The sequence below is a fragment of the Papaver somniferum genome, chromosome 2 (genome assembly GCF_003573695.1).
Source record: "Papaver somniferum cultivar HN1 chromosome 2, ASM357369v1, whole genome shotgun sequence".
Classification (NCBI taxonomy): Eukaryota; Viridiplantae; Streptophyta; class Magnoliopsida; order Ranunculales; family Papaveraceae; genus Papaver; species Papaver somniferum.
In genome coordinates this window covers 210,389,378-210,458,234 of record NC_039359.1, presented here as the reverse complement: position 1 = coordinate 210,458,234, position 68,857 = coordinate 210,389,378, and the positions used below count along the sequence as shown (strand labels likewise).

Here is a 68,857-nt window from a genome sequence, read left to right as displayed (position 1 = left end):
CCCCCCTGCAACACAAACACCTTAATTACAAACAAACTAAAATTGTTACCCCCTGCAAAATACCTTAAAACCATTAAACCTTAAAACTTTTAACACCTTAACACCTTAAAACTGTTAGCAGTTGCCATCTGCATAACAGTATCAAAAAAAGCCCACCTGTTCCAAAAAAAAATATATCCGAATAGCAACATAACCACAAGAAAACATCTATCAGCAGATTCAACAATATGAGGAAAATCAGCAATGAACAAAATGATCAGCAAACACCTACAAGATTTCTTTGAATTTTTACGAAGAAGCTCTTAGTCCGATTTCACAAAATCGAAGCTTTCCCATCGAAATATTGTTGATGTTCCAGGGATGATTATTTAGAATCATCACCGTTGTTCTCATTGCTCTGCTGACTGCTATCGTCGTCGTTGTCGATGCCCATCTCATGATCGTTGTAATCATTTCTATACCGACTGCCTGTTTCAGTTGCACTTCCATAACTTTCATCACTTGCATCTTCACTTCCTTCATCATGATTATTTAAAAGGTGCAGAAGGTTGATTATCTTCGTTAGCATTGTTTCCTCCTAGATCACCCATTATCTCTAATCTATATTTTCTTTTCTTAATTTCCTTGCCTAATTTAAGATGATTTTGTGTGTTTCGGAAATTCTCTGTTTAATTTCCTTTTGTAGAGCATATGACATTAATAGTCATTTAAGGCATTCGGTGGAACGTCTAGTCCCTTAGCAATTCACGCCTATTCAAAGGCATGCGCAACAAGTCCTAAACCCATCATAATAAATCCTGCACACCAACATTGCTAATGGGAGTGTACCAAATTAGCGGGTGGTGGATTCAAAAATCATAAGAGAAAACTGGTTTTTCCTTGGGGCTGGTACGCCCCCACTAATTTGGTACACCCCCATTAGCCTAATTGCAGACTCTTCTGATGGTCAATATATAATAAATATGCCATTAAGGGGTTGATAGACAGGTCAACCAAGCACTAATTATCATATTTGATTTTTTGGTTGATACTGCAGCGCCAGCACCTGTTGAGGGACATGATGTGTCGCTGGTGTACTGCAGCTATAATGGCAATGTTCACACCTGAAATGGGTTAACATTGATGAGATTTGTTAGGTGTACAAAAAATGGTCAAACATAGTTAGGTGTACCAAAAATGGTCAAACATAAGGTCAAATACCAAATAAAATCAACACAATGGTCAAACATAAGGTTAAATACCAAATAAAATCAGCACACTTGTGTATATTTGGCATAATTATTGATTTGATAATTAGTTAACTGATGGGCCATATCTTGAACTGCAGCATGGTTTGGTTCAGGCATCATGCCATATCTCAATACCCTGGTCCCTGAGTCCTGAACAAAAACAAAATAGGTCAAGCAAAATCAAATCAGCATTGTGCCACATAATGCCTAAATTTTAAAGAAAAATAAAAAAGGTCTAAAGAGTTTCGAACCTCCAACCTCAAACTTAAAATAACTAAAGTGAACCACTGTTCCTCACTAACGTTTTTGAAATTTGATTTCCCTTCAAGATATTTTCTATTTTTGTTGTTGTTGTTACCGCTTAACATCTAAACTGGAGTACTTATTATTGTACTAGCTAATTCCTTTGTTACTAGTGCCTTGGATATATAGTAGTATCTTTTCTTTCTACTTTAGTCAACTACATTGCACTATTTTACTCCCAATTCACATATTCTTAAAAGCAAACTAATAAATTATTACAGAGTAATATAGTACTAGCTAGTGCCTTGGAAGATCATAAATGCTTTTTTGTGTAATTTTTTTTGATTAAAATCCCAATTCATATTCTTAGAAGCAATTCTACCTAGCTCTTACAATTAAATTTGTATTAAAAGAATCAATCAGTATTTATTTTTTAAAATACTGGCCGATGATATAGGATTTTATCATGTTTAAGCCTTTATTCTGGACGAAACATGAAATATCAGTGATACATAAATATGAATATCCGATAATATCGCATTATTGGTCGTATCAGACCGATCAGCCGATAATATTGGCAAGGATGTTTGCGGATCTTAGGTTGTCAGGTGTAACTAGTTTATTTGATTGGTCGGCATTATGAATTCACGAACGACTATGATTGGCTTCGTCCACAAGACTCGATATCCAAGTTTTTTTACCAATGTCACTCTTGGACATGGCTTATTCAGCTAAACCATTTTTTATTACGATGTCACGATCATAAAGAGTATAGTTCATCCAAAATTAAGTTTTAAAGAGTATTTCCACCAAGATAAATTGATTGATGGTAATTTTCCATTTTTTCCGATGTCACTCTTGAACGAGCTTGTAAAATCTAAGTTTCCGGAGATCACCGAGATAAATTGAATTAATTTTCTATTTTTACTGATGTCATGGACGAGCTTATAAACCAATTTATATTTCGATGTCACAATCTTAGCAAGTATAATTTATCGCCCAAATCTAAGTTTACCGGGGAATATCTTCACCAAGATAAATTGATTGACGGTAATTTTCAATTTTTACCGATGTTACTCTTGGACAAACTTATAAACCCCGGATTTTTATTTCGATGTCAAGATATCTTAGCAATTATATTTCATCCAAATCTAAGTTTCCAGAGATCATCAAGATAAATTGATTTAATTTTCTACTTTTACCGATTTCACTCATGGACGAGCTTGTAAACCAATTTATATTTCAATGTCACGATCGATGGTAATTTTCAATTTTTACCGATGTCACTCTTGGACGAGCTTCTAAACCAATTTTTATTTATTTCGATGTCACGACCTTAGGAAGAATTTTTCGTCCAAATCTAAGTTTCCGGGGAGTATTTCCACCGAGCCAAATTGCTTAATGTTAATTTTCCATTTTTACCGATGTCACTCTTGGACGAGCTTGTAAACCAATTTATATTTCTTCCAAGTTAAATTCCTTGATGTTAATTTTCCACCCAATTTTTTTATTTTATATTATACTGTATTTATTTATTTTCCAAAACTATACTTGTTCACTAGCCAAGTTATCATGCTTATACGTGGCTAAGCTAGAGGTTGAATCGTAAAGTGAAAACGTGTGTCACGGTATAAAACACGAGCAAGGGAGACTAGGAGAGTACTACTACTCGCCTTTTTCTTTTCCAAGTCTCTCTCTAAACTGAACCTAGGGTTTCAGTATCAAAAACTTAAAGTTTTAGTATCAAACCAGAGAAAATGACTTTTATAGTAGTAACTTCCTTCCGATTTCTTCTTCTCGATGATGAAGACAACGGGATTGTTGGTTATTTTGGTTGTAAGGTTGTTCCTTGTTTTGGAGATGAATAGGATGATGATTATGATGTTGTTGACGATGAAGAAGAGGAGGACGATGAAGAGGATGATGAGTATGATTCTGAGGATGATGATGATGATGAGTATGATTCTGAGGATGATGAGTATGATTTTGAGGATGATGATGATGATGATGATGATGATTTAGACGATCCAGAACACTTCTTTTGGTTTGAGCCAGCGCTTGAGGATGAAGATGAAGACGATGATGTTGATGATGTTCGGCCATACAAAGATGTGGTTACGATTGTCGACAACAGCAGTGAAGAAGAAGGGGATTCTAAATGATCTAGTCCTTTGTTTTCATGGTTATGATATGCAAGAATGGTATTGAATCACATCTCGATCCATCATATTTTGTTTAGTTATGACTTTTTTTTTTGTGTGTGTGTGTTATTAGTGTATCTTATGTTTTTTTTTAGATGTTTAATTAGTCTGTTTGTAAAGCTGCTTGTAAGTTTACTTTTTGTGAATGTTTAATATTTAAGGATGCAATATTTTGTTTAGATTCCAAGTGGATATGTTGTTTAACTTCTGTCCATTGTTCATCTGTTGGAGTATCAATCTCTTGATGAAACAGAGTGAACTAGTAATGTGTTTAAGGGGGCTTGGCTTAGAGATTTGGATCTAAAGAGTTAGGGTTAACCATGATTTTGTTGTGGGATCATGAATATGATAGGGACTATATACTGAGTCTTGTATTAGAGTTGAAAACATAGCAAAATTTTTCATAAATTGCAATGCCAAATCTGACAAACTTAACCAAAAAAAAAATCAGAATTGAGAGCACAATTGAACAGTAGGCCTTTGACTGCTACATAATTTTGCTTACACAATTAACAAAATTAGCATACTAAAAATAATGTAAAAAACTTGAATTTAGTCTATGCCGAGTGCTCAGCCATAAATTTGATGGTCTTGGTGGCTTCCCATGTTCTTATTCGTTATAATCATTATCCAAATGTTCACCATAGCTTTTCTCAAATGCATCCCAAGAAGCAAAACCCTTAGGAGGAAGATCATCTTCAACATGGATCATTTTATTAATATGAACTAATTCCCATTCTTCATCGACATACTCTTCTAGTATATCACCAATGCTTTCCACAAAGTCATCCCATGAAGAAAAGCCCTTCACAGGAGGAGGATCATTATTAACAAGACCATTGGCAGGAACAACACATTTCTCATTAAAACTCATCCTCTCAATTCCTTCGTTCTTTTACTTATGAACGAGGTATCTAGGATCCAAATCTAGCTAAATATATTATTTTTTCCTATAAATATCTAGTATACAAATCTAAATATAGTGGGTGGGTTATGTTTACCATGAATATAACAAACGAAAATCAAGGTGATATATGGAAAGTGCGATTTTTGGGATTTTGCGAGACCCAACAGAAAAATATTGCATTAGGATTCTAGGATTAGACTACTGATCGTCAGTTCTAATTAGACGCCTATATTCTTGCTGAAACCCTAAAGAAATCTCTAAATATCCTGACACGTTAATCATTCATGTCAATGAGATAGTACACTTGTTAAAATTAAAAGTTTACCTTCCTTATTTAACAAAATAGTCCTTCCTTATTGAATTTCAGACGCAATTTTTCCTACTACATTATTACTACTATCATAATTGATTTTTTGTAAAATTCATAGACCAGCACTTATTGATCATGCACGGTTTACCAGGGTTTACAGGCATTATGTGACGCTGGTGTATTGACATATCTTGATTTGTCAAAATACATCATTATTATCCTCTCCTGACCCGTCCCATCTCTTAATTTCCCACAGCGTTATCTTTAAGAGTAAAACGAGGCGGTAGCCTAATTTGAAGGCCATAACTGTAGCATTATGGTTCACCAGGGTTCGCATGTTTGTCTCATGTATCAAGCCATATAAGTACCTGACCAAGTAACTAACAATAAGATCTAATTAATAATAATATTTTACATCAACGAAATTAGGGATGATCATGGGGCGGGTAGTGTCAATCCCAGTCACTGCCCCGTTCGTAAAAAAAATACCCATCCCCGCCCCGTTACCCATATGAATTGTGGCGGGGCAGGTATGGGGAATACCCATATAGGGCGGGTTTCCCATGGGTTACCCGTAACATTGAGTTAATACATAAATTTTATTATAATCAAAACTTAAATATGATTCAAACAAAAATAATAACGTAAGAACGACGCATTCTAGAATCTTAAATTCAGTAATTTATCTTAAAGTGAACAAAAGAATCTGTTAATGACTTATTAATTTTTCTGTTTTTTCCTGTCCCGTTCTATCTTCGTCCACGTTAACCATTTCATTATCTGCTTCATTTTCTGTATTTTAACTTTTAGAGAATGTGTTTGATCACAAAAAAAAGAACGAAAGTGATGAATGTACAAGAACGATCGAGAATATGATAAATGAAATAAATCTCGACTAAGTGGTGGAAGTATAAAAATTATACACATTGTTGCATAAAAGTATAAAACCCTAACTTGTGAAAGATACGGGCCGGGTATGGGGCGGGGACCTTGAATCCCATCCCCGTAGCTTAGTTTTCGGGTATTACCCATACCCGATCCCATCTCCATTTGTGCGGGTAAAACCCTACCCGAACGGGGCGGGTACCCACGGGGATGGGTTTGGATGGGGCAAATGGCCATCCCTAAACGAAATAGGCAAACACGCAACAAGCTGCGCCGCGATCCCTTTTTGAATTGCAACCTAACCTATGGAAAACAAACTCCCTCGAACCAGGAGTCATGACATTACTGTGCATGACTTTCTGGACTCTTCTGAGGAGCCCAACTGCCTCCGGAGCTAAAAAACCAAAAGCATCAAAAGCAAAAGGAATAAAGGTATGCCCATTATCAAGACACGCTTTCTCATGTTTCGGTATCTTACCTGAGGAAGCCCTCAACGCCGCTTGCCCGACTATAAACGTACCATGTCCAATTCCTACTAATGGAGAAACCCCAGTAAGATTAACACATGCATGTTTTCCGTTAGCCCACCCAAAAATTAAAGCATCTGCTGGTCTGAGCGTCGATTTCCCTTTGAGTGGATCAGTCAAAAAATTGATATCCGCTTCTTTCTTTGCAGAAATACCGGCTCTCCATAGTATATCATATAAAATGTCCCTCACATGATCATGTCTATGTTTAAAACCAATTACAATGAACTGCATGTTCCCCATAATTAAAATTGCAAGTAAGAAATCCTGAACATGCCCGGCTTGCAGACAACCCTTAAACCCTATCCATGTCTTTAACTGCTTTACCAACAATTAAAATCAAAAAATGGTCAAACATAAGGTCCCTGCACAAATTTTGTATATTTATTTATTTAATTTTAATTAGTTAACAAGGGCCATATCTTGAACTTTAGCTAGCATGGGCAACTACCAACACAATGTCAACAAACGCCTGAGACATAGTGTATGCTTTCTCCCAAACGATCAGCAGCAGAAATCTCTCTCGAATCCTTTTTTTTTCGTCGGAATCGAAATCCAGTTTCATCTTCATCAATTTCACACCCTAAAATCTCCATCAATCTTTACTCAATTTCGACTTAGATTACAGAGTTTGGATTTGGTTGATTGAATATTCAATCTTCTCTAACCTGTAACCCTAAATTCAAAGTTGGTGAATTGAGCGAACCACCACCACCATCACCAAGTTCGTCCTCTGCTTTCTAATCGAAGACTGGGTGAATTCACTGAATTAATTCCACGATGATTATCTTCATGTAATATTCATTTGGGGTTTCTTGGAGATTCATATGCAGAAAACTTCATCAACAACAATGAATCAATTGATTCTTCTGTGAAAGATCGATTCAGGCCTAGATTTAAGTTTAAGAGATCTCTCATAGAAGTATTGCTAGTGATTCATAATTTTGGAAATGAAAATCTTGGTCATCTTCATCTAAGGTATTTCTCATTCATTCATTTGGGGGTTTAATGATTTTTCAAATTGGAGGTTACACACTACTGATTTTGAATGGTACAATTTCTGATGGTGATTATGAACATCTCTATTTTTCAGATTTTAGGTGTATTATGTTTTCTGTGAATTGTATCCTGTTTTGAGAATGTTTTGGTGATTATGAACATCTCTATCTTTCAGATTTTATGTTTATTATGTTGCTGTGAATTGTATCCTTTTTTGAGAATGTATTGTGATTATGAACATCTCAATTGCATGATCTATGCCTCCACCAAGTAGTTTTATATGTCAGTTGACAGATGATCTTAAACTAAGACATAGTATTTGTATGATGCCATCATTGGTGAATTAAGCTTGTATTCTGTTTTGAGAAGCAGCATCTCAGAAGTCACTGTGATTTGTATTCACTGTCAGATTGTATAATTAAATTAGGTGTGCATAAGGCTCCACCAAGTAGTGCTCATGTCAATTATGTGCAAGTCGAATACGATGAAACCAACGCAAGCCAATTATTGTTAGTCACTATGATTTGATATTTATATCTAAAGATCGAACATATATGGATGTTCGTAATTTGTCCCTTTGCCAGATTGTAGATTAAGACTAGGTGTGTATATGCCACTCTATCAAGTGAATTATACTGGATAGAAAAACACTAAAGTGACTTGTTGTCAATATGCATTTTTTTTTTGATACATCTTACTATCTTAGTCTTGTACATGATCCAGTTCTTTGATTGTAGTTTTAGTTTCTAGAATACACCCTGCATCTCCAACATTATCGACGCACAATCATTGGACAATATAAATAAGCCGACTTCATCATATTGCATTTAAAAAAGTTACAACCGTTCTGTTCATTCAGTGTTGAGCAACATTTACATGTTCATAAACTTAAACATACCCATTTACAAGTATTTCACCATCTTACCCACAAAAAATCTAAATATCAAAAAGAAAAAGAAAAAAGCAAAATAAACATAACATTCCCCTGCATTTTCAGTCTCCATTGCCAGAACCAAAAAAGAAAACATGATTCAGTGACTTACCATTTGCATTAGACCCTTCTCCATTCGAATTCTTCTCTGTACTTTGATAATAGATATTTATTAACATTATGTCATCATTTCCATTCGAGCACTTACCCAAAAATCCACCATCTCTCTACAGAAGAATCCAAATGTCGATAAGGCTTACTCATTGTCATACCCGTCACTCGGAATCTGAATCATCAGATTCATCTTTCTCCTCATCAGACGCCTCTTCCTCCTCATCATCAGACCCCTCTTCTTCCTCGCCAGGCCCCTCTTGATCCTCATCAAACCACTCTTCCTCCTCGTCTTCATCTGCATCGCCCGCTTCAGAATCGGTCTTTTGGGCCAACACTGCATCATTAATCCCAAATCTCTCATCCTGGTGAAAATCCTCAATCATCACTCTTAGAGCAGATTCTGTATCACTTCGATACCCAAAAAAAGCAACAGGCTCTTCATCTTCGGAAGCATCACTGTCATTTTCTTTATTCATTACTGCCTTTTCAGCCAACCTCATCTTTTTAGCATGCATTTCCCAGAACTTCTCCTCCTCTTCTTCATCTTTGAAAAGATCAAAACGACGCTTGTTTTGCAAAATCTGTACCGGTTTTTCAACTGGTTTCTCTTTTTCAACTGGTTTCTCTTATGCTTTGATTAAATCCACTGCAGCATGCATCTCTTCCCAGAGTGTAGGGACTTCAATATCATATAACAAGTCATTGACTCTCTTGTTTACCTTCTCCAGATCATCCTTGTTCATCTTCCCAATCATCTACATAGTGGCTGATAGCATTTCACATCTTTCTTTCTCTTCTAACTCTTTCAATAGTTTCTCTTCAGTCATGGGGGCTTTACCCTTTGGTCTGTGTTGATCATCATCACCAGCCATTTTGATTGATTTGATTTGATTGAGAAAAATTCAGAAAACAGTAATATCCCTCTACAAATTCTCTCTCTGAATTTTTTTGCTCTCTGACCCTTTGGTTTCCTTGTTAATCCCTTTGGTTTCCCTGTTTATTCTCTCTCTGGAATAAATTATATTCTTGTAGGGTCACGGCTATTCCCAAGAGAAAGCTTTAATCAAACACGTACCCTAGTCTAATTGGCACATATTCTAACCCACAATGTCATAATGACGTGATAAACCTAGGTACAATGGCATTTTGGTTAATCAAAGTAGAATTTTATTTTATTTCCTTCTCTTACTTGTGCGGGAGAAAGACTGGAAGAGGCGAAATAGAGAAACCCTAGGTAAGGAATTCTTTCCTTCTCTTATCAAATTAAATTCAAACTTACTTGTTTAATTTTATGAATGGGGGATGTTTTTATTTTATTAATTTGAAATTACTATTGCTCGGGTTTCAGGTATATACCTTTCCCAACTCTAAAATCGTTTTCTACTGTATTATGTAAACCTAGGGTTCTCTCAATTTTAAGAGTTTTTTATGATCTTGGCTGTGATTCTATATCTTAGTAAGAATTTTAAGAGTTTTTTATTGTCAGGGTTTCTTTTGTTTTGTTCAGGTCTTTCATATTTTTATGATCATAAACCAATTTAGGTCTTTCATATCTTAGTATTAATTGGTTGAAACAATTGATGTTTTGTGTGATTCTTGTGACGGAAATTATGGAATTTGGTTTAGGTTGAGTTAATTTTTGTTACTAGTGGATGTTAATGGATTTAGGAATTTGCTTTTGTTGCTGTAAGGAGTAAAAGTTACATTGTATATTAGGCTGGCGTTGTTATATAGCTGGAAAGGAGAATCTGTTACTGTATTCAATCGATTTTGTTTTTCTTCACTTCGCAACGGTGTTCTATCATGCTAAGCAATTGGTTTAACAGGGAAGAAGGCGTATTTGAACCCGGCGTTCGACAAGCAACGCACGTGCACTCCACTTGTATCCTATTAGAGAACCTACTCATTCCCTACCTCCACATACAACAAATGGCATCGTTTGACTCCGCAGAAAATTTGGAAATCACCAAGCAGGGGAAGCCGAAAGTCGAGTTCTAGATCGCTCCTCGACCGAGACCCTTTGGGCGAAGATACATAACAAATTTAGCCAAGATTATGAGAACCCGAGAGGAAGAAGTGTTCAACAAATCAAGGATAAGCACAACATCATCCTAGATGCGGTAGCTGGGTTTTTTAAAATCAAACACCGGATCTTGCACTCAAGCCACCTGAGCTTGTGTGTTGTTTTTGTAGAACGAAACCGTTAAAGCGCGCTACTTAGAGGAAAAGGTGGAAGCATTCACATTTGATGAAATCGTTTACTTCATAGTATTCATATTTTCGGAGTACCACCAGCTACGGAGTACCACCAGAACTCAATGGTGGGTGAGTTGGACTCCATACTCTTATTTGGCTTCCAGATAGCAAAGGCCAATTCTCTGTTAAGAGTGTCTATAATGTGTTGTCTAGTGTATCTAATACTTTTGCAGGTACTAATTCTGTTTCTCCACAGGTATGGAAAGCTTTGTGGAAGTTAAATTATTTGTTTGGAAGTGCTTAAAAGATATAGTCCCAACAAGAGATAAACTAGCTAGATATGGAAATTATTTGTTTGGTTTTAAATATCAATGTTAGTAATATTATGGTACATCATTGTTCATTTAGGAGCTAGATTCTCTCTTGGTTTTCTGCAGGAAATAATATTACCTTTGGTGCAGGACATTTGAAATATCAATTTGGACAATTTGATGTTCAAAGATTTTTCAGAACATAACTCCAAATAAGACAATGTAAATAGATGTCATTAATAAACTTGTGCCTCCTGGAACTAATCTTGTTTCTTCTACTAATAGGGTTGTGCAGCCGCTAAGATGGAAACCTCCTGATAATGTTTACAAATTTTGATGCTTCTTTTAAGCCAGATTCATTACAAGGTGGAATAGGGCTAATAGTTAGGAATTGTGCAGGTAGTTGCATTCGGGTGCAAGGACAATGCTTCAATGGAGGAATGAAGATAGGAGTTGTAGCTGAGGAGATGGAATGTAAGGCTATGCTGGCAGTTGTTACTCTGGCACAAAATTTAATCATGTTATATTTGAATAAGATTGACAAACTTTAATAAAATCCATCAATGATCAAACCTATTATATTAATTGGATGAATCAAGCTTTGGTTTTAGATAATAATTCTAATTGGACAGAACACACAAATATAGTAGTGTGTTTTAGTTCACTTAATTCTAATTGGGGCCATAGCAGTTCTTACGATTTTTATTTTCAACTGCACCAACACGTACTCCACTTTATACAAAGATAGTTTTTACTTTAGCACCGTTATAACAACTGCAGCAACACGTACTCCGCTTTTTACCTATCATTTTGATTTATTTATTTATTTTTGATTCATTTTGATTTATTTTCTGAATTCGGGTACGAACAAAAAAATATAATTGCATCGCATCTAACTCTGGTCATTTAGAGCCGTCAAAGCAGAAAATTATGCAGCAGGATAACAAGATTTGACTGAGAAAATTCTAAACATAGAACGTGCAACATGCAAATTGAAGGATCTTTACCTACCTATTTTACCAAATTATTTACGATATGCCCTTAAATATTTTGCCAAATTATTTATTAGTAAAGATATTGCCAAATCTCCATTTACCCTACGTGTTCATCTCTCTCGTCTTAAATCATTTCATGTTTCTGCTCTTAAATCTTCTAACCTCCCCCTAGAAAACAAAACAAGTTGTTTACTTTGATCATCTGATTCATCTCCTGGATAAACCATATATTCCCCTGTCAGTTTTGCTTTGCGGATTAATCTGATCGACCGTGTAAGTAATTCTTTTCAGTACTGCTTTGTTAACTGAGATTGTAACTCTAATGGTCATAGTAGGGTAAATATCGTCTTCACATGCAACTGTATGTAGGTAGATAACCTCTGATTATTTGTATGATTCATATATGATAACTGAACTCACATTGTGATTTGTGATTACTCTTTGTGACAAGTTTTATTATTTCGTAGTTTTATTCGGACCACAATAACATTTTCACAAGATGTTGACAAGTTTTTTCTCCGTCCAGGTATCTGAGAATTCATAATGGATCCTAGAGTGGATCCTAGAGTAATGGATAAATCTTGGATGTATACCGATAGAACCAAACCGCATTATCAGACGGAGTCAATGCATTTATAAAGTTTGCTATGCATAATACCAACATGATATTGCGACTGGGAAACAGAAACCATACAACAAGGGCAAAGTTAAGATTTTATGTCCATGTGTGAAATGCCTCAACGTCTACGTGCACAAGGCAAGTGAAGTTAAGTATCACTTATATACTTCTGGATTCATTCAAAATATGTCGTATGGACTAAGCACGAAGAAGGAGATGAGTCATCATGGTGGACACTTCTGGATGGTAATGGCAGCGACGGTACGCACTTTAATGAACCAGCACATGCTGCAGAGACTATAAAAATGGTTAATGCTTTATTAGGAGAAAAATTTTCAAAGGAATCTGAGAAAATGCAATGGATACTCAATGATGCTGGGAAACCCCTATACGAAGGATGTAAGGATTTTACAAAAAAATATGCAATGTGTGAACTGTTTAACTTGAAGAGCAAGCACGGAGCTTCCGACAAGTTCTTAATGAACTTCTACCAATGTTATAATCCATGCTCCCTCCAGAAAATGAGATGATGAAAAGTACATATGAAGCTAAGAAGGTGATGAGAGATTTGGGTTCAGGTTACGAAAAGATACATGTATGCATCAATGACTGCATTCTCTATAGGAAGAAATACAAGGATGACATCAAGTGTCCCACCTGTGGGGAATCAAGATGGAAAGTTGACGACACCACCCACGAGGTTTATGAAAAAATTCCGGCAAAAGTCTTGTAGTATTTCCCAATTATCCGAAGACTGAAACGGTTGTTTCAATCAAAGAGAATTATCGAATATTTATTGTGGCACGACACCATAAAAAAGAAGAGGGTGTTTTACGGCATCCGACGGACTCACCAGCATGGAAAAATATAGATGAAATGTATCCCGTAATTCGTGATGATCCTCGAAATCTGCGGCTAGGCATTTCGGCTGACGGGGTTGACGTAAACAAAGGCATGCAAAAACAGCACAGTGTGTGGCCAATTCTGACAGTGATTTACAACCTTCCGCCAGAGTTGTGTATGAAGAGAAAGTTCACCATGTTGTCATTAATTATAGATGGGGGGCCTTGTAAGGACATTGATGTTATGTTACAACCGTTTGTCGAGGATCTCAAGGAATTGTTTGAGGGAGTCCAACGTTTTGATGCGCTGAAACAGGAGATGTTTACTCTACGTCCGGTTGTTTTATGGACAATAAATGATTACCCTGCTCTTGATACACTGTGTGGTTGCCCCTACCAGGGACGAGACGCCTGTAAGGTGTGTGGGAGAAATACTTACTATGTTAGGCTAAAACGTTGTAGAAAAGAGGTTTATACCGGACATAGAAGATACCTACCATACGATCATCCATTCAGATGTCAGAAGGGGTTCAAAGGAAAAGAAGAAACTGAAAAGGCTCCGGAACTTATGACCCCGTCACAAATATACAACGAGGTAAAGATTATAAAGAATAAATAAGGAAAGGGACGGAAGAACATTGTGGTGGAATTCGTGAAGGATAACCCTGGAAGAGGTGGAAAGATGAAGAGAATCGAAAAGACCATCTCCTCCCCAACAAAGGGGAAGGGGAATCGGAAGGAGACCGAAAGGCGCTACTGGAAAAAGTTCAATATATGGTTCCAGCTCCTCCCCTACTGGCGGTATCATGTTGTCCACCATTGCATAGATTTCATGCACGTTGAAAAGAATGTATGCCAGAGTACCGTTGGAACATTGTTGAACAATGAATTTAAGTCGAAAGACCACCTTGCTTCTCCAATGGACCTGAAGGAGATGGGTTTTAGAGATGAGTTGCAACCTCGGGAAAATGGCAAAGCGGGATATATACTAAAGGAAACATGTCACTCATTAAGCCCGGAGGAAAAGGACAAGTTCTGTGCAACATTATCCGAGATAAAGGTTCCACAAGGGTATTGTTCAAACTTTTCAACACTGGTGAATCGAAAAGATCGAAAGCTTATCGGACTAAAATCGCATGATTATCACATACTAATGCAACATTTTTTGCCCATTGCGATTAAATCAATTATGTCGCAGTCAACAAGATATGCTATTATCAGGTTTTGTTTCTTTTTCAGTGCAATATCTAGCAAAGAAATCAAGGTGGCAGAGCTAGAAATTTGCAGTCGGATCTCGTTATGACATTGTGCTTGCTCGAGAAATACTTTCCTCCATCCTTTTTCGACATCATGGTTCATTTAACTGTGCATCTTACTAGGGAAGTGCAAATTTGTAGTCTTGTATTCTTTCGATGGATGTATCGGTTTGAAAGGTGCATGAAGGTCATAAAAGAGCATGTGCGAAACAGAAACAGACCGGGAGGAAACATTGCTGAAGGGAACCTTGCGGAAGAGACAATTGAGGTTATCAGTGAGCACCAACAAAGCATGAATGATACAGTCGGAATTCCACCAGACAAACTCAACACATCTGACACTGGCGAAGATTCTTATTCTTTCAGGGGAAAACCAATGTCAAATCCTAAGTTTCCTCGTGTTGATAAGGATCTGTTTGATAAAGCACATTTCTATGTATTGCAGAATTCGCCTGAAGTTGCTCCTTAAGTTTAGTAAGTATAACTAGATCTAATTAGATAACCTCATTTTTTATTTAGTTTTTGATTTTGTGTCCGAATTTCTGTAAAGATAATAACATTAATCATTGCAATGTCCAGCCGACACCAGAATTTTTTGAAGGATAAATATCTTGGTATAAGTGATAGACAGCTAGATCAAAAACATCGTGAAGAGTTCGCCAAATGGTTACAAAAAGTGGTAAGAGTTGACAGAAAATGTCACTCTTGCTATGTAACTTTTGCGTTGAGATGGAGGCTAATCCTTATAATGTATTTCAGGTTGACAATGAGTGGGCAGACTCTAGGGAAAACGTCAATCAGGAGTTAAGGTAGGTATCAATCCCACCGAATGCACAAGTAGAGACATACGAAGCATATCACATCAATGGATACCTATTCCGCACAAAATCTCATGATGGTTCCGTTAACCATAATAGCGGGGTTTACGTAGAGGCAACTGACACGCACATTAGACAAGCGGGGATTACCCTTAATCTGGCGGATTATTATGGTTTTTTACAAGAGATATGGGTGCTGACATATCATTCGCTGAAATTGCCACTTTTCAGGTGTAAATGGGTTACCAAAGCAGGGGTCTCAAAATACAAGCTTGACTACATTTTGGTTGATCTTGATAAGTTGGGACTCCAGGATGATCCTTTCGTTGTAGCCTCCCAAGCTAAGCAGGTATTTTATGTGCCAGACCAGGAAAATAAAAGAACGTCTATTGTGTTAGGTGCACCTACCCAAATCTGGAAATATGCTGGTGATGAAGTCGACGAGGAATTCAGTACGTCAGTTATTTGTAGGAATGAGTATAAATTGCCAAAGGTAGATAAACTTGACCTGCAAAGGACATCCAGGGATGATTACTATCGGGACGACATTAAGGGTAGAACTGCAAGGAAACCACCAACACCAACAGCAGTCCCTGCTTCTCAAACGACTGCATCTGAGCAACCATTTCCAAGGACTAAGCGACAAGCCAGGTGATAGAATGTAGTTGTTTGGATTTTTCTGTTAACTACAGAATGAATGTATAGATTGTTGAAAAAAAATTGATTCTTAAATCATGGTGGGGTTTTGTATGCAGATTGGTTTTAACAATGTTGGATGAGTTTGGATTTGGCTATACTGATTATTGAATTAATATTTTGTCATGCTAGGATTAGTAGTAATAGTACTAGGCTTGCACATAGATTTTTTTTTGGAATTGGGACTAAAATAGTCTTAGAATTAATCTTACTCCTACATCATTTTATAAACTGGAGTAATACCCACCATCTTAAACAACATTTTATATACCCTATTGATTCATTAATTCATTCATTCCTACCCATCTCTACTTAACAATCATTGGAATTTTAAAATCATTCACCAAGAACATTGCTTGTTTGTACATTTACAAAAACAAGAAGACAATAACAAAAACAAGTCCAATACTACAAACATTCCTTTAACATTTATCAGCTCATTGAGCATTATATCAAGTTTTTTTAATTTCCGCATCAGCACCACAAGTTCACACAACTATCAAACCCTCAAAAGATCAAATCTTTAAACTACCATTACAACTACCATTACATATTCTCAAAATAACTTCACCAAAAGGCCATAACCCAAACCCCTTTCATTACAAACCATTACTAAAAACTTGAAACAACGACTACCCCTTTCAACTTTACAATCCAAACACAAGAAAATTCCCTGTATCTTACTACTTGCCCACAAAATCAAAATAAAAGGAAATCCAAAACCGTCCGCATCAACTTTCAAAATACAAAGAAACTTACCATCTTTCGCACCAACATCAGGAAGAGTAGAAGGAAGGAAAATTACCAGAAAAGTTGTTTTGCAAAAAACTTGTTGATCGTTTTCAGGATTTATGCTATGCCTGAAAATCTAGAATTTCCTGGTAACTCTGATGAGCTTACCACCGTTCATCCTCATCAGTATCCAGACCCTCTTCACCATAGTCCTTGCTATCAGATGGTGTAGGAGAAGTGTAACTGGATGATGATTCATCATCACTATCCTCATCCCCTTCTTCCCTTTCTTCCTCACTTGACTCATCATCGAGATCAGCGATTCAACGGCTCACCTTCACTGCAACAGGTTCACCCTCACTCATGGTGCGAGAAAAAATCTTGGGATTGGCAAGTTCATATTGAAATCGCCTTCTCGCCTTCTCATCATGATAAGAATCCATCCTTTGCTTGTCCTCCGCAGCATCCGAATCTAAGTCACTGGTATCCACTTCCTCCACTTCATACTCATACCCTTCCGAGGCCTCGGAATCACTTTCTGTTGAACTGCCAAACTTTGGGGTCTTGGCCTGCTTATCATCCTTTTCCTCATCCTTCCGTTCTTTCCATTCTAAGAACTTGGGTAGCCATGCAATGTAGAGAGCCTCAAATCTCCTTTTCTTCCGCTCCTGAACAGCCTCTCTCTGACGAGTTTGCTCTTGAATCCGATGATCAATTTCAGACTGTGCATCTTCTCTTAACTGAGACAATTACTCTATGATCAAAGAAGGGATAATTGACTTGGCTTGTGCAAATTCAAGTGTAACTGGTGGTGCATTTGGAAGATTTCCGATGGAATTGGTTGAATTCTGGGCAGGATCATCCATACTCTCAATTTAGTTTGCTAAACCTAAACCTTTCCTCTTATGTTAAAGATCTCTCTGAAAATGGTAATCTCTATGCTAATTAACCCCTCAAATACCTCATTGTGCCAATTCAATTCCATTTATGGCGCTTAGTTAGCCGTCATGTCACTTTGTTAACTACTCCCATTCAAAGCCATCCGTGTCCCCCTCACTCTAATAACCATCATTACCCTATCAAGACCTATTTTCAACACCTAATTCCCATTAAGACTTTTACCTTCTTTGGATCTGCCATTAAGGGAGTATCTGGTGGGTCACCAAACTTTGATGTTTATCTTTGGGGTCTAATTAACTCTTTATGTTTTATGCATACTAGGAGATGGCAGCACCAGTTGGGAGGCTTCATTGTAACCTACTAAAAATGCTCTTCCTGCTAGAACAGTCCTTCATATAATAGCGTGTCCGAAAAAGGAAAATGTCAGATCAGATACGGGTATCCCGCTTTCCACTTCAAGCCCGTCTCTGACGAAAACAGTTGAGGTCAGCTGCGATTCGGTACTGGGTTTTGACTTTGGGTCACGGGTAGCCCTCTTAGAGAGTCCGCTTGCCAAATAGCTGCCAAGTGTTTGCTGCCGCCTCTTAACGTCCAATAAGTTGGGGTGGCGTTCAATAGGTCTTTGCATGCACTTGTAGGCATGTGCCTCCATGATATCTCAACTAATTGATCTCGAGGATTGAAAAAGGATGGGTGAGATGTGTTAACTGTTGGTCTTATCATCTATAAGGCATGTTTGAAAGAAATAAGTTTTAATTTCCAATTCTGTAACTCTGTAACTTCCACATTCCATCTCTGCAAAATCCCTTCAGTGTTCCAATTGTTGAAGCTATGTCTAAGCGAGGTTATAATGCATATCTAAATCTGAATGATCACCCATCCATGTCTACAAATCCGGAATCCATGGGTAGACCAGAGGAAAAGAAGGCTAAGATGAATATGCAAGAAAACCAGGTATTGATTTTTGATAATCATGGAAGAATTTTTAGGTTCAAGGTGTTGAAAGTGAATTTCATAGTTGTAATTGGCTTTATTAGTAACTGTGATGGTGTTATTGATTGGGATTCCCCCATTTCTCCAATTTGACAGGTAGTAGAGATAAGCAGTAGCAGCAGTGGGGAACCAAAGAAAAACATGCAAGTTGGTACTGAAGGTGTTGGGTAGGGTTGTTATGCATGATAGTGCCAGTGCTTATGCGTTGGAACCTCAACTTCCTCAATTCTAAGGGGCTGATGAAGGGTGGGTGGTGTATGCCGTTCATCCTGAAAAAGGCCATTTTGTGATTAATGAAGGTATGGTGCTTGTAGGGGAGGAGCAGGTAGTTTGTGGTGGTGCTAGACAGGGGTTCTATTCTGCACCAGTTCCAGTTGCATGCAAATCTAAGATTCGGGAGAATGACACTCTTGGTCTCCCCAATGATGTGGTAGTCTTCCCCACTATCTTCATGCTGGCACCAGTGATGCGACAATTGGCAGAGGATGCTTATGATATTGCAATCTTCAGACCAGGGGAGATAACTGATTCTAATGAGATTCCTGAGGATGTAGTAGTGCCTATGCCTCCTCTTAGAGGAAACTATTATGTGCCAAGGAGGAGGGCTGCACCAGAATGGAGTGGAGCTAACAAGAAGGTTGTTGGAAGTGGTGTGGGGACCTCTGGGGTTGCACCAGGAGCTTGACCAGTATTCAACCATCCCCTTACAGATGGTAAAGTAAGTATTCCAGTAAATGTTTTTTGGGTGAATATTGCATATGTTTCTCATGGATAAACAGTTAAAGCTAGTGGTGCTGATATTGGATTTGATAGTGTTGGTTTTAAAGACAATGATGTTCAATTGAATGTATATGCGGTTCTGGGTTATTGTATTATGCTTGGTTGAGTGGTTGTTGTATTTAATTTTGGTTTTGAGCTTGATATGGTGACTATAGTAAATAGCAGGGGGAATTTGAAAGGGGGTTATCATGAAGGTTTTAAATTGTTTTATGGGGTTAATAGTTTTATCTGGGCATTCATATGAACTACTCCAACTGGTATAATAACATATTAATACAAGAATGCTTGAGAGAGTAATGAAAAATCTTACCAGAAATCCAGTGTGGTAGCTGAGAGGCAATTTTGACAGCACACATAGTCCAGGAGTAGGATCTTTTAGAAACCAAATTGCAGACTCCCAAGTTATTTATAGCATTCCAATTCAAAGGATTACCAAAGAAATTTTGATTATAGGTGTTTAGAAGATTTGCAGAAATAGTTTTGGAGAACCCAATAACTTGCAGAACATGGAAGTCAAAATCTAATCCAGAGAAAGCTAGGGAATTAGTCTTGAGGGTGTTGGGTGTACTTTTTGGCCACACTTTCAATTTGGCGTGTTTATTTAAATGTTGAGTAGTTCAAAAAGTATAGCACACTGAAAAGAGAAGAGTGAGTCAAAATCTTACCCCCGGGCAGTGGAGCCAATTTTGTATACTGATACATACCAGGATAATGGTTTGCAGGAATCCAGTAGTTGACCGATGAATCATATCAGCCTTGGTACCTCAGTGCTAGAGAGTGAAATTGTTGTAGAATATAACCAAGTGAATCCTTATAGTCCAATGTTGAAACTGTATCAATACCATAGCAGTACCAATTGTAGCAGCCACTATGGGGAATCTTCCGTAAGACAACTCTGGTGTGAGAATTGTTTAGTCTAAGATTTGTAGAGTAACTTCCAGTCTTAGCTAGATCAGAATGCCTTGCATAAGAGGAACTTGGACTGAATAGAGCTATAGTTGATTTGAATTTTATCTTCAAATCCTTGAATTTGAGAACAATGAGTGTCATGAATACATCTGTGAGCTGAGTATTATGAAAATGTTGATTTTGGTGATTCTGGAGATTTTGGTGATTTTTGGCCACACTTTGAATTTGGCGTGTTTATTAAAATGCTGAGTAGTTGAACCAGTATATTTTTTTCAAAACACTATCATAAACACCTAAAGATGGGCAGCTTGGTGGATTTATATGTTACCTTACTCCTTCGAGGTCATGCGTTCGAATATGGGAAAAATCTTTTTCTCTGAGAGAGCCTTTTCTTTGTTCATGTTTTCAGAATATGGGCAAAATCTTTTTCTCTGAGAGAGCCTTTTCTAACTTGGAATTGGTTTTGTTGTTGTTTATTGTTTGCTGCTGAATCCACTAAAATATTTTGGTGCTTAAGTGTTTTAATGGATTCAACAACAAACAAGAAGACAACAACAAAAACAAGTCCAATACTACAAACATTCCTTTAACATTCATCAGCTCATTGAGCATTATATCAAGTTTTTTCAATTCATGAGTCCTGGTAGTGTTCTTCCCCTCCTTCATGAGTCCTGTTCTTCAATTCTTCTCTGTCTGGTCTGAGTTCATTACCAATTACATTTTATACATCATCCAATCTTCTTATACAGAAATTCACAGTAATAAATAATAATCCATTATATCACAATACCATAAACTTCAACAAAGAGCATAACATTCTCGAAAACTCTTAGAAAAAATAACAGTGATAGCACCAACATTACTTCTATACATTCCCAAAATTCCATCAATCATTACAAGAGTTCACAATTCATTCAAACTAAACATCATAATACCCAACACTTAAATTCCAAGTACAACCAGAAAAGTACCATTCACCAAACTTCTTTTCACACGGTGACCCTAACTGTAACCCAAAAAACATTCAAAACTACCAACCATCCCTCCTTTAGTATCAAAGACAACATTAGAACACAAACTTAGCAAACTGAAATTAAAGCCGACCGAGCATTGCGGAGAAGCAAAAAGAAACTTACTAATATCATCAGCATCAGATTCAAGAAGACTGGAAGACAGGGAAATCACCAGAAAAGCCTTTTCATAAAAAAATTGTTCGTGACCTATTTTCAACACCTAATCTTCATTAAAACCATAATTACACTACCAAACTTTGAATTTTATCTTTGGGGTCTAATTAACATTTTATGTTGCATGCATATTAGGAAATGACAACATCAGTTGGGATGCACCATTGCAGTCTGGCCACACTTTCAATTTGGCGTGTTTATTTAAATGTTGAGTAGTTCAACCAGTGTAGTATTTTTGAAAACACTAATCATAAACATCTAAAGATGGGCAGTTTGGTGGATTGGTACGTTATCTAACTTCTTCGAGGTCATGCGTTCGAGTATGGGCGAAAGCTTTTTATTAGGTTTTTCAAAACGAACTTTTTAGCCACACTATAAAACCGGCGTGTCTATAGAACGCACACTATGAACACACATATACTAGCGTGTCCAAAGAAGAACTTTTTGGCCACACTTTCAGTTTGGCGTGTTTATTTAAATATTGAGTAGTTCAACCAGTCTAGTATTTTCAAAACACTAATCATAAACATCTAAAGATGGGCAGCTTGGTGGATTGGTACGTTATCCAACTTCTTCGAGGTCATGCGTTCGAATACGGGCGAAAGCTTTTTATTAATTTTTTCAAAACGAACTTTTTAGCCACGCTATAAAACCGGCATGTCTATAGAACGCACACTATGGACACACATATACTAGCGTGTCCAAAGTAGAACTTTTTGTCCACACTTTCAGTTTGGCGTGTCTATATGGCCTACACTATGGACACGCATATACTGGTGTGTCTTTAAATCTTACACTATGTACACGCATATACTGGCGTGTCCAAAGAAGAACTTTTTGGCCACACTTTGAATTTGGCGTGCCAGTCAATCGTACACTATGGACACGCATATACTGGCGTGTCTAATGAACCAACTTTTAAACGACACCTTAAATGGCGTGACTAACCTTTTGGACACACCACAACTACCTAATGTGGCCATATAATGGTCTATAAACACGCCCAATACCTAATGTGGCCATAGACTGGTCTATAAACACGCCCAATCAAAAATTTGAAGTTAACGTGACTAAACGGTTGAAATTTTGACACGCTACTAGCCATGGCGTGGCTGAAAGCACTTATATGAACACGCCCATTGAACATGGCGTGTCTATAGGGTAGAAGTATACCCTATAGACACGCCAAAACCAAAAAGGAGTGACAGGGAAATTTATATTTGGCGTGGCTAAAGGCCATTTCTGTACTAGTGCATTCCAAGCCGATCCAGTGCTAACGGCTCCAAGTGCAAGCCGACCAGTGCTAGCAGCTTCCCTTCAAACCAAATCTACACTAGCGGCTCCGTTCTTAGCATGCAGTACCACGAGCAGAATTTACGAAAAGCCGCAAAATACAAGGATCACAGATTCTCCTTACTTACCGAAAAAGGTTAGACGGATCTTCCTGACCATCTTGCATGATTTACGTTTCGATTTTGTCCTTGTCTGCCACCATCTTATACTTACCTCGCAACAATGCCCCTGTTCCGAGCTAAGCATGGAACTTAATGTTGATGGTGGTTTTTTAGCTTAGGGTTGAAATAGTAAAACCCTAGTCAGACAGTGACGTCACAGAACTTGAGTAATAATGTCTCCACTAAGCGCATTTAATGAACCGTTTAATCTGTCTGCGATAAAATTACCAGGGTACCTTTTTTAATACTAATTAGGGTTTCGATAGGCCAAACCCTAATTCCCAGACCACATGTGCCAATGGCATGCCGTGCCATCCACACCTCCGCGCCAAGGCATGCCAACCATGCCAGCCGCACCACCGTGCCAATGGAAATCCATGCCATCCACGTACCGCGCCAAGGCATGCCAACCATGCCAGACGCACCACCGTGCCAATGGCAAACCATGTCATCCATGTCTCCGCGCCAAGGCATGCCAACCATGCCAGCCGCACCACCGTGCCAATGGCAAACCATGCCAGCCACATCTCCGCGCCAAGGCATGCCAACATGCCAGCCGCACCACCGTGCCGATGGAAAACCATGCCAGCCACGTCTCTGCGCCAAGGCATGCCAGCCGCACCACCGTGCCAATGGCAAACCATGCCAACCACGTCTCCGCGCCAAGGCATGCCAACCATGCCAGCCGCACCACCATGCCAATGGCAAACCATGCCAGCCACGTCTCCGCGCCAAGGTATGCCAGCATGCCAGCCGCACCACCGTGGCAATGGAAAACCATGTCATCCACGTCTCTGCGCCAAGGCATGCCAGCATGCCAGCCGCACCACCGTGCCAATGGAAAACCATGCCAGCCACGTCTCTGTGCCAAGGCATGCCAGCTGCACCACCGTGCCGATGGAAAGTCTTGTCAGCCACGTCTCCGCGCCAAGGCATGCCAACCATGCCAGCCGCACCACCGTGCCGATGGAAAGCCATGCCAGCCACGTCTACGCGTCAAGGCATTCCAGCATACCAGTCGCACCACCGTGCCAATGACAAACCATGCCATCCACGTCTCCGCACCAAGGCATGCCATCCGCACCACCGTTCCGATGGCAAGCTTTGTCATCCACGTCTCCGCGCCAAGGCATGCCAACCATGCCATCCGCACCAGCGTGCCGATGGAAAGCCATGCCAGCCACGTCTTCGCACCAAGGCATGCCAGCATACCAGCTGCACCACCGTGCCAATAACAAACCATGCACAGACACGTCTCCGCGGAAAGGCATGCCAGCCGCACCACCGTGCCGATGGCAAGCATTGTCATCCACGTCTCCGCGCCAAGGCATGCCAACTATGCCAGCCGCACCACCGTGCCGATGGCAAGCCATGCCAGCCACGTCTCCGCGCCAAGGCATTCCAGCATGCTAGCCTCACCACCGTGCCAATGGAAAACCATGCTAGCCACGTCTCCGCGCCAAAGGCATGCCAACCATGCCAGCCGCACCACCGTGCGAATGACAAATCATTCCAGCCACGCCTCCATGCCAAAGCCAGGTCGGCCCTAAACCATGCCGCTGGCTTCGAAACGAAGGGTTGCAACAATCAACGACCACCCTTCCATCTGAGATGTAGATCTCAGCCGTCCAAGTTCGCTACCAAACGCATGGAAACTTGCGGCCCAAGGCCAAACATCACGGTTTGCACCAAACCCTAATTTTGGTCGCCCCTACACTATGCCAAAGCCATGTAGTCCTTAAACCATGCCGCTGGCTGCCAAACGAAGGGTTGCAACAATCAACGGCCACCCTTCCATCTGAGATGCAGATCTCAGACGTCCAAGTTCGCCACCAAACGCATGGCAACTTGCGGCCCAAGGCCAAACATCACGGTTTTCACCAAACCCTAATTTTGGTCGCGTCTACACTATGCCAAAGCCATGTCGTCCCTAAACCATGCCGCTGGCTGCGAAACGAAGGGTTGCAACAATCAACGGCCACCCTTCCATCTGAGATGCAGTTCTCAGCCGTCCAAGTTCGCCACCCAAGGCGTGCCAACCATGCCAGCCGCACCACATGTGCCAATGGCATGCCGTGCAACCTTCCACGCTAAGGAATGCCAACCATGCCGCATGTGCCAATGGCATGCCATGCCATCCACATCTCCGCGCCAAGGCATTCCAACCATGCCGCATGTGCTAATGACATGCCGTGCCAGCCACATCTCCGCGTCAAGGTATGCAAACCATGCCACATGTCCCAATGGCATGTCGTGTCAGCCACATCTCAACGCCAAGGCATGCCAACCATGCCATCCGCACCGTTTTGCCAAAACCATGCCAGCCTTTCCTTCGTGCCGTTGGCTGCCAAAACGTAGGGTTGCAACAATCAACGAACATCCTTCCATCTGAGATACAGATCTTAGCCGTCCAAGGTCACTAGCTAACGCGGGGCAACCTTTGGCCCAACGCCAAGCCCTACTTTTGGCCGCGCCTAAACTATGCCAAAATCCTAGCTTGGGCACGCCTAAACTATGTCAAAGCCACGCCGGCCATACTTTCATGCCGCTGGCTACCAAACGAAAGGTTGCAAAAATCAACGGCTACCCTTCCTCTCAATATGAAAAATCTCGACCATCGAGGGTCACCACTGAGCCGACAAGTATCCCAAGATCAACTTGCCAAATAATAGCAACATGCTACACGTTTTCCACGAAAACACTCGAGACATCAACACATGTCACAAACTGGGGGATGCGCATTGGGGTATTGGTTTGGAGGTTTACAGCGTGCGGCGTACACTACGCCTATTACAAGACAGTTTCATAAGAATGAGGCGGTTAGTAAATACAGGGAGTAATGGTGAAACACTTTCCTTCATTATGGAACATCAATTCCATGCGTTACCGGTTACCACCTCCTCCCATTTACTCATCCGTTTCTATTTCTTACGAGACCAGTGTACGTTTCACTTGGACTTGTATAAATAGGTCTTACCTATTTCCACCAAAGAACAAGTTTTTTTCAGGAGCATACAACATTCAGAAATCACTTGTTAGCTTTCCCATCTGTTAGCTTTCACTTTCTGATACAAGTCAAACTACTAGTCTTCTAGAATCAACTATTCTGGTGTCTACACTCTCTTCGCTTCCCTCCCCAAAACCGACCCTTCTCCTTCACTTTGTGACCGAAGCAAGTCTGGAACGTCCACTTTTTGGTTTAGGCCGGATTTGTACAGATTGATCTCTCGAATGTAAAGTACTCCCTTGCAGTACATTGTTTAGGGTTTAAGCTCGTTTCTCACCCGCAACACACGAAATTACCGAAACCAGCAGAAAATGTTTTCACCTAAAACAGTAGGCAATCACTTTAGTGATGTAGCCACTCTGATTTAAAAGTTTTTTTTACTTTGTCTTTTGTGTTTTTCTTATTTTTGAAAATAAGGGGAGAATGTTGGATATTTTCAAGGTTTTCCCCCTAGCAGAGTCCGAGACAGCGTCTCGTGGAATTTTTTCTGGTTTTACTTTGGAAAACCTAGAAGTTTCCATTCAAACTTGAACAGACGCGTCTCTTCCCATAAGCCACCATTAATGGCTTTTGGAAGCGTCTGTTGGTGATGAAACGACATTACCAACATGCATGAATATCATTATAAGTAGCGAAGATGTTCTCCCATTCCAACACATCAAAAATAATCTGTTTTCTTCTTCTCTAAAAAGCATCATCAGAACCGTATACAATGTGATTCTTGGTCGGGTCAAGGAAGTACAATCCTTGAATTCGATTACGGTGTTAGGGGTACACCATTCTTTTGTTTATGTTTTTCATCCTCTAATTTAACCCAATTTTCCAACATTCGGTCCCTACAATTTTGATTCGGGAAACAATTTCATTTTTCTTCGTAGACATACCATGTACCTTTTTTCTTGTTACTTTAGAAATAGGTGTAGCTGCTTAGTAGTACAACAGTGCTGAGAACCGGCTGAACCGATACGATGCAACACAGATACACAGAGGCGACACTTTTCTAACAAAACTAAGACGCAGACGTCGGTGGCCGCGGAAAGAAAATAAAATAAAATTGGAAGATAAAGTTCTTTAGTTTATAGATTGCCCCATTAGATGGTCGTGGAACAAAAAAACATAATAGAATTTTAGAAGAACTTCAAAATTAGGTTTAGAAAGTAGAATTTGTGAATTATGGCCAGCTCTTCTAGGCAAAAGATGCAGCTTGAATCATGGCCAGCTCTGCTCAATGGAGTTCAGGAACAATTATGACATGAACGCTGGAAATGTATATTATGGATTATTTCATGGACTGAGAACGATATTGAACGACTAAATTTAACCTATTTGCCTATTTTCAAATGAGAAAATGTGTAAAAGCTATCAAGATTTCAAAAGCTATAATGTGTAAAAGCTATCAAGCTTTCAATATTTATGTTGTTTAATTTTATCTTTTTTTCGATTGAATAATTTAGGGTTTTAAAAAAATTGGGGTTTTTCCGAATCTGGTACTTTTTTAATACTTGAAAAGGGGAAAATAACGTGGGTTTGTCTTTTTGATGGTGACTTTGTCGAATTTTGTATGTGTTCGACGAATTTTATATTTTAGGGTTTTGTTGCTATGCTGCTTTTTTCGATTACTTTAGTATGCAATGACTAAATGTTTGATTTGTGACTTTATGTATACAAATTTAACTTTTATTGTTCTATTGTATGCAAAATGGATGGGTCTGAGTTTCCAAAGTTTTACCCCACTAAAGATGGTTATCTGGTGGGTACAAGTAGGTCTAAAAGGGACACTAGTAAAAATGTGAAAAGGCCTGATTGTTTGGTGGAAGAAGAGTTAGATTGGTTGTCATTATTAAACAAGTATGACAATCCAATTAGTACTACAGGACATGAATCTGAAGCAGTTACAAGTCAGGTGGGAGATGTAAATGTGAACTTGAATGCAAGTGTAAGTGCAGATGGTGGTGCTGGTGCTAATGTTGTTGGTTGTAGTAAAGATGTAGAAAAGGTTGGTGGCAGTTCAAGAAAAGTTCGTAAAGGTGGTAGTAATAGAAAAGTTAGTAAAGGTGTGAATGCAGTTGTGTCAGATGCAGTTGTAGATTTGAGTTGTGGTGTAAATGATGAAGGTGGGAATGGTGGTGGTGTAAATGTAACAGGGAGGTATGATGTTGATGTTGATTTGAGTCAAGTGGAGTCAGTTACTCAAGTTGAAACAGATGAGGTGCAAGCAACTGAGAAAGTCGTCCACAACATGAAAGTGGTCCACAACATTGATGAATGTAACTCTGAAGAAAAGTATGTTTCTGCTGGTGAGTCTGATATAGAACAAGAGATAGAAGTCCCTGAATGTGATAAGGATGATAAAGAGGCATACTTGACAGAGCAAATTGCAAGTGTTATCAAGAAGACTGCTGAATGGAAAGATTATGTGAAAAAGACAGGCAGAGTGTATGAAGAGGAAGAGTTGAAGACTTGGAACAGTAATGTATCTATTCTGGACAAGATGTTTATTGGGAAAGAATGGGCTTCAGCAGATGAGTGTAGAGATTACATTAAAGATCAAAACATCTTCCATAATTTTGATATTCAACAAGTGAAGAATACCCAAATTCAGCAACAATATAAATGCAAGCAGGCACCACATTGTAAGTGGAATGTTTATTGCTCTAGAATTTGGGATAAAGTCACTTTTAGGTGCAAGAAAGGTGAATTTGAGCATACATGTCAGGGGAAACATGGAATCCACCATCCTTTAGCTAAAGCAAGGTTTGACTTGACTGGTCACTCCTCTTTTTTTTTTTTTTTTTTTTAAGTTATTAACATTAATATAATGTACATTGTTGACTAACTCTTTAAGTTTATTATTTTGTAGGTGGGTATTCAGAGTTATGTTGGATACTTATAAAGCTCATCCTAAGTACAAACCACAGGATTTCATAGATGAAGTGTTGAGGGTTCACAAAGTGGAAATTGGTTACTGGACTGCTTGGAGAGCTTGGCATATGTGTATGGAGAGAATTTATGGTAATTATGAAGACAGTTATGCCATGGTCCCTGAATTCTGCAATCAAGTTCTGAAGAGGAATGATGGAAGTATTGCAAGTTGTGCAACAGATGAAGCTGGAAAGTTCAAGCACCTATGTATAGCTTATAAGAGTTCCTTGGATGGTTTCAAGAAAGGTTGTAGACCTATTTTAGGTTTGGATGGGTGTTTTCTTAAAGGTAAATATGGTGGTGTTTGTTTAGTTATAGTATCCTTAGATGGAAACAATGGAATCTTTCCAATTGCCATATTTATTTGTAGAAAAGAAAATAAAGAAAATTGGACTGAGTTCCTTAGGATTCTTGCTCCATACTTGAAAGAACATCCAAGATCTCTGATCTTCATATCAGACAGAGAGAAAGGACTAATCTCAGTTGTTGAATCAAACTTTAGTGATGTGAACCATCATCATGGGTATTGTTTCAGGCATATGTACAAGAATATGAAGAGATATCACCCAGGGCAGCATTTGGAAGCTCTTACTTGGAATGCAGCCAGGTCATATGTGGAGGAAGATTTTAACATCAACATGGATAAGATGGCAGATGTAAGACCACATGAAAGAGAGTATCTAGAGAGAGAACAGTCAACACAGTGGGCAAGAGCATTTTTTGACACTTCTTCAAGTTGTGAACACATCACTTACAACTTTTGTGAGGCATTTAATGCTTGGATTTTACACATAAGAGGTTTGCCCTTATGCAAGCTTCTTGAGAAGTATCACTTGATGATTAGTAGGTTGATGTTTGATAGGAGAGAACAAGGTGATACTTATGAAGTTGGAGGAGTTGTCCCAAGAGCAGAAGGTATGTACAAACTGAATGGGGCAATAGCACCATCTTTTCAAAGAGTACCTACCAGTAAAGATGTATGGACAATTCTTGATAATAAGGGAGGTTCTTGGGTGGTGACATTATCCAAGCACCAGTGTTCTTGTAGATATTGGGATGTCACAGGAATTCCTTGTGAGCATGCAATCAATGCTTTCTTTTCTAACCAAAATGGAGATTGGAAAGAGTAAGTATCTCACTCTTTAGACTGTTTAATTTCTATTGTTAGTGTTTTTTGCATATTTGTCTTGTTTTTATTATGTCTAACTTTGGAACTTGTCTTGGTTCATATCTTGTAGGTTGCTTGATGAATACCATTTTGTGGATAAGTACAGAGCCACTTATGCAGGAATGGTTGGTCCACTGGACAATGAATCTAAATGGGAAGCAAAAGCTGACATAGCTCATAAAGTTGGACCACCATCATTTGAGAGGTCAAAAGGCAGACCAAGATTCCAAAGGAGAAGAGATGCAGATGAAGCAAGAGGTGGAAATGCTCATAAGAAACATTGTAAAATTTGTGGTGAATTTGGACATAACCAGAGGACTTTTCCTAAAAAATATGACCCTCCTACAGAACAAGGTTCAGTACCACATGCTCCAAGGAATCCAGCTAGAGATTTTGAAGAATATTGTGAAAAACTCAATCAAGCTAGAGTTACTGAACCTGATGTAGCTGTTGGTAGGGGAAGAGGAAGAGGAAGGACAACTGGCACTACAGCTTCCAGAGGTGGAAGGGGAAGTGGCATTTCAGCTGGCAGAGGTGGAAGGGGAGGTGGCATTACAGCTGGCATAGGTGGAAGGGGAGGTGGAATTACAGGTGGAAGGGGTGGAAGGGGGGTTGGCATAGGTGGAAGGGCAGGTGGCAATACATGTGGCAGAGGTGGTACAGATAGAAGAGCAAGGGGAGCAGAGTACTCACTTTTTTGGGACCAAATAGAAGAACCAATAGCACCTGATCCAGCATGGGTCCCTCCTGGTAGAGGTGTTACAAGAGCTGCAAGGGGTACAGGTAGAGGTGGTAGAAGGGGTGTAGGTAGAGGTGTTAATAAGGTCCACATAAGAAGAGGTGGGATAGTTGGTTATGGGATTTTAGCAGGGGGGCTAACTGAATTTCCAAGATATAAAAGGAATCCTACTAGGGCTCGAGTGATTTCTCCACTATTTTTGTATTGTATTTGCTTGCTAAAATAGACATAGAAGAAATACTATTGTATTTCATGCATTTGGAGACAGGTACTAACTACAAAATTTTTGTCTTTAGGCTTTTGCAGCTGCTGCTGTACAAGAACAAGATGTAGCTGTTGAACAAGAACAAGATGTAGTTGCTGATTATTTTGTTCCTGCAATACCAATTTTAGGCTTAGATGGTTGTTTTATGGTAGGAAAACATAGTGGTGGTGTTGCAACTAGAGGTGGTGTTAGAACCAGGGGTGGTGGTGTTAGAACAAGAGGTGGTAGTGTACCAAACAAGAGGGCAAGACTCACCCCTATGTTATCTGAGCCAGAGATGGACCCTGAGACAGAGATGGTGCATGTGTTGTCTGAGCCAGAGATGGAGCATGTGTTTCCTGAGCCAGAGATGGAGCATGTGTGCCTTCACCACCAAGGAGAAGCAAAAGGATTCAAAGGGATATAGGTAAGGCCCTTAATGGAATTACAATTGATCTTACTGAAGAATGATCACCAATCACTTAACTTCATCTTTTTTGGTCAGCTACAATTGCTTTGTTTACATTTCAACATGTTTGAACAACTTAACTAGTTGCTTTATAAACTAGTTTTAAGACTTCGTTTTCATATTTTTGAACCATCTATGAACAAGTTATTATTATCTTTATAAACTAGTTTGTCTACCATATGTTATGTTAGTTTTCTTCTTTATATATTTTCTGTATATGGATTGTTCAATAGTTGCTCAGAAGAAAATTACGCAGGAACAACAAACTAGAAATAAATAGATTAGTACTTAGAACATCTTACTTGGTGCATACATCTTACTAGGTTAATACATCTCCTCATTCATTACAACTAGGAAACCCTTACAGCTTACTGTTTTAGAGAAACTGAACCTTCTTACATTGTTGACATAAATAGTATTTGTTGCCAATAGATTCTGGTTTTCTAGATGTGAGCAGATTCATCTTACCATCACAACATGGATCTGTGCATGATAAGAGGTTGATTTTACAGTTATAAGCCATGTGATCAGCATCCCCACATGAGTAGCAGTAGAACTGTTTGTCTTTCAACCATTTGTCTTCATCATTTAGAGGGGGTGGAATAGGAGGTGGAATACCTTTATGTGAAGCTACATAAGCATCTAACCATATGAAAACTCCACAGTAGTTTCACTTCACATAAGGTTGGAAACCTTCTTCTCCTTTTACAGCTTTTCTAAGAAACAGGTAGCCTTTGCAGTTGGTTAGACTGCATTTTGTGCCTTCCCAGGGACAATCTCTGCTAACATGACCAGACGAAATACATAGATGGCACTTGATAGTGGATGATGAGATTGAACACTCCATGTGTCTTCTTCTTTGTGAAAATTTGGCAGGTGAAGGTTGTTGTTGAATAAGAATATGAGAAAGTGTTTGAATTTAGATTTTATAGAGACCGGATCGGCCAGATAGTTCAACGGTCAAATTTTGAAAACCCAAAAAATCCGACCGTTGGATGTCGACATTCTGGTACGTTATCTATATGCAGACACGTGTCTAACGTCGAAGTTAACGACGTTAAGTAATTACATATTTTTAAAATTGAAAAAAAAAATACTAAACAAACTTCAAAGTCAAACTGAGTCCACACGGGTCAACGTCATTTCCAAGTACCAAACACCAAGCTGGAAAAATGTTAGACCAAACAGCAAAGTTGGTCAAAACTTGAGTACCAAAAACAAAATAACCCGCATTTTAAACAAATATTCTAAGCTTGATTAACATTCTGCGATACTTTTGAGTTTATGTCAAGTCCCACATTGGCCAGATGAAAACAAACTAAAGATTAAGTGAACTTGGAATTGGTGCTAGTATTTGATAGGGCTTTTTACAAAAATAGGCCTGTTTTTTTGGTGCTTTTCAAATCTAGGCCACTTTTTTTATTTATTGCTAAACTAGGCAAGTTTTGACCAAAAGTGATGGATAGAAAGTTAACACCGTTAGGTGCACTTAAAATGACAAGATAGTCCTTTGAATCGGTTATTTCAACCCAACCAGCTACCGTGACTCTTTATACGTCATCACCCAGTTCGTACGTGGCACAGGTTACGTGGCAAGGCCCACGTGGCACTGCTTACGTGGCACTCTTATCTTCTTCTCCATAAATCATAAATGAACATCTCCACAACCACATACTTCTGCTTTTCTTAATTTTAAGATCTGAAAAATGGGTGGTGGTGTGAATGATAAAGCAAGTTCTTCAACTAGTATGCTAGTGTGTTTAATGTGTGAAATGAAAGAAGATCATGAAACAAAAGCATGTCCATGGGTTTATTCAAGGTGCAAACATGTACCTTGTAATGGAGTAAGAGCTTTGTTGAGGTCTAAAACAGATGTAAGTAATGGAAAGTTGTTCTTGAAATGCTTGAATTCTACCTGCAACTACTTTGAGTGGTTTTCTCAAGCTTCTATCCATTCTTCAGCACTTCCAGTCAAGCTTCTATCAGGTCATGGTTGTATTGCCTGTGGAGAAGACAATCACAGTGTTACAAGTTGTCCACTGAAGGTTCAAAAATGCTTTAAAGACAACTGCAACTCTCAATTAGAACTGAAGATATGTAAAAATCAACATAATTTCAACATAGCTTACCTTGTGTGCAAGAAGAAATCCCGTGATGCATTCAGATGGGCTTCAGATGCTCTTGTCATTGAAACCAAAGGCATAATGAAGGGTAAAGTGTATGAAATATGCAAGGAATTTAAGAAAAATCTGAAAATGTAGCCTGCAACAATTTTATAATAAAATTTATCCCATTTCAGAACTTGCATTGTCTTACAAAAGCATCCATTCACAAAAGATAACCAAATTAAAACATAACTAATATCAACCATATTGTTCAGATCCAGTCACAGAACAAAAACAAAAGAGACAAACACAAACATAGAATCCATAAGACTTTCATGTACTTCTTTGGTTTCTTCTTTCATTTTGGATCTGCAACTGTGAAGGTGACTTTGTTGTTGACAGATCCAACATGTTGATTAGTCTGATTGGAAGCAGGTTGAGAAGAAACCTTTCTCTTTTTCCCTTTTGCAGCACCTTGTTTAGAAGATTCACCAACACATGCTTTGGAATTGTTTTGGTTCTTCATTCCATCCTTAACCGTAGTAGATGCACCTGCAGAAGCACTAACAACCGGTTTCTTTCTTTTGTACTTCCTTTTTGGTGGTTCAGGGACATAAGTAGATGATGTTGATCCATCAACACAAGTTCTAGGTTTTTCTCCCTTTGGATTCTTTCCAACCTCTCCACCAGCACAAGTTATTGCATAGTGACCATAAACTCCACACTTCTTACAATTTATCATTTTCTTCACACTTCCAGATTCATCATAAGAAGGAATCCTCTTCTTCCTTGGCCTTCCAGTTTTACTTATGATAACAGGAGGATTAATGAACTCTACCAGTATATTCTACACAAAGAGAGGAAGAAAGAGAAGATATTTGTTAAGATATGAAACCCTTAAAGGTTGTGTACTATATAAAGCATGTATGAAACCCTAAAAGAATCCAAGAATCTTTGTTATTATTAAATATTTAATGCACAATAATCAATATATTTTTCTTTAATAAAACTAATGGTCTTACCCAGTCAATTTCAGCTGACAATGGTTCAAACTCTGGAGCATATGTCTTTTTGTAGTATTCCACACTGTATATAGGGTCACAATAGCTACAACATGAAATCAGACAAGCATATCCAAAAATTATCAGTTTACAATCAAGCTTGAGCAAGGAAAAATAAAGGGAACATAATAAATCAAAACATTGGAGTGAAAAGAGAGTGTGACTTACTCAACCCAGTTTGGTCTCAATGGTGTTAAAGCAACTACAACATGTTGACAGGGAAATCCCCTCAGCTGCCACTGCAAACAACTACTCTTTCTGGGAAGATCCACAACAAACACAGCATCATGAACACTCCTGACCTCATACACCCTTCCCCTTACAGCTCCAGTTAACTCAAACAGATGATTTAAGTCCTGCATCTTTGTAATCAGCTTCATTGCCTTTGGAACTATCTCACCATCCTGCCAGTTATCACTTTCATTCCTCCTCTTTAAGAAAAGACCCATCACCAGTTTATTATACATTTGTGCAAGTGTAATGATTGGATTATCTCTAAAGGGCTTGGCCATGTTGTTGAAAGACTCTGAGAAATTATTGTTGATGTGCTCACACCTGCTGTCATTTGAGAAATGAGACCTAGACCAGCTTTCAGGTTTTTGATCTATGAGATACATCGCACGTCAGATCCGAAAATAGGGGCTTTATTAGATGTCATCCGCTATGTAAAACGCCTATATATAGGACCAACCACCCTTGTGTTGAGAGAGAGATCTTTTGGAGAGTTGAAGTAAAACTATAGGAGAGAGAAAATTATTTACTCCCCAAGTTAGGGTTTTATCTTCTTCTTTCTTGTATTGATTTCTAAACTTAATAAAATTCTTATATGTGTTCTTCATGATGATTTCCTAGTTTGATATATAGATCATCTCAGGGGTGTAGTAGTGAGATTTTTCACTACTACAATAGGAGAAGCAGAGTCCGCTGGCTCCAGTAAAAAAGCAAACGTAGAATGTATGTGTTCTTCATGATGCTACATCTAACAAGGTAGCATTTCGGGAAGACCCCATTGACACTTTACTGAAGCAATTACAACGAATATGGGATGACATTGGTGAGAGCGTTGTTGAACGCAATGAAATGTTGCTTCAAATAAACCAGGAAATTTTGGACATTTACAAGAGAAAAGTTGATGAGGCTGCAAAGTCGAGAGCACACCTGCCGCAGGGTTTTGATAATGCATTTCGGACAGACACCACTTGTGAGACTTTAGCGTGGCGATTAGAACAAATATGGGATGAGGATGGTGAAACAGAAGACAGACGCAATGATATGTCGCGTCAAATTGACCTGAAATGCTTGGACGTTTACAAGAGAAAGGTTGATGAAGCTGCAAAGTCAAGGGAACTTCTTCGCCGGGCATTGGCTGATGCAAAAGTTGAGCTTTCTATGCTTTCTTCAGCTCTCGTGGAGGAAACTTTATGCCACATGTGGCAGGGACTATCAAGAAACAATTAGTAGATATACGTTCACAACTAGAACATCTACGGGTGTTGAAAGATAAAAAGGCGGAGTCTTCTGATGTGCAATCATTGATTCAAAAGATTTGTGGGGAATCTTCGGGGAATTCAAAACTTACCAAACATGCAGAGGTTCCCACAGCTAACGAGGATGACTTGTTGTCTAATAAGGTTCTCGACTTTGTAAGCACCGTGCGTGACCTCTGCTCTATACTAGGGATGGACTTGTTCAGTGTCCTTAAGGAAATCCACCCAAGCTTAATTGGGTACAATCCGAGAGCATCAGTAACGAAACTTTATCGAAGTTGGCAAAGACAGTAATAGATCTAAAAAAAGATAAGATGGAGAAGCTTGAAAAGCTTCAAGATATAGCGAAAGAGCTATTAGTTCTATGGAACGTGACGGATACTTCTCAGGAGGAGCGAAGTTTGTTCAATCATGTTACCCGTCACATCTCAGCTACAGTTGATGAAGTCACCATCCCTGGAGCCCTTGCCCTTCCCCTGATCCAAAAGGCTAAATGGGAGATTGAAAGTCTAGAACTGAAAGCGAGCAACATACAGGATTATTCTTTAAAGAGGGAGCTAATATTTTCCCCAGCTGCTTGAGGAATAAAAAAGGCTCTCAACTAGCCAGATCAAATGATGAAGGGAAAAAAAAATATTAAAGAATGGATCAGGTTGAAAAATGGATGTATCATGCAAATTAGATAGTTTGGTTGGAAGACTATATAATCGGGTAATTTAAGCAAAAAATCTGTTTAGTTTCAAAAAAAACTGTTCCAAATATCATTCAAGTCGCTGTAAGAAGTCTAAGGAAGTTGATTTTTCGGTTGTTTTTCTATGGAATCATCTATGAATTGCTTATGTTGCTTTACCTAGTTTGTTTTGGCTGAGTCGATCTTTTCTCTGTTGTTCTTCGTGGCAAGGGTTTACTTCTGCCGCAACTCCTTTACTTACTGCTTGATTTCTTTTGCAAAGCACCCGGAGCTAGCAACCTTGATATTTATACTGAACATCATGTCCTAAAAAACCAGGACGTTAATAGGCCGTGGAAGAGTGATGTATATAAAGGTTCCCACATCAAAACTATGGGGTATATACGGTGAACTGATTTAATTAGGATATGCTTGATATTTATTAATGAACGGATATGCTTCATTAACAAAACTGATTTAGTTGGCTAGTGTTTAATTCTACTTTAGAAGCTAGAAATTTTAAGTCCAGGAGACTTTTTTTTAGGATGATTTGCATCATCAACTATGGTCCCATTTGTTTGTCTATCTATATCAATATTTATAAGAATGACACGAGTGAAGGCAAACAATCGTTGTCAGGCATATCTGCGTTTTCTTTGATTTGGTTTGGTCATTTGCAGGTAGGCTGGTAGGGTATCCTTCTTATATGAAGACTGCAACTTGGATGATGTAAATGAAACAATAGCCGTTCTGCAAATCTAGTTTTGTTAACGTCTTTTTGGACTCCATTGATTTTGTTTCGTGAGATGATTGATATTTCTATAGGATCTTTTATTCTCAACATGCATCGTAATGAGAAATAGTTGTTGGAGATGAGAACATCGTTTGGTACTAGAAAAATTCATTCCTCTAATCGTTGTCTCCCACAAATGGGATACTATGATATCTCATATACATATATGTCACCCCTAACCAAATAACTTCAGGAGTTCAACCCCAAAACTTACAGATCATTCTAATTTATCCGAACCTGAAAATAGGGGCTCCCGATTGTCTGTTGCCAAAATCCTCTATTCCTCTGTTGCAACCACTCAGTAGCCGACACGTGCCCCCAACTATAACTGACAAACTTTCACAATTTGGACGTGATCTACTCAATTAATTTGAGAAGATTCTCTGCGAGAGAAATAAGGAAAATATTAGATTTTCTTAATCGGGTGCATCGTCTTCTTCAAAGACACTAATTAGTAGCGGTTCATTTTTATTCATGGACATCAGTGGATGTTCTTCTTCTAACTTTTGGATTCAGTTGTGCTTTAGATTTTTTTTCCTTCTTTTTTATGTATGTCCATTATTCATGAAGCATAGCAGACGTTCTACTTCTAAATTCGGAAAATGGGTCATTTGTCCAAATATTTTTAAATCACGATTCAAATGCACGAGTAAAAAATAGTTTGGATGAAATGGCAAAAAAAAATAAAATAGTAAGGATGAAATAGTTTGGGTGAAATAGTTGGTTTCATCCTAGCTTAAATTTAAAAAATAGCAAAGATAAAACTAGATACATCCTGTGTAAATTAAAAATAAGAAAAAATATTTGAAAATGGGCACGATGAAACTGGTTACATCCTACATATTTTTACATTTTTGTCCATTTAAACAGTATCAAAATCTAATTGTCTATTTTATCCATAAATTGTTGATTTTGGTCTTTTTAGCCAATTTTGTGTTCTAATTTTTTGATTCAATTGTGCTTTAGATTACTGTAATTATTACTGGACATAATACAACATTCATATGTCCTAATTTAATTTTATGTGTTGTACGAATTTTCTTGCACCCACATTCTCAAAGACGAATCTGTTGGAGTTGGATCTCATATATGCTGTGGAATGGATTTTGAAAACTATATGAATTCTAATTTTCCACACAAGAATTAGCATACCAATTAATATTATAAATTTCGATGACCGTGTTATGTTGACTCACTCTAATGTTCTTAAAGAACATGTTCCAGCAATTGTGATAGAATTTGAGACAAAGGATGCAGCGTTTGAGTTTTGTGGAAAATATGCGTTTAATTTCGGTTTCCGAAGAATTATATCACATTATAAGATCAAAGCTGAACTGCTGGGAGTATTTTGTGAACGAATGGAACTATGGATGGAAGAGAATCAAGAGATAATCAAGGAAAGAATGCTTATTTTCCATATTTCTCTCATGGAGAATCTGCTCAAATTAGTTCAGTAGATCACGTCCAAATTGTGAAAGTTTGGCAATTGTATTTAGGGACACGTGTCAGCTATTGAGTGGTTGCAATAGAGGATTTTGGTAAGAGACGATCTGGAGCCGAAAATAGGTTATATATTTATTTTAATACGAACATGAAGTCGTGTTTGGACAAGTAGGCATGTCTCCAAATCTTGGCGCTACTTTCTTTTGACAAGAAGATTTAAGAATGTGAAACTACGGCCACATCCATTTTTCAGATTTCCCCCATTGTGAAACCCATCAACAAAAAAGTTCAGACGCGTATCAATTTTGGCGAAAAAATTTCTCCCAGATCCATTTTTTTTTTGGTTCTTCTCCTTCAATTCCTTTTCTACACAAAAAAAAACAAAAATCTCTTCCTTACACCATACCACCAGCGCCATCATCACCATCATCATCGTAGCCAGCAATCCATTACTCTGTGTTTTGATTTCCATAGGAACAGACGAACAATACTAATTGGATTCCAATTCAATAAACTAGATAATAACTAGGTTAGATTCGTTCGTTGAAATAGAAGAGAAAGAGAGAAAGGAAGAGAAACAGAGATGTCTTCACACGGTAACTCTTCCTCAGCTGCAAGCGATCCAAGACAACCATCAACAGCGAGACCATACATTCCTCCAACAGTACCTCTGCAAGATCTACCTTTTGATTACTCTAGTTTCATCGCTATTACTGTGGTGTCACTGGTGTTATGTTCAGGGTATGATGTTATTCTTATTTCTCTTTTATTAGAATTTATAATCTTTTTAGAAAATTGGGGATTCTTATTTCATAATGAGGCATGATTCCCCGAGATCGATTGAAAATTGAGTTTAAATCTAATTGGTATCACGGTTAATTATAGTTTCCATGCGAATAAGTATCGAATTTTAGGATCTGTGGATAGCCTTGTGAATTCTTGTGATCTAGGCTTTCGATCTACTTTCGGATTAATTTTTTTCTTTTAATTTGAAGATTTTGCTTCTTAGTTTTAGTATAAATTCTTCATGTGTTGCCAAAGGTATGCCAGTTGATGATTCTCAAAAATTTGGCCCTTCTTTTATCTCTTATCTTCCATGAATATTGGACTTGATTGTTTCATTTCACTGTGGTGTCTTTATATTACACATTATATTTCTGTTTCAGGATGACAGTTACAACTTGACATATCAATTAGCAGTAACCATTAGAAAGATTATTAAGTTTTTTGTCAAAGGATTTTGTTTGTGCTACATTAGGAGTCTAAGCTCCATAATCATCGTTGTACTATCAATGTACCAGTAGATTTTTAATGCTAGAAACTAAAAAGTGTTGCAGCAATATCTCGAAAGCCAAACGATCCTCATCAGTCGTACCCTTGTTAATTGGTGTGACCATGGTAGACAAATTCCATGGAAGAGTATATAATTTATTTTTCTGGACTTGCTGAGAACAATCAACCATTAGTTTGCTATTTTTCTTCTTGGGAGAATTAGCTACTCTCTCAACGTTCAAGCTCATTTTCTTCGTCTGGTGTATACTTAATTTATACTTTTAATTTACTGTTTAAGAAAATGGAGAAATGTTGTTGAATAATTTGTTATGCAGCTATAAAAACGGTTGCATAACCTGTTATGCATCTACAAAAATTGTTGCATAACTTGTTATGCAGTCCAGAAAACGGTTGCATAATGCGTTATGCAACAACTTTTTTGTTATTATTGAAACCAGCAAAAACAAAGGCTGCATAACTTGTCATGCACCTACAATAATATCTACATAACATGTTATGCAGTCGTGAAAATGGATGCATAACCTGTTATGCATCCGAAAAAATGACTGCATAATTCATTACGCATCGAGAAAATTGTTGCACATACAATCTTTTATGCATCGAGAAAATAGATCCATAACTTGGTATGCATCCGTAAATATGGGATGCATACTGCATTATACATCAATTTTTTTATTGACGCACTAAAATCAACCAAAACAATGGTTACATAACTTGTTATAGATGCATAACTTTGTTATCCAAATACATAACAAATGGTTGCATAATTCGTTATGCGTCTGCAGAATGTGTTATGCATCTTTTTTGGTGGCTGCATAATAGTTATGTATCAATTTTTTGAAAATTTTTCCTAAAATGATGATCACCTTCGATTTTTTCGTGAAAAACAAAAATTTGGTATTCTTGTTTGTACTCGTTGCGTAGCTCTCTTAAAAAGATTTCCAACAATATAAAATTTGTAAAATTCCAAGACGCGGATTTTTAGATATGTTATATCCAAGTTGTGTTGCCAATTATACCCCTGATGCATAACCCGTCATGCGGATGCATAATCCGTCATGTAACATTTTTAATAATTTCATATAATTATTGGTGTCACGGTACTTAAAATTAGTTGTGGGCCTGACAATGAGAATATTATTTTTTTTGGGCCTGCACCTAATTTCCCTTTAAGAATAGCAAAGCTTGTTTAAATACCACACTTCTCCGGCCCATTAGCTCAGTTGGTTGAAAAAAAAAAAGAAAAAAAAAACCACACCTCTCCACATAACATGATCAGTAGCAGCGGAAGATTTAGATTTTCTTTTGCCAAAATGGAAACAGTACTAAGACATGCATGCATAAGCATAAAAGTCACGCTCATGGATGAAACATCTCGATCTCGTGAAAGATAAGAATTTCATGGTCGACACTCACAAGTAAGTTCTCGGTGGACCACCATTAGATTTGTTTATGTGTTGCTTATTCTCTACCTTCCATTGGGTAGGATAATATATTCTCGAGATGATTGATATTTCTAAAAAAAAAAATTCTTTCCTCGAATGCATTCTCTAGCATGGTAATGGTTGCTGTGAAGGAAGACACTCTATGTTGGCAGCATAATTCATTCCTAACAACTGTTGTTCCTAACATAAGAATGTTAGGTCGAACCGTGAATATGGTGATAGTTTTATGAGACTATGTAACTACCAAAAATCAGTAGTACACCCAAATAGTAAGTAAACAAGTTCTAAGACATGAGATACCAATTTGATTAAAATTTTTTATTGATTTATTGAATGAGAACTCTCGATTACAAGATTACACACAAAGAAAAACCCTAATCTTACTCTCTAAGTTAAGGTTCCTACTCTACCAAAAATTCCATCCTTCATTCGTTGCCCAGGGACCTCTATTTATAGGCATATCACCCTTAGTGCTGGACAACTCATTTTCTTCGTGGGAGCTTCGTGGTCTTGCTTTATCCTTCGCCCGGCCCATTTTTTATAAAGTTTTTCCCTTCTTTTGCTGATACTCATGTGATCCTGTCGGGACAGCTGTCCTATTTCTTGCTCAATAAGTATTATCTTCGCCGAATGACTTTTGGGGCAAGCAATCGCCTGTATACTTGTTTCGTGTGATACTTTCCGAATACTCCCACAGCTTTCTCGTTGTTTGCACTGTTATCTCGTGCACGTATCTTCACCGGTTCATTAATTATGACTTTCTCTAACTTGATTTGACAAGTCACTGACTGGGATCTTTGACCAAGAGGCTTTCTCGTGTTGACACGTGGTGAGTCTATTTTGTGTACCTACATTTTGCCTTTTCTTATTTCTTTCGAATTTCACGAGAACGGAATAAGAACCGTCTAGGAATTCTTCAACCGCCACGTTCTCCACTCTCCGGTTTTTACTCTCCTATGTTTTTTTTAATAACCGGCTATTACCAGTTATACTACTTCGATCGTGCGCCCAATTGGTTCTTCTGGTCATTCCCTTTTACTTTAAATATCTCTTCACATCTTCTATTGAAGTTTTTATTTTCTCTTCCCTTCTGCACAAACCCTTACAACTCTCCTCTTTGCCTCAACTTTCTTCGACCTCCTTACTCTTTCTTTATTATCATGGTGTTGATGGTGGTTTTTAGCTTAGGGGTAAAATCGTAAAACCGTACATCAGACATGACATCACTACGACCACTAGCGCATTTATTGAATCAATCAGCATGCCTACGTAAGAATTACCAGGGTACCTTTTTTTTATACATGTGTCATGTTCCACGGAAGGACCCTTAGTATTGACTGACATTATCTTCGTATATACCAATCCCTAATTCTCGCACCACCGTGCCAATGGCAAACCATGCCAGCCACGTCCCCGCGCTAAGGCATGCCAATCATGCTAGCCGCACCACCGTGCCAATGGAAAACCATGCCATCCACGTCTCCGCCAAGGCATGCCAACCATGCCAGCCGCACCACCGTGCCAATGACAAACCATGCCATCCACGTCTCCGCGCCAAGGCATGCCAACCATGCCATCCGCACCACCATGGAAAACCATGCCATCCACGTCTCCGCGCCAAGGCACGCCAACCCTGCCAGTCGCACCACCGTGCCAATGTCAAACCATGCCAGCCACGTCCCCGCGCCAAGGCATGCCACCCATGCCAGCCGCACCACCGTGCCAATGGCAAACCATGCCTGCCACGTCTTCGCGCCAAGGCATGCCAACCATGCCAGCCGCACCACCGTGCCAATGGCAAACCATGCCTGCCACGTCTTCGCGCCAAGGCATGCCAACCATGCCAGCCGCACCACCCTGCCAATGGCAAACCATTCCAGCCACGTCTCCGCGCCAAGGCATGCCAACCATGCCAGCCGCACCACCGTGCCAATTGCAAACCATGCCAGCCACGTCTCCGCGCCAAGGCATGCCAACCATGCCAGCCGCACCATCGTGTCAATGGCAAACCATGCCAGCCACGTCTCCGCGCCAAGGCATGCCAACCATGCCATCAGCACCTGATGAGTGCTAAAAAGTGCATATTTATATATATTTTTCTTGGCAATTAACTCATCTTTTGTGCTCTAATTCTCCATTTTAACCCATATTCTGTATTTTCATTGTTTTCAAGAATAAATATTTTAATTAATTAATTTTGGATTTTTAGGTACCAAATTAAGTTTGGATGAATTACGGAGCAAAAAGAGCAGAAAAGTGGTGGAAGCCAAGAGGAATCACACAAGGAAGCCGCGAAGAATGTTGTGCGCAAGACCAAAAGGCTAGAACTGGGCTTGAAGAGGAAGAATTGTCCTTAAAGAAGATATGGGCTTGGCATACCCAAGGCCCAAAACCCTCACCCAAATCCATTTCCTATATCCATAGCCGTTTCCCTTTCTATCCGTCAGATTGGATCATCTCAGCATCCTACGGTCGCAGCATCGCCAGTACATCAAAGTCTGAAGCTCCTGTCTAACACTACAGAACCTAACTCCATCTTGAGCCGTCAGTTTCGGTGTATCAAGCATCCGACGGTCTATACCAGCCTCTTCACTTGTAGCCGTTAGATCGATCTATCATTTCCGCATCCCACGGCTCAGCTTTGTGAATCTTCGAGACTTGATGCATCCTCTCAACACCCAAACACCTAATACCTATACCCATCAACCAAACACTACCCTAACCCCTAATCCCATCGACCTTCTCTTTCTTATTCCCCCTTCTTCTCTTCTACAACTCCATGTCCAGCGCCACCAACTCCACTGCCCCGTCGCTGCCACCACCACCAACCCTTCACGATCTCTCAAATCACTAACCCATCACTACCCCCATCATTATTACCACTTTCACCAACTCTATGTCCTTCTAATTTCTCAATTTCACGCCTCACCCATGTCAGGAACCCTAGAGGTGAAATTGATAAATTAGGTCGGAATAGAGTTGCAATTAGGGCATGGGAAGAGCAGGAGAAGACGAATAAGAAGCATGGGTCGACGAATTTGATTGCTATCAGTGTTTAGGTAAAGTTTAATTTCAACTTTTTTGAAATTCTGTGAAATTAGGTATTTGGGGGAAACTCATGTAAACTATAAATAGGGGATGTGTGGGAGGATTAGAACTCATGCCTGGACTAGCCAGTGCTTCACCCAAGAGGACTGGAATAGCCAGTGCCTCAAGGGTTAGTTTTTATTTTAAATGATGTTGTAAACTTTAATTGTTTTTATCCTATCCATGCTCTGATCTTGTTGTGCTTGAATTGTCTAGGATTGAATATCCTTATAGGTTGTTAAAACACTAAGCAAGCTTCTCTGAGGGTAGTTGCAGTGTGAGAGCCCCAACTATCACAAGGTTTAGAATTTATCTTAGTGCCTTTAGCCTCCTTTGTAGACCAACCCTTAGATGAACAGCCGGCTTTGAACCGCAACTGTCATCTAGTTATTCAGAAAGCCTAGAAGCTGACTGATAACTAACAAGGGACAAGAACATAGCTGGAGGACCTGCCTTTGTTTCTTTATCACTGCCCTTGGCTCACATCCTTGGTTTGTTTGTCTTTGTTTCACTGTTCTTATTCACAGCCACTGAATTTCACTTTCTTTGTTCTCTGTCACTGTTACCTCATTGCTTTAGTTACTGCCTTGTTAATTTAGATAACTAGCTTAAAAACTTCAACTATACACCCTAGTCTCTGTGGTTCGACCCTGCATTGCACACTCACTACAAACCATCCCTGTGCACTTGCAGGTATCATTTCTGTGACTCTTTTAGAGAGCCACCAAGTTTTTGGCGCCGTTGCCGGGGACTGGCGCTGTGTCGTTGAAAAAAATAATTGCTCTTGCTTTTCTGTTTTCAACCTGCTGTAACTTAGTGTAGATTAGTATAGCTGTAGTTTTGTATCTTAGTACCACCTGTAGTGTAACTTAGTGTAGCTTTAATGTTGCTGTTTTAGTGTAGCTGTAATTTTGTATCTTTAGATGTAACTTAGTCTAACTGTAACTTAGAGAATCTGCATCTGCATATTAGTGTAATCATAAGCATCTTAGTTTAAGCATTTTTTCATTTCTTGCATCATCCTGCATTCTTTTCTTTCTTCCCTCTTCACTACCTCTGCTGAGCTGCTGTGCTTGTGCTGCTGTGGTGCTCCTGCTTGTGCCAGGCCAAGACTGCTGCTGAGCTGCTGTGGCTGCTGTTGCAGCCTGTTGCTGCTGAACTACCCTTGTTGCTGCCTGTTGCTGTTGTTGAACTGTACTGCTGCTGCTGCTGAGTCCCTGCTGCTCTGCTGCGCTTGCTGCTGCTGTGCAATTGTTGCTTTGAACCAGGCTCTTGCACTGAATTGTAGCTGCTGGCTAGCCCTTGCTTGCTATCTAGCTAGCTAGATGAATCTTCCCCTGGTGCTGCCTTAAAGCCCCTCTTGCTGGTGCAAAGCCCTGAACTGGTGAAGCTGCTGAGCCTTGATTGCTGGTGAAGCTGCTACCTGCTGTTGCAAATCCCTTGCTTGCTTGCTTTGTCATATTTGGGCTTCACCATTTTGAACCTGAATTGGTGCTCCTGCTGCTACTGAAGCTGCTGCAGCTGGTGTAAGATAAATCCCAACTGGGCTTGTGAAGTAAACTGATTTGAACCAAGCCCAACTGGGCTGAAGCTGCAGAAGGAGAGGAAATTGAACCAAGCCCAACTGGGCCTTGAGTGTTGAAGCCAAAGCTTAGGATGATCCAAAGCCCAACTGGGCTTTTGCAACCAAACTGAACAGCTGGGCTGTGCTTCACAGGTAAGCCTAAACCCATTAAGAGAACCCAAACTGTGGGCTTCCATTTTTCTTGTGGGCTTGTAATATTAAACCCAACATTTGGGCTTATATTTTCTGTTGGGTTTGTAATTAATTTCTTGTGGGCTTGTTTGTTTAATTTCTTGTGGGCTTGTGGTTTTAGATTGATTTGGGCCTGTTGTTTTAATTAAAGAAAACTGAACTTTTGAAAGCCCAGTTGGGCCTCATATTTTAGTTAGTAGCTAGCCAAAGCCCAACTAAATTTCTGGGACTGTGGGCTTAACATCCATTTGAAAACTAAACATTTAAACTGTGGGCTTGACCCAAAAACAGAAAACGTTTTCAAAGCCCAGTTGGGCCTCGACCTTTGGCTATTTAAGACCCCAAATTTCAAATTGTTACCTGGGCTTGTTTCTGAACTGTGGGCCTAAACCAAAGTTCGAGTGGGCCAAAATTTCAAAATTCCAAAAACCAACAGTGAGGTTTACTCACCAGCAGTGGGCCTGTTTTTCAAAAACGTAGCTGGGCTTCGCAAAACCGAACAGTGGCTTGGTCTCCTTATCCCATTAAAAACCAAATGTTTTTCTCCCATAAAAACCAAAGTTTTCCAAATGTTTCCCTAAAAACCAAAAATTTTCTTTTTTCCATCAAAACCAAATGTCTCCCGACAAAACCAAATTTTTCCCAAAAAGTCCAATCCCATTAAAAACCAAATTTTCTTGTATAAAATCTAGTAGATAGTTTCTTAGTTAAATCTTTTGTTTCTTTTGTATATATAGTGCTAATCCAATATGATCTCGGCTAAAAAAATGTTGGATTTTTGCCTTGAATAATGGAGTTCTAATCTTGCTTTCGCCGAAATCGGGTATTGTCTTTCCTTTTTCTCTACTTAGCATAATCCTCTCCATATGTTGTATTATAATTCTTTACATCTTTTGAAACATTTAGGACAATGTTTAGTTTAGGTTTGGGGGTATAGAGTAGATACCACGATCACATGCCATAATTGAAAACAAGAACTCCTTCTTTTTGGAAAAATTGAAAAAAAAATTAATTAAAAAATTAAAAAAACATAATGGAGCTCATTTACCTTGAAATGTTGACTCTTGTGCAAATATGTATTTTTATTAGGATTCTTAGTCTAGATATTTAGGCACCCTGATTCTAGCACAATTTACATAGTGATAAGAAACTTGCACACGCACAATCTACCAATACATGTATAGCCTCGATCTTCAAGGTGTTTGATAGGAAGTTAGATTTCCAATCACTTTAGAATACTGAATGAGACTTGACTAGCTTGTTCTTTGGTTGGCTGGGATAGAAGTTGGAGGATACGTTAAGAAAAGCAACCATAGAATTTGACCGGATGCATTCGATAAGGGCCACCTCTTGCTAAGAGTCATGTAATTATGTTTTTCTTTTTGTTCATGTATCAAAAGTGTCACTATGTTGTAAAGATAAAAGTTATTTCTTAAAAAATAAAAAATCAAAAAAATCAAAAAAAAAAAAAAAAAAAAAAAAAAAAAAAAAAAAATCAAGTATTTATTCCATGTTTTGTCATGTTAAAGACAATAGTTCTCTCTTGTTCCAAAAATAAAAGAGAGTAATCAATGTAAATAAGAGTCATGTAAAGAGTCATCTTTTTGTTGTAAATAGTCTTATAATAAGCAAGGAGGGTGCAACCATCGATGTATAACGCGGGTAAACTGAAATATCACCAACTCATTGGGTGAACATTCACAATTCTCGTACAGCCGGACAGCTAGCTTGGCGTAGAATTCGGTTCTTAGCCTAAAAACTATCTCTTGGTGATTAGTAGTCATAACTTCATGTCATTCTAGAAACATGCGTAGATACACTTTACACTCTTATCACATGTATTTATTTGTTATCAATGCTAGGATTGTGCCTTTGATAGCTAGATTGACATCTCCATTTTGCTGTGAGCTTAAACTGTCTTGCACATGTCACATTTCATGGAATCTGAGCTTATATTTTGTCCTAGAACTTTGTAGGTACGTTCTAAGCAAACCTTCACGAGACTTCACTCGTCCACTAGGGACACTTAGTGGTTTAAAAGTCTTAGTGCATTCGCTAAATGCATTCGAGAGACCAGCGACAGTGGTATAGGTAGGATTTCCTTAGTTTTGTTTTTCTTGAGGACAAGTAAAATTCAGGTTTGGGGGTATTTGATGAGTGTTAAAAAGTGCATATTTATATATATTTTTCTTGGCAATTAACTCATCTTTTGTGCTCTAATTCTCCATTTTAACCCATATTCTGTATTTTCATTGTTTTCAAGAATAAATATTTTTATTAATTAATTTTGCATTTTTAGGTACCAAATAAAGTTTGGATGAATTACGGAGCAAAAAGAGCAGAAAAGTGGTGGAAGCCAAGAGGAATCACACAAGGAAGCCGCGAAGAATGTTGTGCGCAAGACCAAAAGGCTAGAACTGGGATTGAAGAGTAAGAATTGTCCTTAAAGAAGATATGGGCTTGGCATACCCAAGGCCCAAAACCCTCACCCAAATCCATTTCCTATATCCATATCCGTTTCCCTTTCTATCCGTCAGATTGGATCATCTCAGCATCCTACGGTCGCAGCATCACCAGTACATCAAAGTCTGAAGCTCCTGTCTAACACTACAGCACCTAACTCCATCTTGAGCCGTCAGTTTCGTTGTATCAAGCATCCGATGGTCGATACCAGCCTCTTCACTTGTAGCCGTTAGATCGATCTATCATTTCCGCATCCCACGGCTCAGCTTTGTGAATCTTCGAGACTTGATGCATCCTCTCAACACCCAAACACCTAATACCTATACCCATCAACCAAACACTACCATAACCCCTAATCCCATCGACCTTCTCTTTCTTCTTCCCCCTTCTTATCTTCTGCAACTCCATGTCCAGCGCCACCAACTCCACTGCCCCGTCGCTGCCACCACCACCAACCCTTCACGATCTCTCAAATCACTAACCCATCACTACCCCCATCATTATTACCACTTTCACCAACTCTATGTCCTTCTAATTTCTCAATTTCACGCCTCACCCATGTCAGGAACCCTAGAGGTGAAATTGATAAATTAGGTCGGAATAGAGTTGCAATTAGGGCATGGGAAGAGCAGGAGAAGACGAATAAGAAGCATGGGTCGACGAATTTGATTGCTATCAGTGTTTAGGTAAAGTTTAATTTCAACTTTTTTGAAATTCTGTGAAATTAGGTATTTGGGGGAAACTCATGTAAACTATAAATAGGGGATGTGTGGGAGGATTAGAACTCATGCCTGGACTAGCCAGTGCTTCACCCAAGAGGACTGGAATATACAGTGCCTCAAGGGTTATTTTTTATTTTAAATGATGTTGTAAACTTCAATTGTTTTTATCCTATCCATGCTCTGATCTTGTTGTGCTTGAATTGTCTAGGATTGAATATCCTTATAGGTTGTTAAAACACTAAGCAATATTCTCTGCGGGTAGTTGCAGTGTGAGAGCCACAACTATCACAAGGTTTAGAATTCATCTTAGTGCCTTTAGCCTCCTTTCTAGACCAACCCTTAGATGAACAGCCGGCTTTGAACCGCAACTGTCATCTAGTTATTCAGAAAGCCTAGAAGCTGACTGATAACTAACAAGGGACAAGAACATAGCTGGAGGACCTGCATTTGTTTCTTTATCACTGCCCTTGACTCACAGCCTTGGTTTGTTTGTCTTTGTTTCACTGTTCTTATTCACTGCCACTGATTTTTCTTGTTAACTGTCACTTGCTTCATTACTTCAATTCACACCCTAGTCTCTATGGTTCGACCCTGCCTTGCACACTCACTACAACAGATCCTGTGCACTTGCAGGTATCATTTCTGTGACTCTTTTAGAGAGCCACCAGCACCACCATGGAAAACCATGCCAGCCACTTCTCCGCGCTAAGGCATGCCAACCATGCCAGCCGCACCACCGTGTCAATGGCAAACCATGCCATCCACGTCTCCGCACCAAGGCACGCCAACCATGCCAGTCGCACCACCGTGCCAATGGAAAACCATGCCAGCCATATCTCCGCGCCAAGGCATGCCAACCATGCCAGCCGCACCACCGTGCCAATGGCAAACCATGCCTGCCACGTCTCCGCGCCAAGGCATGCCAACCATGCCAGCCGCACCACCGTGCCAATGGCAAACCATGCCAGCGACGTCTTCGCTCCAAGGAATGCCAACCATGCCAGCCGCACCACCGTGCCAATGACAAACCATGCCAGCCACGTCTCCGCGCCAAGGCATGCCAACCATGCCATCCACCTCTCCGCGCCAAAGCATGCCAACCATGCTAGTCGCACTACCGTGCCAATGGAAAACCATGCCAGCCGCGCCACCGTGCCAATGGCAAACTGATGTGATTGTAGATAGTGATAAAAGTGGTTCGATTCTCGGACTTGTTGAGATTCGATTTTAGACTTAATATAATATGTACAAGGAAAGCTGTCACAGTATCGAGAGGTACTGAGATTCAGGATTCCACCAAATTACATTCATGTGACTCAGTTAATAACTCTAATCAATTATAGCTCAAATATTAAAAATATGGACTCTTATTCTTTGCCAAAAATAGATTTTTAAAACTTTAGATGTAATTCACAAGCATGGTGTATCAAAAGCTCTTACGTCTAAGCATACGCCATCAAACGAAATCACAACTAATTAGTGAAAATCATGAATCAATTAAAATAAGTGCAAAAAGTCATAAAGAATTATTAAAATTACCACATGCATGAAATAGGGTTTCCTCCGTCATCCCAGTGTTGGGGTTTAGCTCCTCATATTAATCATGATCTCAAAATACATGTATAAAGCTCAAAAGTTGATTAAAAGGGAGTAAAACAATTGAACAAAAAAATCGCAACAGAAATAAATGTTGCAAAGGTGTTTTTCATTGTTACAAGAAGAACGATATATATGAAGTGTTGTTGAGACTGTAGCTGCGACCCCCACAACTTTGTCGTAAACACTGTTGAAGAACGACTGTCTTCGGACGTCCGTTCTTCGTGTTCTTCAGCAGCAGTAACAGCAGAAACAGAGTTTGATCGAACTCTGATTTCTTCTTCTCTGGCCCTCCTCAGGTTCCCAAACTCTCGACACCCCTTTTATATGACCCAACCAATCTATTTATATCAAAAAGTCCGATTAAATATCTCCAAAATCTTCAAAAATCTCTTCCTTTCTCTTCACGGCAAAGTTGCGGAAATTTCTTGTTTTAGAATTTATACACGTTTCTGAGCTTTCCTTTTGATCCTAAACTCTTCCTTAGATAGATACAAATCTTTGGGAAGGTTTATAGCACTTTAATCTCTCTAAAATTCCCCAAAAAAGGTCACACACACGACTTTCCATATTTTGTTGTTGTGATAAAAATCCGTCGATTTAGCCCAGTATAATCGATTTCAACACCCGTATTAGATTCCTAGACCCATAAGGAGTCTATCCTATGAAAATCATAGGTTTAATCGACCTTAAACTCCTCCAAATCACGATTGCCAAAACTGCCAGGAGAGTTTCTATTTTCTCGCCCAAATTTAGAATTTGAACGTGAAGGGGAAAGGTTACCCCTTATCCAGTGGTCGCCCCTTATCCGCTTCAGGAGTCCGTATAACACTTGTCCCTTGGGTGCGTTTAGTAATTTTTCTGGGATGTTCTCAATACTTTTCTCGGGGTTTCTCCGGGGTATTTCTGGGATGTCACTGGTACGTCTGCTACGGAGGTTCCAATGCCACGTTTTGAGCCAATTTCGCCGCAAAAGCTAATTTCTCCAAAAACACCTACAAAAAGATAAAATACCAAAATAAATACAAGAATGAGAACTATCAATATATAGAATCGAGACAAATTAGACACAAAAATGTGTCTATCACAAACCATACCAGCCACGTCTCCGCGCCAAGGCATGCCAACCATGCCAGCCGCACCACCGTGCCAATGGCAAACCATGCCAGCCACGTCCCTGCGCCAAGGCATGCGAACCATGCCATCCGTGCCAATGGAAAACCATGCCAGCCACGTCTCCGCGCCAAGGCATGCCAGCCGCACCACCGTGTTAATGGCAAACCATGCCAGCCATGTCTCCGCGCCAAAGCATCCCAACCATGCCAGCCGCGCCACCGTGCCAATGGAAAACCATGCCAGCCACGTTTCCGCGCCAAAGGCATGCCAACCATGCCAGCCACACCACCGTGCCAATGGAAAACCATGCCATCCACGTCTCCGCGCCAAGGCATGCCAACCATGCCAGCCGCGCCACCGTGCCAATGGTAAACCATGCCAGCCACGTCTTCGCGCCAAGGCATGCCAACGATGCCAGCCGCGCCATCGTGCCAATGACAAACCATGCCAGCCACGTCTCTACACCAAGGCATGCTAACCGTGCCAGCCGCGCCACCGTGCCAATGGCAAACCATTCCATCCACGTCTCCGCGCCAAGGCATGCGAACCATGCCATCCACGTCTCCGCGCCAAGGCATGCCAACCATGCCATCCGCGCCACCGTTCCAATGTCAAACCATGCCAGCCACGTCTCCGCGCCAAGGCATGCCAACCATGCCAGCCGCGCCACTGTGCCGATGGCAAACCATGGCATCCACGTCTCCGCGCCAAGGCATGCCAACCATGCCAGCCGTGCCAACATGCCATCCACGTCTCCGCGCCAAGGCATGCCAACCATGCCAGCCGCGCCACCGTGCCAATGGAAAACCATGCCAGGAACGTCTCTGCGCCAAGGCATGCCAGCCGCGCCACCGTGCCAATGGCAAACTATGCCAGCCACGCCTCTATGCCAATGCCACGCCGGCCCTACTACATGCCGCTGGCTGCCAAAACGAAGGGTTGGAACAATCAACGGACACCCCTCCATTTGAGATGCATATCTTAGCCGTCCTAGGTCGCCAGCTAACGCGTGGTAACCTTTGGCCCAACGCCAAGCCCTAACTTTGGCCGCGCCCAAACTAGTGCCAAACCCTAGTTTTTTGGCGCGCCTAACTATGCCAAAATCCTAGCTTGATCACGCCTAAACCGTGCCAAATCCATGTCGGCCACGCCTTCATGCCGCTGGCTTCCAAAACGAAGGGTTGCAACGATCAACGACCACCCTTCCATCTGAGATGCAGATCTTAGCCGTCCAAGGTCGCTAGCCAACGCGTGGTAACCTTTGGCCCAACGTCAAGCCCTAATTTTGGTCGCGTCCAAACTATGCCAAAACCCTAGTTTTTCGCCATGCCTAACTATGCCAAAATCCTAGGTTGCTCACCCCTAAACCGTGCCAAAGCCATGCCAGCCACGCCTTCATGCCGTTGGCTGCCAAAACAAAGGGTTGCAACCATCAACGACCACCCTTCCATCTAAGATGCAGATCTTATCCATCCAAGTCCGCCACCGGACTAAAATACTTGCAGCGACCTTTTGGCCTCGATGCCAAATTCTTTGGCTTGTGCCACCAAAATCTAACTTTGGCCATGCCGCCATCCCTCTTGAATTCTTCCTGGTTTTTACTGTCGGGATTTTTTCATCAACCAAACGAGCTCAAAACCTAAATATTCCCACCAATGGAGATAGAAAATTCTTTTCTGATCGAAATGGAGGGGCGGATCGTCAAAATCCAAGTCCGTACATGAATTTTACGGCGATTCTAATAAAGGGAGCTAATTAGGGTTTCGGTATGTCAAACCCTAATTTAGACACAGCCGCACACTTCCGAGGGATCCCTTCCAAGCCGCAAGCGACTCCCTTGTAAGTCGCACACTGCCAGCAGCTCCACTTCACACCAAAGCCATGTCGTCCATGCAACCATGCCGCCGGCTTCCAAACGAAGGGTTGCAACAATCAACGGCTACCCTTCCTCCTGAGATACGAATCTCAGCCATACAAAATTGCCACCAAATGATTTGTGTCAATCCCTTGGTCATGACACCAGCCTGGCTACGACGCCTATCCTTTGGTCACGGCACCAACCTGGATACGACGCCTATCCTTTGGTCACGGCACCAACCTGGATACGACGCCTATCCTTTGGTCACGACACCTATCTGTCTACGTCGCCTATCCTTTGGTCACGACACCAACCTGTCTACGACGCCTATCCTTTGGTCACGACACCAACTTGGCCACAAACGCCAAATCCTTTGGACACGCCTAAACCGCGCCAAGGCATGCCGACCATGGAACATGTGCCAATGGCATGTCGTGCCTAAACCATGCCAGCCTTTCCTTCACGACGTTGGCTTCCAAAACAAAGGGCTGCAACAATCGACAGCCACCTTTCCATATAAGATGCGGATCTTAGCCGTCCAAGGTTACCAGCTAACACATGGCAACTTTTGGCCCGACGCCAGGCCATAATTTAGTCGCGCCGAAACAATACCAAAACCCTAGTTTTTAGCCCCGCCTAAACTATGCCAAAATCCTAGCTTGGCCATGCCTAACCATGCCGGCCATCCTTTCATGCCACTGGCTACCAAACGAAGGGTTGCAATAATCAACGGCTACCATTCCTATCAAGATGCAAAATCTCGACCGTCGAAGGTCACCACCGAGCCGTCAAGTCTCCCAAGCTCAACTTTCCAAATAGCAGTAACATGCTACATGTCTTCCACGAAAACACTCGAGACATCAACACATGTCACAAACTGGGGGATGCTCATTGGGGTATTGGTTTGGCGGTTTACAACATGCGGCGTACACTATGCCCGTTACAAGACAGTGTCATAAGGATGAGGCGGTTAGTAAATACAGGAAGTAATGGTGAAACGCTTTCCTTCATTATGGAACATCAATTATAGGCGTTACCGGTTACCACCTCCTCCCATTTACTCACCTGTTTCCATTTCTTACGAGACCAGAGTACGTTTCACTTCGACCTGTATAAATAGGTTTTACCTATTTCCACTGAACAACAGGTTCTGGTCAGGAGTGTACAACACTCAGAAATTCTTTTGCTAGCTTTCCATCTGTTAGCTTCCCACTTTATGATACAAGTCGTCAAACAACTACTCTTCCGGAATCAACTATTCTGGTCTCAACACTCTCTTCGCTTCCCTCCCCAAAACCAACCCTTCTCCTCCACTTTGTGACCGAAGCAAGTATGGAACGACCATTTCTTTGTTTAGGAAGGATTTGTACAGATTGATCTCTCGAATCTAAAGTACTCCCTTGCAGTACATTGTTTAGGATTTAGACTTGTTTCTCACCCACATACCTGAAATTACCGAAATCAGCAGAAACCGTTTTCACCCTCAAATAATTGGCGACCACAGTGGAAGATTGATATTTCGGTTACAATGTCAATTTTCAATCCTCGATCTCATACTTCGACCCGGACATCAAGATGGTAGAAGCAAACGACCCGCTCAGGGATCGACGACTCGGCTACCATACGACCCTATTATCAGTCTTGACACGGCAAGGGATGACTGGGGATTGCCTAGAGGTTAAAAGCAAACGATCCGACCAGGGATAGAAGACTCGATTATAAGATGACTCAGAGACGACTGGGGACTTCCCAAAATCACGATGGTGCTTCCCACAAAACTCGGTCTTACACCCGGAAGATTACTTTTTTATCAGGAGATCCGAAAAACCGAGTAAGTCTTGCCTAGAAAAAATACATGGTTTACTATTTCAAGTTTTCACGGGAATGATTAAACCGATATCCATGTTATGTTTCACCCCATGTCATCTACCAACCCGCAACGTTCACGGTTCCACAAAAATCCTGAGATATTTATGCTACTTATAATCATAACCAAAACAATGTTATTCTAAAACCATTCATTCCAAAGGATAATCCAAAACCCTCATAGATAACGGTTATCTACCAATTCAAACCAAACCATAAACCAGACGCTTTGTTTGCCTTTCAAACAAAAAAGGGGAAACCCTAATGCCCAGTTCTTTGTGAAATCAATGGCAGTTACCTACCCGTGCGTGCCTACTTTGCATAATAATGATTACCTGTCACTATTCATGAGGTAGCTGACGTTACTATGGTGATATTCGAAGAGGAATTGTTTATGATGAAATATTTTTACAAGTTTATGGAACGCATACCTACTAATAGGGGTTACACCAGTTCATAAGAACAATATATCTACAGATTTATGGAAGGCATACATATGGCTAGGATTTGCGCCAGCACAAGAAAAAAAAAAGAAAACAAATGGAAAGAGGGGCTCGCAACGCCCATTCCAAGCCGATCCAGCGCTAACAACTTGCATCTTTACAGCGCCAGCAGCTTGCATCCGATCCAGCGCTAACAGCTTGCATCTTTACAGCGCCAGCGGCTTGCATCCTTTCCAGCGCTAACAACTTGCATCTTTACAGCGCCAGCGGCTTGCATCCTTTCCAGCGCTAACAGCTTGCATCCTTCCAGCGTTGCTCTTGAACGCCCAATAGAAGGGAATCAGCAATCCAATTTCATCATACGTAAAGATCAGGAATGACTTCTCCAAAATCGAGAAAAAGAAGATCAACAACCCCCCTGAGTTTACAAAGACTCTCTTCCTGTCAGGAGCTGCATGATTTCCGGAAACTTCGCCCATAAAATTGTGCAGTCTATGATGAAACACTAATGTGAGATTCTATATTTCCCCAAGGCGCAGCGTCAAGACATATTTGCATCCCTCAAGCGCACTGCATCAGGGAAGCAGTTGTTTCCGACCAGAGAAGTCGTTCCCAAACCCCAACCTCTCTTGGAAAGCACGATTGATAAATGGAACTGGGGACTCCTAACCATTGTTTGCTTGAAGGGTGTCTAGTTTGACAACACACTGATTAACGCAGTCGTTCCGCTTCAACGTTCACTCCAACAGACACTTCACTTCAACGTCCTCCAGCAGCGGCTCCGCTTCAACGCTCGCTCCAGCAGCCGCTCCGCTTCAGCGTTCTCTCCATAAGCTGCTCCAGGATCCGAAGCCGAAGCTTCAGTGTTTGGATTTTTAAGTTTCAACATCCTCTCTAAGGGTCGAAATGCTTCAACGCTGCTTTTTCCTGCAAAAGGTCATACTACCACACTCCCCATATCAAGGATCATGATCACAGCCAGCCATTATTCGTAGTCATGGCCGTCTTTTAATCCATCCCGCCAAAACTCGTGATCATGGACAGTTTGCTCGCTAACGCATCCGGCCAATCCTTTTACTTCCATGGATACCCATAAAATTCCAGCCAACCTACCTTGTTACCAAGACAATGCAGTCTCTTTTGATTACATCTGCTACCAAGAACTGTTGTCGCCCATTTGTTGATACCAGCCAGAGCTTCACCACAGCAGCAATCACTACAAAGATGGAAACATGTAAACCATACTTGGGGATTAAGGATATACACGGAATCCCTTCACTTTCAAATCTCAGAAGACACAGTCAACCAAAAGTCCATAGCCACAACAAATTCATCTACTCTTCAAGGGTGCAGCGCAAGAATATCACCACCTCTCTGTATAGAAGACGCCTTCGACACTCTACGAGGCCGCGGCGGATCCCAAGCCTGCCCAGAGGAAACAACTTCAGAAACTAAAGAAAAGTGCGACTGGGCACTGATCATCACAGTCCATCCCGACGACTATCAAAGATTCGTGAGATAACTCCAGAGACGCGGCTGAAATATTTTCCTGAAGAAACAGAGGGAGCCACGATAAACAACATAAATCTATCATTTTCTACCTCTTCGCTACCCAGAATATTTCATCCATGTGATATTCTTAGCATCCCGGCATCACATCCAGAAGAGTACAATAAACTTGCATCGAATCCCATGGACGTGGATTCAAGGCGATGCAATGAAAGTATGTTATACATGGGGACTACCAACATGGAACGTTTTCACTCCCCTCAACCAGGATATTCCAAGATTCAGAAGATGGTTTGAAGGATGTCGGTTGGAACAAAGTCCTTGAAGACTTTGATAGCAAAACATCGGCAACGGAACGTCTCCCAAGTCATCTATTTTATCCAGTGGCGTCGGAAGATTTCGACCATACAAGCATTCACAGCACATCATCATCACGGTCAGAAAGTCTAGCCACTGAACAACCTAAAGCCGAGAATTGACCGACAATGTAACCACAATCTCCAATATTATCCCTAACATGGTCGTTTCCGAGTACATATTTCATCCATCCGTCCCAAGAATGCGATGGAATTCGGTAAATTTTGGAATCCATTGGAGAGACATTGCAGACGAAAGCGCGGATCCGGACGGGCAACAGAAAACATAAGATGGTCAATATCTCTTTTCATGCAGACAGAGTTTCTAGAGTTTGAACAAAATAAAGATTCCTTCTTGCTCCATGAAACGGATGACTGGGCGCGACTACGCCACCTCGGGCCCGCAACATCCCTCCTGAATTCTTCATGAATTTTACTGTCGAGCTTTTTTCACCTCCCGAACGAGCTCAAAACCTAAATATTCCCTCGTGGGGAGATAGGAAATTCTTTTCCGTTCAGAATGGAGGGGCGGACCGTCAAAATCCGAGTTCGTACGAGAATTCTACAACGATTCTAGTAAGGGGCACTAATTAGGGTTGTATCATGCTAAAATCTGAAGCAAGTTATTATCTTCCCGAAGCCAGTCGTCACCTTCCCAGGGAACTGAAGCAAGTTATTATCTTCTCGTAGCCAGTCGTCACCTTCCCAGGGAACCGAAGCAAGTTGTTATCTTCCCAAAGCAAGTCATCATCCTTCCACGGAACTGAAGCCAGTCGTCATCCTTCCGAGGAACTCAAGCTAGCTCCACTCCAAGTCCAACCCGACCAATGCTGACGGCTCCCATTCCAAGCCAATCGAGTGCTAACGTCCCCAACTCCAAGCCGACCAATGTTGACGGCTAATACCAATCTGATCGAGGACAACAGCTTACATCTCAACCGGCCTCTAACACCCCGCAACCTAACCTGCGGTACCACGAGAAGAATTTATACAACGCGCCAACAAGAGCATCACGAATTCTCCTTACCTCTCAAAAAAGGTTAGTCGAGTCTTCCTGACCATTTTTCGTGACTCTTCATTTCGATTTTTTCCTTGTCTGTCACCATCTTATGCTTACCTCGCAACAATGCTCATGTTCCGAGCTAAGCAGGGGACTTAATGTTGATGGTGGCTTTTAGCTTAGGGGTAAAATCATAAAATCGTACATCTGACATGACGTCACTACGACCACTAGCGCATTTATTGAATCAATCAGCATGCCTACGTAAGAATTACCAGGGTACCTTTTTTTTATACATGTGTCATGTTCCACAACAGGACCCTTAGTATTGACTGACATTATCTTTGTATATACCAAACCCTAATTCTCGCACCACCGTTCCAATGGAAAACCATGCCAGCCACGTCCCCGCTCCAAGGCATTCCAACCATGCCAGCCGCACCACCGTGCCAATGGAAAACCATGCCAGCCACGTCTTCGCGCCAAGGCATGCCAACCATGCCAGCCACGTCTCCGCGCGAAGGCATGCCAACCATGCCAGCCGCACCATCGTGTCAATGGAAAACCATGCCAGCCACGTCTCCGCTCCAAGGCATGCCAACCATGCCAGCCGCACCACCGTGCCAATGGCAAACCATGTCAGCCACGTCTCCGCGCCAAGGAATGCCAACCATGCCAGCCACGTCTCCGCGCCAAAGCATGCCAACTATGCTAGTCGCACCACCGTGCCAATGGAAAACCATGCCAGCCGCGCCACCGTGCCAATGGAAAACTGATGTGATTGTAGATAGTGATAAAAGTGGTTCGATTCTCGGACTTGTTGAGATTTGATTTTAGACTTAATATAATATGTACAAAGAAAGCTGTCACAGTATCGAGAGGTACTGAGATTCAGAATTCCACCAAATTCCATTCATGTGACTCAATTAATAACTCCAATCAATTATAGCTCAAATATTAAAAATATTGACTCTTATTCTTTGCAAAAAATAGATTTTTAAAACTTTAGATGTAAATCACAAGCATGGTGTATCCAAAGCTCTTACGTCTAAGCATACACCATCAAACGAAATCACAACTAATTAGTGAAAATCATGAATCAATTAAAATAAGTGCAAAGAGTCATAAAGAATTATTAAAATTACCACATGCATGAAATAGGGTTTCCTCCGTCATCCCAGTGTTGGGTTTTAGCTCCTCATATTAATCATGATCTCAAAATACATGTATAAAGCTCAAAAGTTGATTAAAAGGGAGTAAAACAATTGAACAGAAAAATCGCAACAGAAATAACTGTTGCAAAGGCGTTGTTCACTGTTACAAGAAGAACGATATATATGAATTGTTGTTGAGACTGCAGCTGTGACCCCCACAACTTTGTCGTAAACACTGTTGAAGAACGACTGTCTTCGGACGTCCGTTCTTCGTGTTCTTCAGCAGCAGCAGCAGCAGAAACAGAGTTTGATCGAACTCTGATTTTTTCTTCTCTGGCCCTCCTCAGGTTCTCAAACTCTCGACACCCCTTCTATATGACCCAACCAATCTATTTATATCAAAAAGGCCGATTAAATCTCTCCAAAATCTCTTCCTTTCTCTTCACGGCAAAGTTGCGGCAATTTCTTGTTTTAGAATTTATACGCGTTTCTGAGCTTTCCTTTTGATCCTAAACTCTTCCTTAGATAGATACAAATCTTTGGGAAGGTTTATAGCACTTTAATCTCTCTAAAATTCCCCAAAAAAGGTCACACACGCGACTTTCCATATTTTGTTGTTGTGATAAAAATCCGTCGATTTAGCCCAGTATAATCGATTTCAACACCCGTATTAGATTCCTAGACCCATAAGGAGTCTATCCTATGAAAATCATAGGTTTAATCGACCTCAAACTCCTCCGAAACACGATTGGCAAAACTTCCAGGAGAGTTTCTATTTTCCCGCCCAAATTCAGAATTTGAACGTGAAGGGGAAAGGTTACCCCTTATCCAGTGGTCGCCCCTTATCCGCTTCTGGAGTCCGTATAACACTTGTCCCTTGGGTGCGTTTACTAATTTTTCTGGGATGTTTTCAACACTTTTCTCGGGGTTCCTCCGGGGTATTTCTGGGATGTCACTGGTACGTCTGCTACGGAGGTTCAAATGTCACGTTTTGAGCCAATTTCGCCGCAAAAGCTTATTTCTCCAAAAACACCTACAAAGTGATAAAATACCAAAATAAATACAAGAATGAGAACTATAAATATATAGAATCGAGAAAAATTAGATACAAAAATGTGTCTATCACAAACCATACCAGCCACGTCTCCGCGCCAAGGCATGCCAACCATGCAAGCCGCACCACTGTGCCAATGGCAAACCATGCCAGCCACGTCCCCGCGCCAAGGCATGCGAACCATGCCAGCCGTGCCACCGTGCCAATGGCAAACCATGCCAGCCACGTCTCCGCGCCAAGGCATGCCAACCATGCCAGCCGCACCACCGTGCCAATGGAAAACCATGCCAGCCATGTCTCCACGCCAAAGCATGCCAACCTTGCCAGCCGCGCCACCGTGCCAATGGCAAACCATTCCAGCCACGTCTCCGTGCCAAAGGCATGCCAACCATGCCAGCCGCACCACCGTGCCAATGTGATGTAATTTTAAAGTGGTAAGTAAGGTTGTCGTTCACTCGGACTTGTGTAGACTCGATTTTAGACTCAAAAATAGAAAACACTAAAAATAAAGAAAATATATTCACAAAAGGTTATCACAGTATCGAGAGAGACTGAGACTCAGGATTCCACCAAATTCCATTCAGGTGACTCAAGTAATAATTCCAATCAATTATAATTCAAATATGGACTCTTTTTCTTTTCCAAAAATAGATTTTTGAAAAGCAATGACTGTAAATCACAAGCATGATGTATCAAAAATACATAGGCCAAGCATACACCATCAAACGAAATCACATCCATTCAATAAAAATCATAAATCGATTAAAAGTCAATGCAAATAGTCATAAAAGAATTATTAGAATTACCACATGCGTGAAACAGGGCTTCCTCCGTCATCCCAGTGTTAGGGTTTAGCTTCTCATATCAAAAACAGGCTCAAAAGTTGTTTTTATTGAAGAGATGATATGATTCAGTGAATATGGAACGACGTACTGGCGTTACAGAGTTCACTGCTACAGGAGGTGTGGCTAACTGAAGATAAATGTGGTTGTTCAGGTGTTACAGAGAGAATATTGTAGCACTGTTGCGAATTTAAGACGATGTTCTTCGTTGCAACGCTTGTTCTTCAGCAGCAGCAGCAGTAGAGACAGGCTTCCTGTAATATCCGATTATCTCCTCCTGAGCTCTCCTATCGACCCCAAACTCTCGACAGACTTCGATTCTGATTTATGGGACTCGACCCATCCTTTTATATCACTCAGAAACCTCCCGAATTGAATTAAATTCCTTTTTTTGTTTCTTGGCAGTCACGCAATAATCTCTTCTAAAAATTGTTTCACGCGTTTTTGGGATTCCAAACTTATCTCAAACTCTTCCTTAGATAGATACCAATCTTTGGGAAGTTTTCTAGCACTTTAATCTCCCTAGAATTCCAAAAATAGCTCCAAACAGGGACCCGTGTGTAACTTAACCTTGATTTCCTTTTTCCGGCTATTCTAGCCAAATTCAGCCCATGAAATCACCCATATTAGCATTGTATATCCATATCACGTCCATCCCATGAAAATAGGCCATTGAATCTCATTAAAACACGTCCAATAATCCAACCCTAAATCTGCCAGAACTGTTGTAACTTTTTCCCGCCATTTTTTGCATTTGAATTTTGAAGAAGATGACCTCTCCCTATCCGGTTCTAGTGTCCCTTTGGCACATCCCCGAAATGGGTTACCCCTTATCCAAAGTGAGAGTCTGTATAGTAATTTTCTCCCACGAGCACAAAAACCTCTTTTCGAGCCAATTTCGCAGCAAAAGCTTACTTCTCCAAAATACCTATAAAGACATAAAATAACCAAAATAAGTACAAAATCGAGCACTAAAAATATATACCATTGAGATATATTAGACACATAAATGCGTCTATCAAATACCCCCAAACTTATTATTTGCTAGTCCCGAGCAAATCAAAACTACAAAATAAAATCCTAACTCACTATCGCAGGCATCGTCGATTGCATTTAGCGTATGCAATAAGCCTTTAAACCCCTAGGTGGCCCTAGTGGACGAGTTATAGTCTCGGGAGGGCTTACAAGAGATATACCCACAAAACCTTTACTCCAGACATTAGCTATCTACGCAGAACCTTGGAAGGCACTAAAGAATCTCCTTGGTTGGCATACTTATAATGACTACAGGACGAAGTACCCTGATGCGAAATTCCAATTGTTGTACACGAGTTTGCACTCAAGCATACTAAAATTCATATATAAGTCACAGAGCTCTACTCAGATAGTTGCACTATGGACATCATATTCGGAGTCAAGCTAATCACATGGATAGATCAAGAAGATGGATATAGAGAAAAACATAGATGATTTTGATGTTTACTAAGTGAACGGCGTTTCCCTTATTTGTCTAAAGGCCTCCGCCAAAATGAACCTATTCTAATGGATTGAGATACTAGTCTGACTAATATCAACACACTGGCATATACAAGGGAACCAGTGGTCGATAACCTAACTCTAGGTCAACACAACTGGCATATAGAAGGGTACCAGTGGTCGACTTTATTGCATTTATTCCTTTTGGTCAAATGGTCTGGTCTCAATTTTTTTTTTCATAATAATTTTTTTTTTCAACTTTTTGGTAACTACCATGTTTTTTTTTTCATCTCTTTTTTTTTTCTTTTTCTTTTTCAACTTTTTTTTTCATGGTATCTCAATCACTCTAATTCACCCTAGCATTGGTAACAACTTGAATCGTGAGCCCCACCTAATCACTTAGAGTACATAGTTTAAAAACAAAATAAAATAAAAATAGAAGTGAAAAATACTCAACGAGATATGGTGAAACTATCATGTTATTTCTAACACCTGAGCTCTGTGCTTTTATGAATAGACTCTTCTAGATGTTTCCATCTAATCAGATTGGTTCCTCAACTCCTACGATCAAAATGCTTCCATCCACTTAGATTAGTTAGTGCAATCCTCAATAGGCATAAATTTCTAGGTTCTGGAGTTTATTTATTCATACTGCAACTAAAAAGTTTCTCCCATACCCCCAAACTTAAATCTAACATTGTCATCAATGTTCTAAAGATAAAATTAAAAACATGAACAAGGAGAAACTGTTACCATTTAAAGCAAAAGAGATAATGAAAGATATTACCGTGTCGCATGAATGTTGGGTTACCTCCCAAGAAGTGTTAAGTTTAAAGTCTTCAGCCGGACTAAGAAAGGATCAGTCACCTCATAGAATCATAAAGTAATAGCCGAAATTTCTGTGGGTCATCAAAACCAAATAGAGCTATCACAAATAAAAGGAATCTGCAACCTGTCAAGAAAATAAACAAATAAAGCACACCCTTGTCTAGTTTCCTGTTTAAGACAACTACATCTAGCTGTGGTTCAGGTTCAGGTTCAGGTTCTATAACTGGGTCCAAATAAAATATTTTCATGGGTTGAAATTCCTCAAAGCTAAGATTCGGTTCAGGTATTAGAGTCTGAAGAAACTCAAGTAAAAATTTAAAAGCACATAATAATAACCTTAATAATTGAGGATCCTTAAAGTCAATCAGTTTTGACTCACACAATCGACCACGATGAAACTGGTGATCAATCTTAAGCAAATGTATCGACCCTAATCTCTTAAAGTAATTAGGTTTAGTCTCAAAACTAAATAATTGACACATCTGAAATTTATACGTTCCCACAATTGGTTGAAAAATATTTGGTGGGAAAAGAAAGTCGATCTTAGTATCATAGCCTAGTCTAACCTCATCAACCAGAGGATGGGTTTCTAACAACTGAACTTCCTTATGGACATCACTAGGTTCAGGAAAACGTGTGTGAAGTTAATCTTGTAAAATGGTTGAGGCACATGGAGAATGATAATCACCCCAAAACTTAGAGTTTTGGGTATCTCTAGATAGACTAGCTACAATTTCCTTAATTTCTAGATCATTGGAATCCTGAAAATAGTCAATTGCTTCTTCTAGGTTATACTCAAGTGACACATCCTCACCCATATTTAATATCTGTACGAGTTCATTCTCTTCGTCTAAGACCATTGTTTCTAAATCGCTAGACTCTAAAACAATATTCTCAAAATAAACTCGTTCCTCTAAACCATTATCGACTTCGTAATCAAAAGGAAATACTACATCATCTAAAGAAGTGGTATCTCTAATCAAATCCTCGTCCTTTTGAATAGGTGAATAATCATTAAAATTATGGGGATCTGAACCAGAAATAACACTATCATCATAAAGTTCATTTGGAGTAACAAATTCCTGATCACTATGCCTACATATTTCAAATTCTTCATCAACACTATCCTCGTCATAATCATCATAATAACATGAAAATGGTTGAACCTCATCTAAAAAAGTTGTGTTACCAATTCTAACCTTGGCATCTTGATTATGCAAATAACTATCCTCATTTTCAAGGGTACTATTGGAAACACTATATTGGAAATTAAGACTATCTTGAGCAGTTCTGTTCAGGGCCTCTAATAAAAGCTGTTGAATCGACTCACATGATTTCCTTATGGTATCGTGTATAGAAGGTTCACTCATGGGTGCATTTTGTTTATTCATTTCTAACACAAACCTATTTGTATTCTCAGTTAATTGTTTGAGAGACTCTTCTAGAGGAAGAACAGGTTCAGAAGGATCATAATAGGGACTAGTTTTCAACATTTGCATTATATTGTCCAAAGACGAGGAACTAGTACTATAATAATCCTTATTTTCTTGCTCGTATGACCGGTGTGTGTGTGTATAGTAATTGGGCTCACCATGGTATGAGACGTAACCTTGAAAAGGTTGATGTTCCCAATCACTATTCACACTATGGTTAAAATTGTAACGTCCATTTTGAAACTCAGTCGGATATTCGTTGTATTGTCTATTGTGATACCAGTTCGACATTCTTTTGCAGGGGTGCGAGTTATCACAAAATAAAACCCACTGACAAGGGATTCGTGGGTGGATAGAGTCTTACCTCCCGTACCAGACGGACGATGAACCGTTGAAGTCGACTCAGGCCACCGACTCCGATGTCAGTGTACGAACCCGAGGGGCCGAGACAGTATCGCAACTGTCGTCCTTCCCTGCAAACAGTTGATATTTAATTTTGAACCTTCCTTAGGGTTTAAAATTAATGTCCAAGAATGTCCAAAAAGTCCAAAAATAAAAATGTCCCAAAAATAAAAATAAAAATTACAAAAACTAAAACCCTATTTACAGTTTCTAAAAATAAAACAAAATAACTATATACAAAATATTCTTCTTCACTCCTTTTGGATTCCTCTTTTCTTTCCTTCTTTGGCGATGCTTTCCTTTTATAGCACTTTTTTTTCCTTGTAGCTTCGCTCCAAATCTGAAAAGAATCAAAAAAAAATACCAATGGCATAAAAGAGAACAAAAATTCTAAAAGAAATAAAATAAATCTAAAACCTAAAACCTAATACAAATCCGCGTCGGCGGCGCCAAAAATTGATGTAGTTTTGAAAGTGGTAAGTAGAGTATCGTTCAAACTCGTACTTGTAAGATTCGATTTCAGACTTAATAAAATATATACAATAAGGTTATCACAGTATCGAGAGAGACTGAGACTCAGGATTCCACCAAATTCCATTCATGTGACTCAAATAATAATTCCAATCAATTATAGTTCAAATATCGACTCTTGTTCTTTGCTAAAAATAGATATTTGAAAAGCAATGACTGTAAATCACAAGCATGATGTATCAAAAATACATAGACCAAGCATACACCATCAAACGAAATCACATCCATTCAATAAAAATCATAAATCGATTAAAAGTCAATGAAAATAGTCATAAAAGAATTATTAGAATTACCACATGCGTAAAATAGGGCTTCCTCCGTCATCCCAGTGTTAGGGTTTAGCTTCTCATATCAAAAACAGGCTCAAAAGAATAAATCATGGCTCAAAAGTTGTTTTTATTGAAGAGATGATATGTTTCAGTGAATATGCAACGACGTACTGGCGTTACAAAGTTCACTGTTACAGGAGGTGTGGGTAACTGAAGATAAATGTGGCTGTTCAGCTGTTACAGAGAGTATATTTTAGCACTGTTGCGAATTTGAGATGATGTTCTTCGTTGCAATGCTTGTTCTTCAGCAGCAGCAGCAGCAGAGACAGGCTTCCTGTAATATCCGATTCTCTCCTCCTGAGCTCTCCTATCGACCCCAAACTCTCGACAGACTTCGATTTTGATTTATGGTACTCGACCCATCCTTTTATATCACTCAGAAACCTCCCGAATTGAATTAAATTCCTTTTTTTGTTTCTTGGCAGTCACGGCAATAATCTCTTCTAAATATTGTTTCACGCGTTTCTGGGATTCCAAACTTATCTCAAACTCTCCCTTAGATAGATATAATCTTTGGGAAGTTTTGTAGCACTTTAATCTCCCTAGAATTCCAAAAATAGCTCCAAACAGGGACCCGTGTGTAACTTAACCTTGATTTCCTTTTTCCGGCTATTCTAGCCAAATTCAGCCCATGAAATCACCCATATTAGCATTGTATATCCATATCACGTCCATCCCATGAAAATAGGCCATTGAATCTCATTAAAACACGTCCAATAATCCAACCCTAAATCTGCCAGAACTGTTGTAACTTTTTCCCGCCATTTTTTGCATTTAAATTTTGAAGAAGATGACCTCCCCCTATCCGGTTCTGGTATCCCTTTAGCACATGCCCAAAATAGGTTACCCCTTATCCAAAGTGAGAGTCCGTATAGTAATTTTCTCCCACAATCACAAAAACCGCTTTTCGAGCCAATTTCGCTGCAAAAGCTTATTTCTCCAAAACACCTATAAAGACATAAAATGACCAAAATAAGTACAAAATCGATCACTAAAAATATATACAATTGAGATATATTAGACACATAAATGCGTCTATCACAATGGCAAACCATGCCAGCCACGTCTCCGCGCCAAGGCATGCCAACCATGCCAGCCGCGCCACCGTGCCAATGGTAAACCATGCCAGCCACGTCTCCGCGCCAAGGCATGCCAA

The 68,857-nt window shown here is 40.0% G+C and overlaps 1 protein-coding gene across 1 annotated transcript; it reads right to left on the bottom strand.

Annotated features, from left to right (window-relative positions):
* Positions 1-8,507: 8,507 nt before the first annotated feature.
* LOC113352716 (prothymosin alpha-like) lies at positions 8,508-17,951 on the bottom strand. The gene is made up of 3 exons (XM_026596503.1): positions 17,934-17,951; positions 17,147-17,551; positions 8,508-8,666 (listed from the first exon to the last, which is right to left on the bottom strand). Exons 1-3 carry the CDS (start codon positions 17,949-17,951, stop codon positions 8,508-8,510), a joined length of 582 nt encoding a protein of 193 aa, XP_026452288.1.
* Between the last annotated feature and the right edge of the window lie 50,906 nt (positions 17,952-68,857).

Bases quoted from the DNA above. Each gene is read 5' to 3' on its own strand.
- LOC113352716 (XM_026596503.1), bottom strand. The intron at 8,667-17,146 runs GTGAGCCGTTGA...TTGGCCCAAAAG, and splicing joins GTGAACCTGTTGCAGTGAAG to ACCGATTCTGAAGCGGGCGA.